Source organism: Hibiscus syriacus, unplaced genomic scaffold (assembly GCF_006381635.1).
Source record: "Hibiscus syriacus cultivar Baekdansim isolate YM2019G1 unplaced genomic scaffold, ASM638163v2 tig00110264_pilon, whole genome shotgun sequence".
In the NCBI taxonomy this organism is placed as follows: Eukaryota; Viridiplantae; Streptophyta; class Magnoliopsida; order Malvales; family Malvaceae; genus Hibiscus; species Hibiscus syriacus.
In genome coordinates this window covers 254,396-326,484 of record NW_024062653.1, presented here as the reverse complement: position 1 = coordinate 326,484, position 72,089 = coordinate 254,396, and the positions used below count along the sequence as shown (strand labels likewise).

At 35.4% G+C, this 72,089-nt stretch overlaps 3 protein-coding genes, 1 long non-coding RNA gene and 3 pseudogenes across 4 annotated transcripts; 2 read left to right on the top strand and 5 right to left on the bottom strand.

The window, feature by feature from the left end:
• Window positions 1-1,207: 1,207 nt before the first annotated feature.
• Window positions 1,208-2,177, top strand: LOC120115462 (transcription factor bHLH51-like). Its single transcript, XM_039136183.1, has 2 exons — window positions 1,208-1,460; window positions 1,804-2,177. The coding sequence occupies exons 1-2, from the start codon at window positions 1,227-1,229 to the stop codon at window positions 2,119-2,121; spliced, it is 552 nt and encodes a 183-aa protein (XP_038992114.1). The 5' UTR covers window positions 1,208-1,226; the 3' UTR covers window positions 2,122-2,177.
• A 218-nt stretch (window positions 2,178-2,395) lies between these two features.
• On the bottom strand, window positions 2,396-2,781 carry LOC120115474. Its single transcript, XR_005515485.1, has 2 exons — window positions 2,698-2,781; window positions 2,396-2,609 (listed from the first exon to the last, which is right to left on the bottom strand). It is a non-coding gene; the product is annotated as an uncharacterized LOC120115474 (long non-coding RNA).
• A 20,190-nt stretch (window positions 2,782-22,971) lies between these two features.
• On the bottom strand, window positions 22,972-23,735 carry LOC120115383 (RING-H2 finger protein ATL66-like). Its single transcript, XM_039136111.1, has one exon. The coding sequence runs from the start codon at window positions 23,648-23,650 to the stop codon at window positions 23,177-23,179; it is 474 nt and encodes a 157-aa protein (XP_038992042.1). The 5' UTR covers window positions 23,651-23,735; the 3' UTR covers window positions 22,972-23,176.
• A 6,446-nt stretch (window positions 23,736-30,181) lies between these two features.
• Window positions 30,182-30,764, bottom strand: LOC120115484 (annotated as a pseudogene).
• Window positions 30,765-38,547: 7,783 nt separating this feature from the next.
• On the bottom strand, window positions 38,548-51,557 carry LOC120115376 (LOB domain-containing protein 21-like). The gene is made up of 2 exons (XM_039136103.1): window positions 51,553-51,557; window positions 38,548-39,098 (listed from the first exon to the last, which is right to left on the bottom strand). Exon 2 carries the CDS (start codon window positions 39,085-39,087, stop codon window positions 38,569-38,571), a length of 519 nt encoding a protein of 172 aa, XP_038992034.1. The 5' UTR covers window positions 39,088-39,098; window positions 51,553-51,557; the 3' UTR covers window positions 38,548-38,568.
• Window positions 51,558-62,607: 11,050 nt separating this feature from the next.
• Window positions 62,608-64,640, top strand: LOC120115483 (annotated as a pseudogene).
• Window positions 64,641-64,808: 168 nt separating this feature from the next.
• On the bottom strand, window positions 64,809-69,231 carry LOC120115482 (annotated as a pseudogene).
• Between the last annotated feature and the right edge of the window lie 2,858 nt (window positions 69,232-72,089).

Genomic DNA, 72,089 nt, shown 5'->3' with positions numbered 1-72,089 from the left:
TCATATCAAATCCAATGAATTGCAATTTCAGGACCCTACATTTTGGCTGATTGGTGATGCTAATTTAAGCCCACTTTGTTTGCTTTTGTGAGGGCTCCATGAGATTATGATTAAAACACCGGGAGAATCAAATGAGAGACGACAAAAGAAAGCCACCAAAATCTTCCTTCTTCGAGATAAACTCTTGATAAATTACGTAGGAGGTAACTTGGAATTTTTCGGTCCACTCTTTTCTCGAGATACTTCGATTATATTCTAGATAAAACTTTTGAATTCTTGTAATTTTATCTTATAAAATAAATTTACAAATATAAATTCAGAATCAAGAAATTTGATATACAAATAATTAGGGATGGGCATGGTATCTGAACCCGACGGGTTCCAATCCGACCAGACCCAATAGGGTCGGTTTTTTTTTAAAAAAAAATCGGATTCGGATTTAGAGAAATAATATTTTTTTATTATTTCGAGTCGGGTCAGGTGAAATCTTATTTCATGCGGGTCGGATCTTGGGTGGTGGAGTTATTGTTCTCGGATCGAGTCGGGTGGACCAAATACCCGATCCATGCCCATCCCTATAAATAATGACATTAACACAAAATTTATACAAAATGAGCATTTTCACTTCATTGTGGGGTTCAATGACATCTTTATCTTTCTTATGAAGAAAATATAGAAAAAGATAAATGGTTCATAGATACGCAGCATAAAAGCAAAAACAAGACATGTTCCACCACCCCCAACTTCTTACAAATAATATCAATTAGATCACTGTTGAATCCATGATTGAATAGGAGCTCCCAACAATCGATTTTTTCCACATGTATGTCCGCACAATTCTCTTTGTTGTCCGTTTCCACCAAGCATTGCAGATAATGCTTTTGCCAAAGCATGCTCCTTTCTTCAAAAATCGAAATGAGGTATAAGTCTTTAATTTTTAGATCATGATCAAGGTGATTAAAGAACTGGCTCCATTCATCCATGTCCATGGACCATTAGCATATGAAGCTGTAAAAGGTTAAAAATTAAAAGAAAAGTTGTTGAAATGACAGCCGAAAAATGGCCAACACATGATTTTGGTTTGACCAATAAAAAGTTAAAAGAAGGAATCACACCAATCACCATCTTGAATATGAACATCACAACCATTATTAGCTCAATCAACAGTGCCTCAATCATAGATATGCCTAATAAAACCCAACCCACATCTCCACATTGTTGCAAATATGGAGAATTGTTACCAAACCTTGCCAATTGAATCTTCTTCTTTCATAGTTCCATGGCCATTTGAGCCTCCTTTCTCGGCTTCAAGCTCGGCCCGGTGCCACGGTTTCACTTCGTCGACGACACCTGGTGCTACGACTGCTTCCAAAAGCCATAGCGAAGCCGAGAAGCGGCGGAGGGATCGGATTAATGCACAGCTTGCAGCTCTGAGGAAACTGATCCCCAAGTCTAACAAGGTATGATTTGCAGAAAATTTTGGCTATTTGCAATGCTGGAAACTAATATTTAGATCAATTCTTTGTTATTGGACAAATTTTGTTTTTGGTCCCTATACTATGTTCAACTTTCTAATTTAGTCTCTATTTAGTTTAATATTTTTTTTAACTTCACAATATCATTAGTTAATCCAAATAATTAATAATGTTGTTAGACTACTGAACGCTATTATTTGTTAACTATTTGGACTAACAAATGAAATTATAAAAATAGAGAAGCCAAATTAAAATATAAGGATAGAATATCAATTTTGAGCATAGTAGAGGGACTAAAAGAATAGCTTGATCTTCTTTTAATGTGCAGATGGATAAGGCAGTGTTATTAGGAAGTGCAAAAGAGCAAGTGAAGGATCTAAAGCGGAAAGCAGCCGAAATCAACAAAGCCTTCATTCTACCTACCGAAACCGATGAAGTAACCGTAGATTGTGACATTCCCGAAGACAAGATGTTAATGAGGGTGTCGGTTTGTTGCGATGATCGGCCGGAAGTGTTTGCGGAGCTCATCCGAGTGCTCAAAGGGCAGAGTTTAAGAATTGTTAAGGCTGAGATTTCAAGTGTAGGTGGAAGAATCAAAAGCGGTTTCATCGTTTGCATGTTCAATGTTGGTTTTACTTGCACATAAAGTGTGGAGTAAATTTTTGTATGAATTATAATTATATAAAATCCCACATCCATAGTTATTGTTTGGTTTAATTACAAACCGATACTTAAACTATGCCATTTTTTGTCAAAAACTTTCAATTTTTTTGTCAAAAAACTTTATTTTCTTCTCAAATTACTCATAATATGAGTTTCTTCTACTGTTTAACATTCCATATAAAGATCTAAGCGTATCTGCAATGATTTTACCAAGCAATTGCAACTGACAATCATAAAAGCCATCAAAAACACAAATCTTAAAGCAAAAAAGCTCCAACATTAATCAATAAAATGAAAATGGTTCAACAAAGATACAAGAAAACTAAGCCATGAAAAATGAAAGACACCATTCAACCATTAAAACAAAATGCGCTCATCAAACAAATAGCCGTGAAGACAAAAATTAAAAGGACTACTTAGATCTTTGCCTCATCTCTTCCTCTTCAACCTTCTCATACGCTTCTTCTTCCACTGCAAATGACCCAAAACAAAAACAAAAACAAAAACATTTATCAAAGTCTAAATAAAAAATAACTAATGAATGGTGGTTTTCTTTTACCTTAGCTCTCATGGCTGAAAGGCTTCGAAATTGGTTTCTTTCTGCAGTCTGATCTTGGGTTTCCGTTCTTCTACAGAGACAGCGGCGATACTGATGTTGAATTAAAATCTTAGTTATATATATATAAGCGTAAAGCCCTAAGGCTTAAAGGCCTCTAGGCAATTGTCAAGACCTTAACACTTGGGCCACTAATTTATTTTATGTTAAGCTAGCTTAGGTCCAATACCTTTTTACCCAATTTCTTTGTTTTTTGTTATTTTCCAAAATTAATTATGCAATGTAAAATAGTTTTAATATATCAAATTATATTATTATACAATATATTATGCTTAAGTTATGAATTCATTCTATATATTTATGTATTTTTTTCGATTTTAAAATTGTATTCTTTACACAACTAGTATATAAATAATGTACATAGATTAATAGAATTTAAAATAATTAAATTACTGAACAAAAACTAAATGAAATTTATACATAATAAATAATATAATTTGACATAATAAATTTAATAATTATTGTTTCTACCAGAAAGTAATCTATTCTAAGTAAGAGATTTTAAGTGCTCCGGTTTTATAGGATATCGGTTTTCGCGCTAAGGTTGGTTAACTGCATGGTGATCGGTGTTCAACCTGCTGCGGAGGCAGTTGGTTAGCATTCTCCAATGACTGTAGATCCCTCGAGTAGTAAGATGAGTTTGAATAATATGGCTGGCTTAGAGTGGTTTGTTGTTTTTTATGTTGTGATGCCTTTGGGTACTGTGGTTGCGCATGATGGAAAGATTGAGAGGGAGCAGACGGGGTTTGGACCATCTGTATCCCAGGGGAGTAAACATTCATATGCGACTATGGTAGTGGACTTGGGCATAGTGGATGATTTTGCCAAAAGTTTCTTTGAAGGGATAAACATTACCTTCAATAAGGGTGACGTGGTGGTAGATAAAAGCGACTCGTATCCTATTATCACCTTCTCGGATAGGTTACATGTTTCCATTGATGAGAAAATGAAGTTGTCTTTTGTTGTACGTTTGTTGGTAGCTATCTAACGGTCCAACCATGGAGTCGAAACTTTTCTACATCCAAAAACCACCAATCTCAGGTAGTTGTCTGGATTCGCCTCCCGGGTTTGCTTTATATGTACTATATGAAATCTCTCTTTGGGTTGATAGTTGCTGAAATTGGAAAAGTGGTCAAAGTAGACTATAATACCAATGTTGGGGAGAGATGGAAATTCGCTAGGCTAGTGGTTGTGGTTGACCTGAACAAGCTGTTGTTACCGTGTATTGGTATTGATAATTTCATCCAATAAATTGAATATAAGGGTTTGTAGTCTATTTGTTATAAATATGGAGTCTACGGCCACATTTAGGATGCTTATGGTAAACAGGTGATTGTTGATTCGGAGAGGGATGCTCCTGCCTATCCAGGGCAGTCGGAGGAAATTTTAGGAGTAAGGGGTTCATGATAAGACTTTTATGGTCCATGGATGGTAGTAGCGAATCGACGACATCTTACTAAAAAGGTCCCTAGTGAATGGGGGTATCCAAGGTAGCCTTGGAACAAAGTGGAAAGTCACACTTTGATGTTCTTCAAAGTTTGGACAAGGAGAATATTGGCACGGGGTTAACAAAAGTCAATGTTGATATAGTGAGTTTCGAAAATTCTAGGAAGGAAGTTGGAAGTTCATCAAAAGGTAAGGATCCCATCTCAAATACTGCTCCTCATAGGGAGACTGGTTTAGCTAAGCAACATGGTCCTTCTAGGAAAGCTGGTTTAAACTCTGATTCTACCAAAACTACTCCTCGTAGGGATGTTTTAAAAGAAATTCCAATGAATAATTTAAACATTAGGAGAGCCTAGTGGGATCATCAAACGACTTTCATGTGGAGTCTTTGTCTCCAAGAATGGTTGTCCAACTCAAGCGACATGAACCAATAATCCCTACTAGAAATCACTCAGCTGTTTCTATTATCGAGGAAGGAAAGAGTAAGTCAGTGTCTGGTCGTAATCGTAATGACACAGGGAAGTTGGGTGTGCGTAAAATCAGACGTGAGACTACTTTGAAAGTGTCGAGTATTAAGAAATCGATAGGTCTTAAACGCTCTAACCACTCCCTAAATATTGATTGGGTTCAAGCAGTTGTAGCAAAAGTGGAGCCTCTGGTTGGAAGTGATTTTCAACAATCAGCCAACGTGCATATTCATGTCCAATCAGAGGTGGATGCCAACCAGAAAATGGTAGGTCTGACGAATGCCAAGGCGAGCATGGTGTCGTTTGATGATTGGGTCTAAGTGGCCATCATTTTTAAGTTTGTTTTAATGATTGATTTCTTTTTTTTCTTCTTCTTTGGAATAGCCAAGGGGTGGTTAGCCTGGCTTATCGTCGTCCTGTTAAACATGTGATGCAAGATCATAATCTGTCATTTGTGGCTTTAATGGAAACTGGAGTTAGTGGTGTAAAAGCGGATAATATTATCTGTTGACTAGGTTTCCCAAACTCTTTCCGGGTTGAAATCTATGGGTTCAGTGGAGGGATTTGGCTGCTTTGGTCAGATGCCGTTCAAGTAACTATTTTTTGGGTTTCAAATCAGTTCGTACAATCAAGGGTTCATCTGCTCAGATAGGGCCCTTCGATTTATGCTAATGCGGTGTATGCTAGCCCACGGGTGTCAATCATAAACAATATTTGGGATATGTTGGAGAATCTTAATCCAAGATAGAAGTGTTTGTGTTTTCTTGGGGGGACTTTAATGCAATCCTCCGTCATTCTAAGCATCGATTGAGAGCCTCTTCCGGGGATGAGAAGAGTAAAGGTTTCATGTTGGGGAAATCGAGTTATTTCCCACATGAACGTAGTTTCAAAATTGACCTAAAATATCAATATCAAAACCACCAAAGGTTGCACAGCAGATAAACCTGCCAAACTATTGAATATTGAAACACAATGGAAAAACCGAATAAAAAAAAATAAAGGAGAGAACATACCAAATTTACGAGGTTCGAAGAGAATATCGTCTACTCCTCGGGCACTACACTGGATGATAACTTCTCTATATCGCCAATATTACAACAAATGGAATTCTTTAGAATTCCCAAAGTGGGAGAATGAAGAATACAAGAGGAAGAGAGAACTTGTTTTGGGATGATTTCTAATGAAATACTTAGGCCTATTTATAGTTGAGTTTTAAGGACTAAACTTATAAATAACCTAATATTTTAGGGATTAAACATGAAAAATAAGTTGGCCACCTACCAAAGAATTTTCCAATGTGTACAAGTTAGCCACCAAATATGAAATTCCCATGTTCAAAGTTTGGCCACCAACCAAGATGAAATTTCTAATAAGTTGGCCACCAACCAAGATGAAATTTCCAACTTGCCAACTTAATTTCAAGCCAAATCTAACAAATCTCCACCTTGGCTTGAAATTACCAAGCCTACTCAACTTCTTCAACTCCCCAAATTTGTAGTGCCTCTAATTGCGCTCACAAGCGACGCACACCCGAAGGTGTTCATACTTTCAGGATGTTAATCAAGTTCAAACAATGATTGAACTTGATTACTGTTACCACCTTGATCATCATATCTGCAGGATTTTCTGATGTCGCAATTTTTTGAAGTATAATCTTTCCTTCTTCAAAGATCTCCCGCACAAAGTGATACCTCACATCGATATGCTTAGTCCTTGAATGGTAGACTTGATTTTTCGCTAAGTGAATAGCGCTCTGACTGTCACAATAGAGACTAATGTGACTTTGAACAACTCCCAAGTCTTCCATCAACCCGTTAAGCCAAATTGTTTCCTTTACAGCCTCTGAAACTGCCATGTATTCTGCCTCTGTAGTAGACAAGGCCACCGTAGATTGCAATGTAGACTTCCAACTTACTGGGGCTTTAGCAAGAGTAAACAAATACCCAGTAGTTGATCGGCGCTTATCCAAATCACCAGCATAATCAGAATCAATATATCCAACCACACACTGACCAAGTGTTTCATCCTGTTCAAAAACTAAACCAACATCCACGGTTTGTTGGAGAGACCGTATAATCCATTTCACAGCTTGCCAATGTCCTTCTCCAGGATCATGCATGTACTTGCTCATAACTCCAACTACTTGTGAAATGTCAGGACGCGTATACACACCATTGCATACATCAAGCTCCCAACTGCATTAGCATATGGAACTTTTGCCATATACTCTCGTTCTTCGTTAGTTTTAGGAGATAATTGAGAACTAAGTTTCAAATGAGAAGCCAGTGGGATACTTACATGTTTGGTCTTTTCATTCATGCCAAAACATTGTAATACCTTTCTCAGATATTATTTCAGTGTTAAACAAAGATTCCCTCCCTCTCTTTCTCTGCTTATCTCCATACCAAGAACCTTCTTGGCCTCACCTAGATCTTTCATCTCAAACTCTTGATTCAACTGAGCCTTTAATTTGTCTATCTCCTTTTGACTCTTCGAAGCGATCAACATATCGTTAACGTACAAGAGAAGATAAATGAAAGATCCATCTTTGTGCTTTTGTAAATACACACAATGATCATATTTACCTCTAGTGTACTTTTGCCTCCTCATAAAGCTATCAAATCGCTTGTACCACTGCCTCGGAGATTGCTTCAATCCATATAGCGATTTGTTCAGCTTACAAACCTATTTCTCATGACCACCATCTTTGTATCATCTCCTATTCTAAATCACCATGCAAGAAATCCGTCTTTACATCAAGTTGAGCTAGCTCCAAATTCAACTGTGCTACCAAGGCCAACAATATTCTAATGGAGGAATGCTTCACAATAGGGGAAAATACTTCATTGTAGTCGATTCCCTCCTTTTGAGCGTAGCCTTTAGCTACCAACCGTGCCTTGTAGAGAACATCTTTCTTGCTATGAGATCCATCTTTATTTGCAAATACCCACTTGCTTCTAATTGCTCTTTTACCTTTCGGTAATTGTGCCAGTTTCCAAGTATTGTTCTTTTGGAGAGATTGCATTTCTTCATCCATGGAACTTTTCCACTTATCACTTTCCAACCTTTGTATTGCTTCTTGGTAAGTGATAGGGATATCATCATCAACAACTGGAAGAGCATAAGCCACCATATCAACAAATCGAGCAGGTCTACGAATTTCTCTCATTGGCCTTGTAACTGCAAGTGGTTCTAGTGTCTCTAATGGTTCTTGGGTTTGAACCTCTTCATATTTTGATTCTTCTATTGGAGTTGAAGAATCAATTGCATCAACTTCTGGGATCATCGTCTGCTGAAACTCCACCTGTTTTGGAGTATGCTCCACCTGTTGCGGAGAACTACTTGTCTGGACAGCTTCATTTGTTACCTTCTTTATTAGGGCATATTCATCAAAGGTAATATCTCTGCTACAAATTATCTTCTTGGTGTTTAAACACCAAAGGCGGTATCCCTTCACTCCATGGGTGATTCCCATAAAGAGAGCCTTCTTTGTTCTCGGATCAAACTTGGATTTCTTCACATGATAATAGGCAGTGGATCCAAATACATGTAAGGAATCATAATCAGTAGCAGGTTTTCCAGACCATACCTCCAATGGTGTTTTTCCTCCTACCGCTGATGACAGTAGACGATTGATGAGATGGCCAGCATATGTCACAGCCTCAGCCCAAAATGTCTTGCCTAACCCAGCATTAGACAACATACATCAAACTTTCTCCAATAATGTTCGATTCATACGCTCTGCCACCCCATTCTGTTATGGTGTATTTCTAATAGTGAAGTGGCGAACAACACCATACTCATGTCAAACGTCAAAGAATGAGTCACTTTTATATTCCCCTCCATTGTCCGTCCTAAGACGTTTGATCTTTCTACCAGCCTGGTTCTCGATCATATTTTTCCATTTCAGGAAAATTCGAAGCACTTCATCTTTAGACTTCATCGGATACACCCAAACTCTTTTGGAAAAGTCATATATAAAAGTTACAAAATAATGGTTTCCTCCCAAAGACGATGTCTTTGAAGGACCCCATACATCTGAGTGAATATAATCCACAATACCTTTTGTATTATGTATAGTGGTGCCAAACTTCACTCTCTTCTGCTTTACCAGAACAAAATGCTCGTAAAAGTTCAATTTGCAAGCCTTTGCACCTTTCAACAATCCTTTCTTTGCCAGAATTTGCAAGGAGTTTTATCCAGCATGTCCCAACCGCATATGCCACAACTGGGTTGCGTCCAAATCATCACCTCCGAAAGCTGCTACAACTGCTCCAATAATTGTACTACCTTGATAGTAATACAAATTATTTTTCCTGATGCCCTTCATCATCACAAGTGCACCATATGTGGCTTTTAAAACTCCATCTTTCATAGTGACTACTAAGCCTTTGGATTCCAAGGCTCCCAACAAGATGAGATTTTTCTTCAAACTGGGCACGTATCGGACATCCATCAGAACTCTGGTTGATCCATCTTGATTCTTCAATCGAATTGAACCTATCCCAACAGTTTACAGGCATTTTCATTGCCCATATAAATAACTCATGCATTTAGTTCTACTAAATTGGAGAATTACTCCTGATTAGGGGACATATGATAGGTGCAACCCGAATATAATATCCATTCATCTGAATGGAATGTTGTTGATGAAGCAACCAATGATGTGTCAGAGTCATTTGCATCATGCTCTGCAACACATGCATATGGAGTAGGTTTTTCTTTCTTCTTCAGCTTCAGACAATCTTTTTTCCAATGACCTTTCTCATGACAAAAGGCACATTCATCTTTTCCCAGTATGGACTTCGACTTTGATCTCCCTCTCCATTTTGGCTTTTGACTTTTTGAGCGACCTCTTGCCACCATGGCCTCCGCTGCTTCGTACTTGCTATCCTTCTTGGTTTTCTTCCTGAGCTCATAACTATACAAAGCAGCAGTTACATCTTTAAGGGTAACATTATCCTTACCATGAAGTAGCGTTGTCTCAAGGTGCTCAAATTCGTTTGGAAGAGATGAAAACAACATCAAGGACAAATCTTCATCTTTGAAGGTTTCATCCATGCCCAATAAGTTTTTCACTAGCTCATTGAACGCAATGATGTGTTCATTCATACTGGTGCCTGGATGATAATCAAATCTGAACAATCTTTTCTTCATGTGGAGACGATTCTGAGAGCTTTTCTTTAGGAATTTTTCCTCAAATGCTTTCTACATCTTACTTGCAGAAGTCTCATTCTTGTAGCCATACTTCTGCTCCCTGGAAAGACAAGATCGAATCGTGCTGCACGTCAAATGATTGATTGTTCCCTATTCTTTCTTCTTCATATATTCGAGGTTTTTTTCCTCAATGACGATGTCTAGACCCTATTAGAATAAAACGTCTAACACCTCACCTTGCCACATGCCAAAATGACCGGATCCATCGAACAACTCCATCGAGAAATTTGCATTTGACATCATCCCCCTCACCGGCCCGGATGAAGAGCTTGATGTCTTAACTGATCCGTATTTTGGCATTTTAATTCCAACAAACAATATTCAATAGCACGAACTGTATCTTTTCAGCAACAGAACCACCAAGATAACCTCAACCGAAGCTCTGATGCCAATTGTTGGAGAAATCGGGTTATTTCCCACACGAACGTAGTTTCAAAATTGAACTAAAATGCCAAGATCAAAACCACCAAAGGTTGCACAGCGGATAAACCTGTCAAACTATTGAATATTAAAACACAATGGAAAAACCGAATAAAAACAATAAAGGATATAACACACCAAATTTACGAGGTTCGACGAGAATATCGTCTACTCCTCGGGCACTACACCGAATGATAACTTCACTATATCACCAATATTACAACAAATGGAATTCTTTAGAATTCCCAAAGTGGGAGAATGAAGAATACAAGAGGAAGAGAGAACTTGTTTTGGGATGATTTCTAATGAAATACTTAGGCCTATTTATAGTTGAGTTTTAAGGACTAAACTTATAAATAACATAATATTTTAGGGATTAAACATGAAAAATAAGTTGGCCACCTACCAAAGAATTTTCCAATGTGTACAAGTTAGGCACCAAATATGAAATTCCCATGTTCAAAGTTTGGCCACCAACCAATATGAAATTTCTAATAAGTTGGCCACCAACCAAGATGAAATTTCCAACTTGCCAACCTAATTTCAAGCCAAATCTAACATTTCATTCAATTGTGTTTGATTCTGCTCTCTTAGAGGTTGGGTTTTGGGGAGCAGTGTTTACTTGGTGTAAGAGGATCTCTTTGTGGTTTGACCATTTTGAGGATTCGATCATGTTGTATATGGAGTAGGTAAGTTTGGATCATTACCAAATTTTACTCTGATCGTAAAGGTTTGCTTGATAAAGTCCCATTTCACTTTGTGTTTACGTGGCAAAACCATACAGTTTTGAAGCTCCTTTGTAATGCATGGAAGGGAAATGGTTCTATTTCAAGTAAACTCTCTTTTGTTTGGACATCACTTGAAGAGTGGAATAAGGTGTCGTTTGGGTCTATTGGTCGGATAAAGAGGTAATTATTCTCTAGATTACGAGGTATTGAGTGTGCACTCTCAAACAAACATTATTTATTCCTCTAGAAACTTGAAATACAATTAAATGAGGAGTTGGACACGATCATGTGACAGGAAGAGAGCTTGTGGATGCAGAAGTCTAGGTGTCAATGGTTTATCCAAGGGGACCAAAATACGATGTTTTTCCATACAAGTGCTCGTATGGGTCATCGGAAAAATTCTATCGAGATGCTTCGTTTAGCTAATGGTGTGTGGTGTAAGGACCTAGAGGCCCTAAAAAGGTAGTAAGATTATACGGACAACTTTTCATTAGGCAAGGTACTTGTGCCCCTGTGTCGAATATGTGTGGTAATTTTCCTTGAGTTAATGAGGCATTGATATCTTCTATCTTGTTTCGGTTCACTTTGAAGGAGGTGAAACAAGTTATTTTCGAAATGAATCCCTCTAAAACCCCGGGTGTTGATGTTTTCAGGCTTGATTTTTTTCAAAAGAATTGGGTGGTAATTGGAAATGATGTGTGTCGTGTGGTTATAGAGGCGTTTTAGGTTATGTTCCGGCAGAGTTGAACATAACTTTTCTTGTTCTCACACCCAAACTTGCAAACCCCAAAAACTTCTCTCAATTTCGACCCATAAGTCTCTACACTATTTTGTAAAAAAATATCACTAAGGCAATTGTCAACAGACTAAAGCCCTTAATGTCTACTTGGATTTCGAAAAATCAAACTAATTTTGTTCCAGATAGAAGCATCACGAATAATATCATTAGCCCAGGTAATCTTTTCAATGCGGTTTAAAACTAGCAAGATGGGGTGTATGTCTATACAGATTGAATTGGAGAAGGCATATGATGCTTTGAATAATGTAACAACAATTAGTGCAAGTATATACTATCTTATCAAGTAATAAAGTGGATGAAAAAAATTCATCGAGAATCATATCCACGTAGACTAGTATTACTTAAAGAATTGTTATAGCAATAAGTAAGTAAAATAATGGATTTGTGTAAGTGATACTGGGAACAAATCAATAAAAATATGATAGCTAAAATAAATTTGTGAAAAAAGATGTGAAGGGATGAAGGGAATCACAACAATGGCAATAAAAGTAATAATTTGGTTCAAGCTAAAGATTAGGGTTTTGTTAAACTCAATCATGCAATTAACGATACCATAATAATAAGATCAATGTGTCTAGCATTATCGTAGGAGGTTTTGCTTTCTCGATGGCTCCACCCAAAAGCTCACAACAATGCTATATCTCTATACCCACTTATGCAAATTTACTAAGTATACTACTACAATTAGTCAACAAGAACTCTATACAATGAAACGTTGCAGTCGCAATCAATGATGCTCTCGCAAACAATGATGCTCTGACAATGGCATTCACCTCTTGATGCAGTACTCACACAATGCCACTCACCTCTCGTGCAATGATCTGAGCAATTATATATCTCTATATCAACGTCTTAATAAATTCAAACAAACATCAATCGAATCAATGAACAAAATTAATTAAACATGAAATTCATAAAATATATTTAAATCATAAGCATCCAAGGCTTAACAAATCCCATACAAATTAAAGAGTCTTTCAATTAAAAAAATAAAACTCCCTCCTAGAATTATTTTATCGTTTTCGTCGTTAATGCTCTCACCGATCACCAGCCACCACCTCTTGATGTTATGACTTTTGCCTCCACGTCCAGCTGTTGATCTTCCCCAAAATTACCTAAGCGGTCATGACCAACAGTGGAGAAAAGAAAAGAATAAAATAAAACCCTAAAACACTTCCTTTTAATTAAGTATAACCACATCCTTTATATATTAATTAAAAACCCTAAAAATAGAGTTTAAGCTTGCATTAAATAGACTTCTTTCTACTTTTCAATCCTTTCTATAATAGGATTCTATTCAGTATCAACAACTATCTGCCCGTGCATTGATTGCTATAGCAATGACTCAACAATTCTGCCTTGCAACAACGTCTATAGCATCAGAGAATGTCACAACATAATGATAACAATATCAAATCAAAATATCATAATTAATCCAAAAATTACCAACTCACTCCTAGCAATGCATATAATGAAAAAGTAACTAAAAACACTCTAAATATGATCATAATATGCTAAAGTGCAAACATACACCTAAGTAAAAAAAGGCCTTAAATAATAACTCTTTTGAAGAGTTATCACACCCCCAAACCTAAGTGTTTGCTTATCCTTAAGCAATGCATGAAAATAACTTGCCCTCAACAATTAGGAATCATAACTCTCACATTTTCCTTACACCTTAGCAATTTTTTCTGTTAATAACCTTTGAATCTCAAGACACAAGAAATCAACTCAAATCAACTTATAATGCTCGTGTATGTGTGTGCTCGTAGTCGTGATAATTCACCACCATGGGTATTTTCAGAGAATATCACAATTATCAAATTAATTGATAAAGCAAACAATGTCAAAACAATTACTATTTAGCTTAACTAGAGCTTCAACTCATTACAACTACCTGCTAGTACTTGAGTAATAAGATGTTGTCAACAATGAACCCCCTAGCTTTTTTAGGTAGAGTCATCCCGTGAAGACTTTCATTCACTTATGCTATTCGAGGCTATCTTTCTTACTTAGTATTCACTAAGTACACCAGACTTGCCTTAGCAACGGAGTGTTCTAGAGCTAAAAGTTTGTTGTGAACAATTTATTCGACTAGAGCCACTTGGGCACCTCTAGCAGTTCACACAAAACTTAAAAAAATTGTTTTCTTGTTTTTATGTTTTTAAAAAAATGCAAGATAACTAAACATTCTCCAAAATACTCACATATAAAGCAAGCATGTCATTCGATAAATAATTATAACATCATAAGAATCATTAAGGCAATATCAAGCTATCTCTAAATCCTAGGTTCTTGGCATTAGATTATTGTAAGCAATTATCTCATCATAAGTAAATGCAAAGTATCAACAATTGTTTGCTTATCTAAATGTCGTGCAAAGGTAAATATCATGGAAAGATCGAATGATTAACACAACAATGCACAACACAACACAAAACATGAACATGACAAATGCACATAACAATGAATAACACACCCCCAAACTTGAGATGTGCATTGCCCTTAATGCATGCATACAAAAATAAAAATTTAAACGCAGAATATAATGGGGACAACAATACTCCCCTGGTGAGTTAAAGATGATGTGCAACAATAACTGTGTAGATGTATTATTAACGTTACAACAATAACATTCTGGAATGCAAGAAGATTCTGCGCAGTGATGATTGTTTGTAACTCCAGCTAATGTTGTGAAGTAAATGAAACAATAACAGTATGAAATTGAGGATGATGCGGTGATAAATGTGTGGGAGTATTACTTGAAAAAACTAGAGATAAAAGCATTAAATAAAACTAATGAATAAAAAATCATCTAATATCATAAAATGACTTTTTGAAAGCATGTAAAAATTTATTTCACATAATGGAAGTGAAGTTTGTGGTAACTTTTCTTGGGTCCCAAAAAAATTATATCCCTTTTTGGTTGTCAAAGGTTGTTGTGACATAATCATGTTGCTTCATATCTTTTGTGCTTGTGGGATCAAAACATTGTTCGAAGCATTGATTGCTACGGTATTTGTTTTGCACCATGGTAATATTTATAGTTTTCATCAGTGCTTATGTTGTGACTCTATAGTCGATATTATCAGTGTAGAATTATAGTTGATGTTAGGATCAATGTAAAAGCATTGGTTCCCCTTATTTGACTTAGTCTCTTCAATAAGTCAATATCGATTCTGGCCTCTCGGTATCGATATTATTGAGGGTAGAGTATCGATACTGAGGATCAATACCGAGGGTAGAGTATCTATACTGAGGATCTTACTATCGATACTGACCTCAATTATAACCCTTAAAACCTTAGTATCGATACTGAGGATCTTATTATTGATATTGGCCTCAATTCTAACCCTTAAAACCTTAGGGTTTCTTACCCAAAACTCTTCGTGGGTACCGATACTAAGATCATCAATATCGACCTCTTGATATCGATATTACTGAGGGTAGAGTACCGAGTTACTTTAGCAAATATGATTGTATAGTTGGATATCCTATCAGTGTCAAGGCACTTAGCCACCAGTTGGGCGCAGAAATCCCAAGACTTAACGGAGTAAGTTGGCAGGGTGTATATTATTGATGCAGCTCCGGATCTCACCCAAATACCCAAGGGTATTTTAGAATGGCTAGAAGAGTGTGTGAGCTCTGAGATGCATACCCCTCATCCACAACATGATGCCTATATTAGCATGTTAGATCAACATTTCCATGTCTTTATACTTCTGCCACTAGCATGCACATGTAGTGAATGAGTATATTATAGTACAATTATTAGTGAGGCATTGAGCTCATAAGCTCAGCGTTCAAAATGTGTTTTTGTGCATAGGTTCTTAAGAGGACGTTCGAGGAGCGTTATCGTCACCAGATATTCTAGCATAGTAGAGGCATCAGAGTACGTCTTGATTTAGTTTAGAGGGCATGTAATATAATAGACCCTTTGTATTCATTTGTAACTTTATTTTGATTTTAAACTTAGTGTATTTATTCTGGATGATTTAAGAACTCCCTATATTTTGTAAACTTTGAATTATCGCGCTTTATTTTATTTTACTTGGGATGAATTTAAATGGTATTTTACAATTGTTTTAAATAAAAATTTTAGGTTAGCCACTATTGTGGTCTCGTTTGACATCATTATCCAGTTATCTTGAGGTCGGACTGGATTAGGGTGTTATACCGTTGGTGCATACTCTTATTCTAATCTCCCAGCCACTTCTGACGGTGCTCCTACCTGTTCGAGTTTAAACAAAATCACCATAACCACATGAGAAACTAAACTTTTACGAGTAAAACTCAAACCACCATGTTTTTATTTTTGGTTACTTTTGACAATTGGCATAAGGGGTCAAGAGACAGTGATAGTAAGGATAAGCCATGATCTTGGTCTTGAAAGAGTTGTCATCATGCTAGTCTATATAAAATAACACTCGTGTTGTTTTTATGATCATCGATAATCATATAGGAGCTACCACATCTAAGAAAGAAGGGGTTCGAGTCCAAATTAGAAAAACGATGATGATGATGGGAGACATAAGAGGCATCATCAACATTGGACATAACCCATTACTACTAGTATCGTTGTGTCCAAAATCCATCATGGGTTTTCTCGCATTGTTAACTGTGTTTCATGTTCAATAGTTGTATGCATGGATCTTCACAGACTACTCAGTGAGTCGAGCTTTCTTATATTGTTCTTTGTAAGAAAGAAACACAAAGGGTTTTCTGTGAAATAATAGGAATTACAGATGAAAAAAGGAAGATTGATAGAAGAAGACAATAACAAGATGCTATAGACTTTTACCTTCCAATGAATAACTCTTTCCATATCTTTTGCTGCAATTACTGCCACTAATGATGATTGTTATTACTCGCAACAAAATAAAGAAAGAAAAAGAAATATATATATATATATATATGTATATGAGAAGGAACGATTAAATCAGGTGGAAGAGAGTAGGGATGGCAAACGGGCGGGTCGGGTGCGAATACCCCTCCCCCATCCCCATACCCACCTAATATTTTCCAATCCACCACCCGCCCACCACCCATGATGGGTAAAATTTTTTAAATCCACACCCGCCCACGCGGGTACATTCTTAAATCCATCCCCACACCCACTACCCAACTGGAGATGTACCCGGCTAGACCCGCATGATAGTTAGGTGTGTGCAAAAAAATTCGATCCGATCCGTTGACCTGTTGACCCGATCCAAAAATTCAGTTATCCGATCCGTTTTACAATTTTTGGATAGTTCAGATCGAGTATCTGAATTTTTTTCGAATTATCAGATCGGATTCAGATCAATAAAAAAACATGTTCGGATTATTCGAAAACCTGAAAAAAATTTAGGCTATATTCGAAGACCAGAGGAGGTTTTCGTATAAGGCGTGGGCACGGCTTATTCATCCTGAGCTATCGTAGAAGAAGTCTGCAGTTAAGGCGTGGACATACCTTACCAGTCCGTACAACCCTAAATTGAAACTTGCTTTATACGACATCATCGTCTATAAACTTCAAAACCTCCGTTGTTTTTGTGGATTTCATGTCTCCCACCTCTCCGTTTATAGACTACCAACCACACTACCATATTAAGCTAAACCATCTACCAGTAGTCATTATCTGTCCTAATCATCTTCCTATAAAAGCCCAAAACTTCAATAAACCATCAGCGATAAGAATTACAAATGTTGGATAGACACCTAAACAAATCCATTCTTTAAGTTGTAAAAATATTATTGACACTATTTTCTCTGAGTTATTTAATCAGTCTCTTTGTTTGTTGCTGCACCTGTTTCTAATTATAATAATGTTTCATCTTCCTAAAATTAAAACATGATTTCATCTCTTTCCCCACACTAACAAAAAAAAACTTTTACAAATCTAAACAAATGATCCAGAATGCGTAAAATATAACTTGGTGTTTGGATCTTTACCTTTGCATTATCCCAATCCAGAAAAAGAAGATCAAATCTAAGTTGTATTGGTTTTGGGCTTTTTTTTCAAGATGTTTTTGTTTTTAAATGTATGATTATACAAATTATAATGCATAAATTATTCATAATTTTCAAAATCAACAGAATGTGTGAATGCACTTAAATTCAGAAGAATACCAAAATTGATAATTCAAAATACGTGCATATAACATGTTTCATAAAAATCAAAATCAATATACGAATGCTCTTAGATTCAGCAGAATATCAAAATCAAAATAACGGAGTATTGACTATTGGTCTTGTATCTTGAACAGAACTAAGAGGTTAGATCTTAAAACTGTAGTATTCACCTTATGACAAATTAAAGCGGCCACAGTTGTTTCGATGCAGCAAACAAGATTGGGGAAGGTGGTTTTGGATCTGTGTATAAGGTGACATACAACTCTACTACCCGCAGAGGAGACCAGAGTAAAGAAGAGGAAGAAGGCGTACCTGAATGAGCTGGAGACCAGAGTTTGAAACTTAGAGAAGAAGAACTACCAGAATATCAGCGTAGTAACCAACAAACAAAGCACGAGAGGTTTGAAAGAAAAAAATTGATTCATAAACTTATCCCTAATAATTGGTTAAATTATAAGTTATATCTTATACAATATTAAGATTTATAAATTAGTCTATAAAATTATACCTAAATTCATAATGATCCAAAATTTAATGGATATTTAGTGGGCGGGCGGATGCGGGGCTGGTAAGGTCTCAAACCCATCACCCTCCCACTACCCGCGACGGGTACCCATTTCTAAATCCACACCCGCCCACTACCCATTAAAATTATACCCATCTCTGCCCCAATTGGAGCGGGTACGGTGCAGAATTCACGAAATTGTACCGTTTTGCCATCCCTAGAAGAGAGGGGAAAATAAATTCAGACTTTGTACTTGCTTCAGTTTCATTCATTACTTGATCCCAAAACCCTGGACCTTACTTTTTTCATTGAGATTTAAAAGATATGTAACACTACCAACAATCAATTGGTCGGCACTGGGTCCGTTAAGTAAGTTCAGGGATTCAAATCATGGTGTTTACAAATGGAGCAAACTGGGTTGGGAGGATCACCTTTGCCTCTGCAGTATCCGATCTGAATTAGTCGGTCAATAGATCGGATACCAGTGATTAGTTCAAAAAAATGTAACACTCGTTTTTAGTTTGAGATTTAAACAAATTTATATATTTAAATAACATTCAAGAAGAAGAAGACATATGGGTTTTGAATTTTTGAATTTTTAATTTTCGTTTAATACTTTCGTTGAGGGGTTAACGAAAGTTAACGACGGAAGAATTCAAATAGGATGGATGGATAACGTTAGGGACTTAAACCAGACGAACCGATAATGTTAGGGACTTAAACCGAACGGACCGATAATGTTAGGAACCATTTACCTTTATTTTTTAAATTGGTGACCAAAGTCAGTACCGAAAATAAAGGGGACTATTTGCATAGTTTGCCCTTAATTTTTGTATGATATTAAAAAAGCTAATTTATTTTATTAATTTTTGTATTGTGTGTATATTATAAATTTAATCTATGTATTTTATTTTAATTATTTTTATTTAATATATTTTAATTTTTAATTTTTTTGAATGAAAATAGAACCAGAATAACTAAGTTAAGCTACAAGCTTCAGCTTGAATCAAGGAAAACACTTCAAATGGACACTTCAAATGTCGGGGTACAATATAACTGTAAACCAGAAGGCAATGAACAAGCAATCCTCGCCATGTAGTCTGTAGTTTCATTCCTCTCCCGAACCACATGGGTAATTCGTATATTCCAATCTCACCGAAGAAGTTCATCAATGTGAGGCGTAAGAGATGACAACACTTCCGGGCATCGCCCTTGATTGAGAAGTAGTCAAGTATCTCTGCTGTCAATTTCCAGTATCACTGATCTTAGACCCAAATCCCAGGCCAATGCAAGACCTTGCAAAACACCCCTGATCTCTGCTTCGAGGGCAGAACAAACACCTATCACCTTTGCAAAGCCCCCAATCCATCGACCCTCACTATCCCGGACCACCCCTCCACAAACCTACTGACATGTAATTAAATTATGATCACCATCAGTATTTATATTGTACCAGTCAACAGGCAGGGGTTCCCATTTAACCTCTCGACATATTTTCGCAGCTTCTCAGTTTCTTGGGAGAGCAAGTTTCCGGGCTTCTTCCGCCTCCCAAGCTAAACGACGACACTGACCGATGACACTCAACCATCAGAACCTTAGGCTCAAATATACGTTGATTCCTGCGCCTTCAAAGGCTCCATAGAATAGTTCCAAACAGTTACGCCCCTTCAGTAGTATGAATGAGAAAATAAGATGGTTGTTGTAAGTTGAAAAGGAACCAATCTGCAATATCCATGCTCAAGAAATGTTCCATTCTATCAGGATAAATAAGTTCTGTCCAGATGGCACGAGCCTCCATACAATCTCGAAGCACATGTGCAATAATCTCATTTGATGCACCACACAATAAAAAGCTCGTATCGTTCGTCATATGGCGTCTCGCTCACTCATTTGTTAATAACCAACTTTTGCAAGCCAACCATAGGAAGTGCAAGCCAACCATAAGAAGACACACACTCGCACTAGATCGTTTAACCTCTAAAGGAGCTTGCAAAGTTTACTAGAAGAGGTTAACACGCCCGGGTTTACTCAATTTTTATAGGCACTGGAGAGTGTAAACTTCCTACTCTTCTCCCACAACCATCCGGGCCGATCCTCTCCAGTGTGACAAGTGAGGCTTTACTACTACAAAAAAACGGCAGTGTATACTCTGGGAGCCAATCAATGAATTCTTCCCACTTCCAGTCACCCTGAGAAGAAACCACGTGTTTTTCCAGAAATCAACCGTCCGACCATTAACCTACACTCAAACTATGTTGATCTAACATGTTGATATTGGCATCATGTTGTGGATGAGTGACAACTGTCGTTTTGATGTCAAAATAAATTCCTAATTCTTAATAATATATAAGAGAGAAATATGTTGTAAAGAGAAATAAGGGTCGATCCACAGATACTTCAAAAATTCTCATTTTAGTTTGAATTGCTTTGACCAGACGATATGCAGTAAATAAAATGGGGTGGGGGGAGTTTTGATAAAAATGATTAAATAAGAAAAAGTAATTTAAAGTGAAAATAAAGAAAATAGAAAACATAGAGTTGAAAATATGATAAAAAGTAGCCTCAAGCCTCGCTTTGACTCAAATCGTTTCTTATCATCGAAAATGGATTTTCACTTCGGGATTCAAGCCGGTTACAGTCTACAAGACATTATCCTTGTAACTTGCTTTTCACTTTAGTAACCGATTTTCCCAAAGTCAATCTTTGAAAATCCAACTTTTGATTGAACCAACTATGACAATCGCAGTTAGTGCAAAAACAGGTTACAAGAAGAAACTTTTTGAAAAGTTTCACTTTAGTAATCGATTTTCCCAAAGTCAATATTTGAAAAGTTTTGAAACTCTTAAAAAGTATCGAAATTTTTTGGGAAACTGTCTTGAAAAATTTCGAAACTCTTGTAGAAGTTTTGAAACTTATGGTCAAAATACTTATTTTAAGGTTTTGATTGGACTTTGAATTATTTTGATGAAAACTTCGAATAAATTCAATTTAGTCTAAAAAATATTTTTCTCTTATAAATTCAATTTTTACATAAACCATGCTTTTTGTTCAAAGGGCCGAGTTAATAGAGGTTTTGTTGTTGGCCCTTGTTACAAGAAGAAAAAAACATGTTATTCTTTTTAAAAGAAAAATTAGTTATCAAAATAAGTCAGACAAAAAATAAAATAACTATCCACATAGTTTATCTAAAAATATTTAAAATATTGCAAAACCAACAATACATTTGAGATGCCCAATGTATCATAGACACTTAACATGCCCAATCATAAATTAATTGTTCAAAAAAGACTTGAAAATCAAAACAATCACCACAAATTTCTTGTCTATGAAGAGGGGACAAATTTTAATGGGGTGTATAGGATTTTCATTTCCTGAATTTAGAACATCTCCCACGTGTGTTAAAAGTATTGCTTAATGGTTAAGTGTTACATTATTATTTTTATTTTATACACGCAGTAAAGTGCTTCTCAAGTTTCAAGTGTGGTAGTCATTTTCATACCATTTTTATTTTATCAATTATTCTTTTAAAAGGAGAAAAAGAAAGAATAAGAATATCAAATATCGAAATCAATGTTGATTGAGATTAAAATAATATTTTTTTTATCAATATACCATAAATTTAATGAATAAAACTATAAATTATTTGTATTAATTGTTAGATTAAATTTGGTATCTTAAATTAATCAAATACTCATTAAATGACTAAAAAATTAATTTGAGTTGATTGTGTGATTAAAGGCAAAGTTTTGGTACTACTTTAGTAAAACAAAGTTTTAAAAAGTTGAATATTTTAAGATTGCCAAATCAGAACTCCACTTAACTTCAATGGTCTCCCTCTCTTTGTTGAAAAAATGAAAAAAAGAAAAGGAAGCAGTCTCCTCTATTTGTTGAATACTTGATCAATTAATAATAAGATAAGACATGTACCTGTCCCATAGATGTTTGAACTACCCAACAAAGACATTGTGCTCTTTTTTTACGTCTTGTGTTCATTTCCAATGTCAACAATTTATGTACAATCCATCACCTTTTGAATTTATATTTTTTTAGTTTTTATTCATTAAAAATAGATAAACTATGCGTTTAATACTTAAACTATCAGTTTTGATCCGTTTTAATATCGATTTTTTTAAAAAATTATGCCTAAAATTTAGTTTTTGTTTCATTTTAGTACTCATATTAAAAACTTAACATATTGAAAGTTTATGTAATAAAACGAATCAAAATTGATAGTTTAGGTACTAAATACCTTAAGTTTTTAATGACGGGTACTAAAATGAAATAAAAACTAAATGTTAAGTATGATTTAAATAAATAAAAATTTAGATACTAAAACGAATAAAAAATTATAGTTCAAGTACTAAATACGTACTTTATCCATTAGTAATATATTGATTAACAAAATTGTTAAATATAAATAGACAAAAATAATAATTTAGATATCGAAATAAAAGAAAAGATAAATACCAATATAGAAAAACAGATATAATTCAGAAATATTCAAATAAGTTTCAGAGCAAATAAGAAAGAATTTTATTTATTCACTCAACAAATGAACATATTCGTTTACTTCTTAAGGAAAAACAAATAATTCACTGAGCAAATTCATCGAGCACTAGGAACACAACAATTACTGTGAATAGATGCTTTACAACAAGGACCGGCGTCCTTTACAAATACAAATTAGGACAAAAAGGTATTAATTTAATCTCTTTGGTCGCTGTTGTTATTGAGTTACAACAACTTGAAGCTGATCAGACTCAACTCGGAGTGAAGCTCTACAAAGCGGGCAACTCGACTCACTGCTGAGCCACTGATCAACACACTCGGGATGATACGAATGGTTACAGGGCGGCAAAACCTTAACTTTCTCCCCATCTTCGAACACTCCAAGGCAGATACAGCACTCGGTCTGAACCGCCATCTCGAGCGTGAACATAGTTACCGGCAAGGAATTGATGGCAGCAGGGTCGAGCCCTCGCGGCTGAGGATCTGGAAGCGCGTGGGAAGTCGGGGACGGCGCGTTAAGATTGAATCTTCTGCATGCCCATCGGGCGTAAACGAAGACGAGGGCGACAATAAGGGTGATGAGGACGAGGAGGACGATGATGAAGAGGGTTCGGCCACGGATTTGGAGGTGATGGTCTTCGAGCTCGGCGTAGTGCCAGTGGAACGGGTGGGAGTGTTGGGAGGAAGCCATTTAAGGAGGAGGAGAAAGTTTTTCTTTTGTTTTTGGAAGCTGTTTTATAACAGTGTAGATTGAAGCATGTCTAGTAGTTGGGGAAGTTGTGTGAGTACGGGGAGAGGATCTTTGTCCCAAATCCTGCTTTTATAGTTGTGCCTCTGCTTTTACGGCTGACCTAAATTAGTAAAATTAAATAACCAAAAAGCTAACAAACCCATGTAAATTCCACTCACTCTTTATCTTTTAAAAATACTCACTTTATCCCTCAAGTTTTATAAAAATATTCACCTCATTATATTCAAAGACTGGTATTTTTCTATAAAATAAATAGGCTTAAGTCGTTTGGGTTTACAAGATATATATACATTATAAATAATCACTCAAAATTATTTAAAAATATATATAAATACTTATATTCTTACCATTATATGTGTGTATTATTTTTAATTACATAATAATAAAAAAATTCAAGTACATTAAAATTAGAGGGAGATAAATAATAAAAAGTATAGGAAGTAAGAAGAAAAAGAATATAAATTATAAAACTTGGTCCCTGTTCTTTTAATCTTTTCCATAAGCATGGTAGAAGAGAAAAGAAAATAGAAATTCAGTTGAGCAAAGTATAAATATTACAGAAACCACCAAGTATTGATTTGGTTCTCACTAAGTAGGCATGAAACTAAAGAAAGAAAGGCACTTTAATCCTTGATTAACGAGATAATTTCATGTTTAATCCCTCCTAATATTGAAGTTTTAATTTAAATTATTTAACCCATTAATTAAATAAAAATGGCACTTTCGACCCTTCTTAAAAATTAATTATTTTCAAAATTTGCATAATTTTACTTTGAATTTAAAATTAGATATTTAAGATGGCATTATTGAAAAAAAAAACAACCCTGGATATGAACCATATGAATAAAGAATAAAATATCTCAATCCTTAGAAATAAAATATAAAGCAAGACATTAGGGAAATTTCCAGTCGATGAAATTTTCCTTGAAATTTAGCAAGATGCATAAATGCTGAGAGTAAGTTCTTTCGAAGTGCAGGCAAATTTTCCTGCTGCAACCGAGAGCTTAAAATAACTCAAGTACATGCATATGAGACGGTATGATACAAGAAAATAGAAGTATAGCAATATTCACAACTCTCAAATAAATGATTTTGAGTATGAAATGAATCTAAATAATAAGATTACAAAATGGATTCATCGAATATTAAACAATTCAATCACTCTTTTAATTAAAGAAATGGAATTAAAAATTGTACAAAATTAATACAATGAGATGATATGAAATGTACAATCACAAAATGAATCTAAATAATACAAGAAAAATGTTGAGTGTATGACACGCGTAATTATGATGTCAAAATAAATAGCCTTAATCCCAATAAAATGAATAAGAATGAGTAGAAAAGTGAGAGTAAGGGTCGATCCACAAGGACTAAGAATTTGACGATTTCCTCACTTTTGATCTGGCTTCAGGCGAGATTTGTAAAAAAACATTAGAGGAGAGATTTTGGAGAATTGGAGCGAAGTAATAAAATTGATTGCAATAAAATAAAATGGTAAAATTCAATTGGTAGAAATCAACCTTGGGCTAAAGCTTTTGCCTCGATTTAAATTGATCATTGAATAGGATTTTACCTTCGAGCTCACGCCGGTTACATTCTATAGGCCCCAACACCTATAACTTGTTTTTCTCTCAAATGAGTAGAGAATCTAAAATATATCTTTAGATCTCGGTTCTTTGTGAGTTAATAGCGTCAATCGCTTACTAATTCAATGCTTTAAAAATATGGAAAAACCCGACTCGGATTTTATCATCTCAATTGAGAATCTAGCCCGATTTCAGTTTCCCTTAGCAGACCCCCGCTAAGTGTGTTCATAGGATGTCGAATGTGTCACAGGCCGATCCTTTCTCCCAATTGTTAATCGAAATCGGAATTCAATTCCAACGTGCACTTTTGAAATGAAATCACCTTGATTATAAAAGGATGGTCGATTACCAATCCTTGATTCCGGAAAACTGAAAATGTAACCCTTGAGGGTATGAAGCACTTTTCGATATTCACGACTTAGAATCGACTCATTGCTTTAGCTAGCCCTTGGCTATAGAAAACTTAACTAAGCATGGTAGAAACCATACTTAGCATTTTGAAAGAAAAAAAATAAAGTAACTTGAAATTAAAATAAAAGAAAAGAAAAAACTTTTATAAATCTAAAGAAAAAAAATAAACAAGAGAGTCTAAAATGATTAAATGCTCAAGTCATGAGTTGAATTGCATTGACGCTTACCCCAATAGGGTATTTATAGTCTTCAAAACCCTAGAAAATAATATTCAAAACAAAAGATAATTCCTAAAGATAATTCCTAAAAATAAAAATAAGATAAATAAAAAATTCAGCTAAGTCTCCTTCCCCATGCCACTGCTGATTGGATATTCTAAAAACTACTGATTGGGCCTTCTAGAAGTTGTTGACTAAGTGCCACATCACCTGCCATATTAACCGCCATGTCATCACTACGTTAGATACCATGTCATCAACACGTCAACTCCTACGTCATCCACTGACTAGATGTCATATCAGGTGTGTCATGTCCTAAGTCGTGCCCACTAATACGACCATGAATCCAGAAAAATAAAAAAAAATTGCACGATTTCGTTGTTCTCAGCATAATTTCTAGAATTCAACGTCCTGCATCGAAAATGAATGAAAAGGCCCAAGTTAGCAACTAAAATTATCTAATCAATGAGTAATTAATCATAAAATAATGTATAATTTAAACACTAATTAGTTTAGTAGTAAATCACGTAGAAAATCCAATAGTCAAAACTTAAAAATACTAATGTTGAGTTAATCGATCGACGAAATAGCCAAGAGGGGGTGAATTGGAAATAAAAATTTTGGTGGAAGCTTTTGCAGAAAATTAAAATATTTGCACAGCGATTTAGAGTGGTTCGACTTTCTCAACCAAAGTCTACGTCCACTACCTTAGTTATCCACACTAAGGATTTTCTAACAAATTCACTAATGAGTTCTTTCTTTTGAGGACAAAGAGTAACCTTACAACTCTCTCAAGAATTATACCCCAAATTTTTGAGAACACTCTCTCCCAAAGAGAAATACACAAATTTGCAAACTTACAAGAAAACCTCACAAGGCAATATGTTTGCACAATTCTAGAACAAAGAAAGAACACTAAAAAATGAATACAATTGAGCACAATAAGTGTTCTTAAAGCAAAATGAATATTGAATGAAAATTTGGCTTGAAATGCTCAAACTTGAGGTTTGATGCTTTCTCTTTGATTTTCTAGCTTATCTTCTTAATTGTTGTTGATCAATGGCTCCTAAGCTTGTTTAAATACACCTTGAATCACTTCTGAACGTTGGGGATCATTGGTGAAGTCAATAGAGTCGTTATTGTGTAATTATCATTTAAAAATCTGGTGGGAGCGTGGGGTGCATCGAATCATAGCCAAGGTGTGTAATCACCATTTTTACCTTCCCTATCCAGCAACCAACGACAGCAGCCCCTCCACGTGCATTTCCAGCACCTTTCAGCAACCAACGATAGCATCCCCTCCACCACAACAGCTCTCCAACAGCTTCCACTAAACCAGCTGTCCCTCCACGTTTCAGCAAGTAACCCAGCTGTCCCTCCTACAGCTTACCACCAAACAAACAACAATCATTACTTTTGTTTTAAGCATGTAAATGGGTTAATATATAACCCATAAAAATTACAGTGTAAAGGGGAGGGAGGACACACAGAGATTGTAAAAAAAAAAACAGGAGATTAAGCATCAATACAAAGAAAAAAAAATCAGAAAACAACAAAGGTTTTAATTTTTTAGATTTGTATTTCACTTTTATTTGTATTTTATTTTTTTCGAAATAAAAAAACAGTAGGTTAGTAAATTAAAAAAAATAGTAAAGAAGAGTGAGTTGTACCGGTGCCAAGGGTTCATCGTCGGAGTCTAGGTTTCCGGAGAAACGTCGATTGAAGCATTGGGAAATAAAGCTTGAGTTGTTAGGCCTGGATTTTGGTAGTTTAAATCCCAAATCAGGATTTAAGATTTTTTAGGGATAAATTTTAGGTTCGGGTTTTGTGTAAGGGATGATTGAAAGAGTATTTGGCCACCGATTTACGGTGGCCGGTGGCGAGGTGTGGGGGTTTTATGGCCATCGGCCGGTTATGAAAGAGGAAGAAGGAGAAGATTGAGCTTCTCTCTCTGAGAGAAAAGATGAAGAAGAGTGGCTAGGTTAGCCAAATAGAGAAAAATATATATATATATAGCTTAGGTTTTGGGTTATTTACTTTTAAGTCACTCTAGTTTATACCGTGTTTTACATTTCGATCACTGTTTTTAAGGTTAAATTATGTTTAAGTTCCTATGTTTTCTGCGTCCTGCGTTTTGGTCACTAAGGAGTTTAGTTTAATTTACGGGGTAAGTCACGCTAAAATCCCTGTACTTTAAGCATTTTTTTATTTAAATCACAAATTAGTGGGTTAATCACCCATAAACCATTCTAGTTTACGCATTTTTTTATTTTGGTCACCAATGTTATTTCTTTATTTTATTTCAATTTTTTGTATGCTAATTTATATTTTATTTCATTTTAGTCATTAATTAATTCTGTTATTATTTTATTTATGAATATGATATTATAGTTTTAATTTTTTTTATTTCAGTCACTATTTAATTGCAATTTAATTTATATTATTATTATTATTTCAATTTCAATAAGTTTAAATTATTACTTTAATTATTATGTTATTATTAGTTAGTCATATAAATATATAATAAGTAGTATTTATTTATTTATTTATTTTTTTTCTATTAAAATCCTATTTATAAATTTAATTTTATAAATTACTTTTAAGAAAAATAATCATATTTTAATATATATTTATCAATATTAAGAAAGGACAGTCTTAAAGCAACTGAATGTTTATTTTATGATATTTTTAAATAAAAAAATAAATATTTTAATATATAAATATGTTTTTATATTATTTTCTATTAAAATTTATTCAAAATTAAGAAAGGAGCTGTCTTAAAGCACCTAGAAGCCCTTTTCTGATATTTCTAAATAAATAAATATCTTGTTTAATAATATATATATATATATATTAATATATTATCTTAAAATTATATTAATAAACTTAACAGAATTATGGAATAAATATATTTTTAAACTTTTAAATTTCCAATAATAGAGACAATTTATAATTAATAAGTACCAATTTTGGGCGTTGTAGGGGTGTTAATCCTTCCCTAAACGTAACCGACCACGAATCCCTTTTTATTTCTAAAAAGAACAAATTTTTGGTTAAACGCAGATCAGTTTATCTTTTAACAGATGTTTTCTTAAAAAACTCTTTTAAAAGGTAATTTTTAGGTATTCGACCTACCTGACCCAAAAGGCCGATGGCGACTCCCAAACCATTTTTTTAATTATTTTGTATCCACATTATTTTTCCCGCCAAGTAAAAATTCGTGCCCGGACGAAAACCGGTTACGACAAGGTGCATCGGTACTATGTGTAAAATTCAAATATTTCGACCGTTATAAGACTTAGTGCATCGGTACACTAGGGGTGCATGGGTATACTAATTACATTCGATGTTTCAAAGAGCCAGGAGTGTATCGATGCATGGTTGTGCATCGGTACACAAAATGCATTCGATGTTTCAAAATATTCAAGAGTCCATCGATGCATGACTTGTGCATCGGTACACAAAATGCATTCAAAATGGGTGTGCATCGATGCATCAATGTAGCGCATCGGTACATCACATTGTAAATTTGATTTTTGGCTCGATTTTGGTTCGAAATACTTTGTGAAAATTGTTTCAAAAATATTTTAAGTATAAAACACAATTTTACACTTTAGTAAGGATTGAGATTGACCTTTGAAATCCTTGGAGTAATATTTGTGATATTCGAATAATTAAATCGAATATACATCTTACAAAATTGTTAAATCTTAAAATTCCTTTATACTTAATTTGTTATATCGAAACATCAAAATATTTTCAACAACTAACATTGTTAGAAAAAAAAATCACAACCCCATCCAAATGACAATGGAAAAATAAAAATACCTCTGAAAACTAAATCTAGCATTCAATTGATAAGAATGTTAAGATAAATATCATACCCCAACTTTATTGGATTAGGCTTAAACCCTAAATGAAAACTCTTCAATTTACCTTCCACCAAAATCCCACAATAAAATATAACTTGGCCTTAGCCTTGAAAATCTCTCAAACTATCATCCAACATTTTTCCTCAACATGCAACTACTTGATATAATGAAAAATAAAAGACAAATATCTTCTTTGCGCTTTGTTCTTTGCTTAGTATTGTAGATATATATAGGAGAAGCCTTAGATATGAATATCAAACAGACCTCCAATTCTACTCCTTAGGATCTTCACCTTTCAAAAGACTTGCAACTCTTGATGATTCATTGAAAATATGAAGAAAAACCTTGAAAAACTTACATGCATAATTGTAACAAAGTCCCTCAAAAATCAAGAATTAAATTAGGATCTATGTAATCCCAAATGAAAGGTGGTGGATATTCATCGATATCATCCGTTAAGGGACATATGGTTGGATATCCAGATCCAACTGTCAAATCTGGATCCGAAACCACTGATGAAACCGATGACAATGAAAAACTCGAACCAACGAAACCCACCAAAGAGTTGACAGCCTCGAAAAATGAACCTTATTGGTGATGATCATGTTGTTGTAACTATTGAGATGTGAATGAAGTTCTCTGTCGGGTCACTAGGATTAACACTGACACTTGCTTCGATTTCTTGCATCGTATAAAACCCTTGCTTGGGATTTTGCACTATGGATGGGTGAAGCAACAACAAAAACCTAGATGAAACCATTAAAGAAGCTGGGTGAGGAGTACTAAGGTTTGAATAACTAAAAGAAAACCCATAAAAACAAGGAAGCAATGGCCTTAAAGATTGAGTCAATGACGATGGCAAAGGTGAGATCGAGGGTTGAAGATTGAGCTGAGCCTTGGAATCGTAGAGTGGTCGAGGAGGATGACCAGTTCTACCGTGGTCCAGATGAAACGATAGAAACATGACGGAGGCATCATAAAATAGGATGAATGATGAGCGGATGAGGAAGGCATTGGCTCGGGTGTGGGCGAGCGAGCGCGCGGTTGTCACTTATGTCTCCCTCCAAGTGGGGCAGCAGGCGTAGGTGCATGAACAGACGATGGTTAAGGCATGAAATCAAAATCGTTCGGTACCTCGATCACCGAAGACGTAGTAAATCAGTGACGACTACAACCAAGGGTGACCGACGAACGTGATAGATTGCCTTATTGATTTCTTATCATCACCATGATTTCTTAATCGGTTAAAGAAGAATGAAAGAAAGTGCAGCAGTGGATTGACATGTTTGACGGTGATAGTGGGACAAGGGAACAAAGTTTAATTGGGTTTAACTAACCTGAGTCAACCTCTTGATTTGGGTGCTAACATGCACCGATCGTACCCCTTGACATTAATGAAACGATGCGTCGATAAAAAAGGGTAAAAATCTGTTGCATTCACGATATTTTAATTCCAAAATTGGCCTTGGTCGGCCGATTTTTCTTTAATTGAATCAATATTTCGCTTCGGCTTTGTCCGCAGTTGAATTAAAATGCTTAGGTTACCTACAAAATTCAAATTTAAAATTAAAAACGCAAAATAAATGAATGAAAATAACAAATGAAAATTGAAAACTAAAAATTGAAAATAAATTAAAAGAAAACGAAATGGGTTGCCTCCTACAAAGCGATATTGTTTAACGTCGTTAGCTTGACGACCCGATTTTAAAACATGGGTTCTTACAATTCAATCTCCTCGACTAATCCAACCGAAGCATGTTCGTAATATGGTTTAATCTTTGAACATTAACTTTGAATTGTGCTACTGAATTATCTTCAATCTCTACTATGTCATGAGAAAAAAATCTGAGTCAACGTAAATGGTCTTATCCACTTTGGTTGAAGTTTACCTGCAAAAATATTAAGTTTAGAATTAAATAATAAAACCTTTTGATTAACATTAAATGATTTAAAGGATATCCTTTGATCATTGAACTCTCTCGTCTTTTTTTTAATCTAGGCCCTATAGTAAACATTTCATTAGATTTCTTCTAATTCTTGACTATGTAGTTTTCCTTGTTTCTATTCCATTTCCATATTGCATTGCCTCACCGCCCAATAGGCTTGATGTTTTAGTTCAACCGATAAATGGCACAGTTTACTAAAAACAAGGTGGTATGGAGACATCCCAATCGACACTTCTGTTTGCCCATTTGTTTGCGGATGGTAAGTCGTGGTGATTCTTTGTCACACCAAACTTCTTTATAAGTGCCTCGATAATGCGATTGATGAAATGGGTTCCTATGTCGCTGATAATCGTCGTTGGTGTGCTAAACCTGGAAAAAATTAAAAATTTTCAAAAAATTCACAGTAGTTCTCGCATCATTATTGTGGATTGCTTTAATTTCAACCCATTTCGAAACATAGTCAATAGCGAGAATAATATATGTGTTACCAAAAGAAGAAACGAAAGGACCTATATAATCAAGACCCCATACGTCAAAAATTTTGTATATATGGAATGGATTTAAAGGCATTTCATTCTTACGACTCAGATTACCTACTCATTAAAACTTTTCACATGATTTGCAATGAAATTAAGCATCTTTAAAAATATTTGGCCAAAAGAAACCGCATTCTAAGATCTTGTGAGCAGTGTGTTTCGGTCTAAAATGACCGTCACACGAGTATGAATGACATAAATTAAGGATTGAGTTCACATCTTCTTCGGCGACACATCGTCAGAATACTTGATCGTCAGAATATCGTGATTAGCTTTTACTTTAATGTGTTCCACGATTTTTGGTACTCCAGATTAAAGTCAAAAGCTTGGTCTTTTTGGAGAAGATTGCATAACGACTGTGTTATCTTTGAAAAGTCCTTGATAAACCATCAATAAAATCTTGCATGGCCAAGAAAAGAATGTATTTTCCTTACCGTAGTGGGGTAAGGATTGAGCAAATAACATCGGTCTTGGCTTTATCGACCGCAATACCTTTAGAAGAAACAATGTGTCCTAGAATCAACCCTTTATCGACCATGAAATGGAATTTTTCGTAGTTTAAAACAAGGTTGTATTCTATGCACTGCTTTAAAACATTTGATAAATTTAAAAGGCATTCGGAAAAAGTATTACCATATACCGTGAAGTTGTCCATGAATACTTCTATACATTTCTCGAAAAAATCAGGAAAAATGTTGAGCATGCAACGTTGAAATGTGGCAGGCGCATTGCACAGTCCGAAGGGCATTTTCCTATAAGAGAACGTTCCAAAAAAGCATGTGAACGTCGTCTTTTCTTGATCTTCAAGCACCATTAGGATTTAGAAGAAACCTGAAAATCCATCGAGACATCAATAATGAGTCTTACTAGCTAATTTTTTGATTAATTGATCTATAAAAGGTAAAGGAAAGTGATCTTTGCGAGTTAGAGAGTTCGACTTCCTGTAATCTATACAGACTCACCACCCATTTTTTACTCTAGTTGGAACTAACTCACCTTTCAAGTTTTTTATTACTATAACACCGATCATCTTAGGTACAACATGAACTGGACTTACACAACTACTATATGAGTTCAGATAGATAACATCGGCATTAAGAAGACCCTAAATTTCTTTCTTTACCACTTCCATCATCGGCGGATTTAGTCGGTGTTGTCATTCTCGTGATGGTTTAGCTCTTTCTGCAATCTTAATCTTGTATATATAAGTCGAGGGACTTAATCCCTTAATATCGGCTATGGTCTGACCAATAGCTTTTTTATGTACACGTAATACCGTTACAAGATCTTCACCTCTTACTTGGTTAATTTGTTCGATATAATCACTGGTAAAGTATCGTTATTGCCCAAAAATGCGTACTTCAAGTGATATGGTAATTTCTTTAATTCGATCTAAGGAGCCTGTAAAACATAAGATAAAAGTTTAGATTTCAAAAGTGTAGTAATTTTATTGAAACAAATAGAATTAATGGGGGAAAAATTGTTCAAGCTCCCTAAATTCACCATCAAAGTCATCCAATTCCCTGAAAAACTTATCAACAAAGTTAGTTTTAATAAATTTATCAACCGTAGGCTATATTACATAAACAAAATTAATACTTTGAACATTTTCAAGATACCACATCGCTTTATAAACATTAAATTTAACGATCTCACCATCGAATTCCATTGTGAGAATATTGCTCCCCACATCGATTTTTGTATTGGCGGTGCTAAGGAAAGATCACCCAAGGAGAATCTCATATGAAGTATTTGAGTGGTTGTTTTCCATGTCGATGACATATAAATATTTCAGAAAGATTAGTCCATTTACCTTTACTAAGACGTTCTCCAAGAGTCCTTTAGGGTAGATAACTGAGCGATCCGCTAATTGAATGGTAAGTCTTGTGTCCTTCAATGGTTCAACTGAAAGAGTATTGTAAACGGATAAAGGTATCACGTTTATTGAGGCTCCCAAATCACACATCACCCTCTTAATGCCTACTTTGCTGATTTTGCAAGGTATAACGAACATGCCTTGGCCATTCAACTTTGGTGAAAGTCGTCGGGTCAAAAACGCATAAATATGCTCTTCAAGGTTTACTTTCTCATGTCTGGTAAGTATTCTTTTAGTAGTACAAAGCTCTTTAAGGAAACGGGCATACCTTGGGACCTTCCTGATTACTTCTAAGAGTGGGATATTGATCTCAACTTTCTGGAAGACGTCTAGGATCTCCTTTTTCTTGGCCTGCTTGTCTTTCTTTATGAATCTTGAAGGGAAAAGAGGTGGTATGACATATGAGGATGGTGCGGATTCGGGTATCATATTTTTCTTCTTTTGAATTGTGGCATCATCCTCCTTTTTCTTGTGGGAGTTGGCATCACTTATATGATCGTTCTCCAAGTCAATTGCTTCTTCATCTTTTTTATGGGATTTGGAATCAATCTTGTGTTGGATTGGTTGCTCGATAATTATTATGCTTCTGAGAGTGATAGCGCTTATATTTTCCCGTGGGTTCGCTTAGATTTGAGAGGGAAGCTTAACATGTGATTCTAAGTGGGCCACGGTTTGAGCCAATTGACTCATTTGTTTGTCAATTTCTTTTAAGTATGACTCCGTGCGATTCTAAAATTTTTCTTGGGATTACGCCAATCATTTTACGAGTGACTCGAGTAAACTCTTTGGTGGTTGATATGGTTACGGTGGAGGTGGCCTCGGTTGGTACGCTTGATTCGACCTCTGGTTTTTTGCATAGCTGAAATTATAATGATCTCGCCACCCCAAATTGTATGTATTGCTATGGGGATTATAGGGCCTTTGGAGAGGTCCCAGAAAATTACCCACGACATTCACTTGTGCGCTCACTTCTTATTATAGTGTTGAGCTACAATCGGTTGGGTGGTCTGACATCGTACAAATCCCACATACTCTGGCTGATTTGTTCTTTCCTGCAACAAGGGAATTAACAATATTAATTAATTTAGTGATTTTATCTTCTAACGAAATGGTACCTACTTCGTGAACTCGTCGGCTAGGTTCATTCGATGTGCCAAATTGCTGAGAGTTGGCTTCCATCATTGAAACTAACTCCCTTGCTTGGTTTGGTGTCATGTTGACGAGAGCCCCCCACTAGCAGCGTCGATCATTTTCATCTCCATGTGAAGCAAACCTTCATAGAAATATTGTATAAGTGTTTGTTCGATCAATCCGTGTTGCAGTCAGCTCGTATATAGCTTCTTGAATCCCTCCCGGTAGTCGTAAAGTGCTCCTCATTCTTTTGTTTAATTCCTAGGATGCTTCGCCTCAGTTCGTTTATCTTCGCTGCTGGAAAAAACCTGTGAAGAAAAAATATGATTTAAATCAGCCCAAGTATTTATCGAATTAGGTGGTAAGTAAAATAACCATTCTTTTGTAATGCCTGAAAGTGAAAATGAAAATGCTCGTAATTTAATTTGGTCTTCAGATACTCCTTGAGGTTTCATGCTTGAACAGACCAAATGAAATTCAGCTAAGTGCTTGTGCGGACTTTCGCTAGGAAGGTCGTAAAAGGTCTGAAGTAAATGTATCAAACTCATTTTGAGTTGAAACAACGTTTCGCCTTAAGGGAATGCAATGCATAGTGGTTGTTGTATCACAGGAGCTGTGGCTAGATCGCAGATAGTTTGATCACCCATTGGTTCTGGATGTGGTACATTGTGCGCTGGATCGACAATGAGTGTGTTATCAGTATCGATTGGGTTGTGGATTACGTGGAATCCCACAATAAAATATAACCTTAGCCTTGAAAATCTCTCAAACTATCATCTAACATTTTTCCTCAACATGCAACTATTTGATATAACGAAAAATAAAAGACAAATATCTTCCTTGCACTTTGCTCTTTCCGTTGTATTGTAGATATATGTAGGAGAAGCCCTAGATATGAATATCACCCAGACATTCAATTCTGCTCCTTAGGATCTTCACCTTTCAAAAGAGTCGCAACTCTTGATGATCCATTGGAAATATGGAGAAAACCCCTTGAAAAACTTGCATGCATAATTGCAACGAGTCCCTCAAAAATCAAGAATGAAATTAGGATCCATGTAATCCCAAATGAAAGGTGCTGGATATTCATCGATATCATCCGTTAAGGGCCATATGGATGGAGATCCGGGTCCAACTGTCAAACCCGGATCCGGACCCACTGATGCAACCGATGAATGTTTAGTTCTTTGGAAATTTTGAGCTTTTATTAAAGAGGAATTCGTATTCGGATTGTTTAAAATATGGGTTTTTTTAAATCAAATCCCTAAGGTGCTAGAATTTGAAATCTTACGAGTATGTTATTGAAATGGCCATTAGGTGTTTGATAAAAGTGCGCAATGGTCTAATACATATCGGCATTCTCAATTTCTGCTTTGTACAATGCCTTTTTAATACTTTTATTGTTATAAGTAATTGTTCTACTCATAATAATATTCTTAAATCTTAATCTTACATTTCATGGTTTTCGTGTTACAGCTCGCTATAAATCAGGCAGCAAGGGAAGCAGAGGAAGATGATGATGGTAATGATATCATTTCATTGGACGAAATAGTTCAAGAACCTGTGCTTCCACGGACTCGGAATCGGCCCAAGAGGGAAGTATAGGCATACAATTTCTTGATTTGCTTCAATTATAATTGGTTAATATTGTATAGTTCTTTATCAGAGCGTGTGTAAACTCATAGAAAGAGCAATCGAACAATGTAAATTTGCTTTTTGAAAAGCAAATAACAAAGAAAGGATTTCATTGAGCTCATTTTGTTTGTTCTTGGGAATTTGTGATATAGCTTGTGAATGAACCATGATATAAAATTTTAACCATTTGGTGGCAAAAGTTCCAAATCCTTGAAGAAATGGCTGTCAGTGGAAGAGAAGAATATTGCTGTATGTGGTCTGCTTAAGCTTGGTAAGCAACACACTCAGTCTTTGAATAAGGAGGAAGCTTTGGAGGTGGATGACGATGAGAAACACTGAAAGGATGAAGTGGAGGTGGTGACAGTTCGGGCCATAGAATGTCTCATTGAAAAGAAAGATGCTCATGCTGTTTTCTTATGTGAAACACAACTTTTGGTTTCTGAATATGATGTGATCGAATGAATTACCATAAATTGTGACATTTGAAAATGTTTCTACATTTACCTTAATCATTTCGCTTGCTGTTTCTTAGTATGTTTTAGCATTAAACTTCGTATTATTTTTAACCAAAGTTGAACCAACCAAATATGTCTATATGAATGTTGTCTTTATGATGATGATGACTATGAGTTTCCATAGCTGCCATGTTAATGTTGTCATATAGATGCCTGCCTGCCTGGTATGTAATTTTGGTCTCTGAAAATGACTGAAGCTTTTGCCCTGTTTTGGCTATCTTTTTACTTGTTCATAAACATATAGAGCATCGATATGAAATGTTTTCTTATGGTGTACTGCTATTTTTTTGGATCTTTTACTAGATGGAGTAATCAAAGAAGGGTGAGTTCAATTCAACATTTCTTGCACATAAATCAGTTTGCTGTAAATGTATTATCTTTTACTTAGTGCCTGCACTGACGAAACCATGGTCATTGAAAAACAAGCATATCGGGAGGCTCGAATTCATGACCTCTAGGATTGTCATGCAATCGAGTCTGCAGTATTTTTTTATGCAATTACGGCTCCATGCTCTCTTGCTTGTCAACATCCATGGTTTCACTTGTTGAGGCTCTAAGAGGTGTTGTTAGACGCTTCAACAGCCATGGTGTTGCCTGTTGTTAATCTAGAACTTAAATTGCAGTTAAAAGTTTTTGTTGGGTCATGGTCAAGATTCCAAATTATATTTGGCACAATGGAAATCTAATCACTTGCATTGTTGAATTACAAATGAAAACATTCTTTGAGAGTTTCTTGCTCTCAAAAACTTTCTAAGAAAATTACCAGAGAGGGGAGAAAGGACAAGGTAAGAATGAGTGGGGGACGTTAGTCATAATTAATGCTGGGAATGAATTAGAGATACTGAACAACACCATGTGAAACTATCTGAAAATAAAGGCAGCACTCTGGCCTACATTTTGGGGATTGCCAAAGGTATTTGCAAAATTTATAATTTCACCTGTCCTTTGAAATGACAATTTTTGTGAGAAAATTTACCAACATTTGTTTTGCTTTTTTTACCTATACTAGTCTACTAGAGAAACCCCCAGAAGATTCAAGCTTGATGATGATATTTGAACAAAGATTTAACGCCAAGTTGTTTATAGATAATATTAATCTACAAGGGAGAAACAATAGGAAATATGTTATTTATATATATGGAATTTGGCTGAAATCATACATGTGTGTATCTTGATTCACTTCATAAGAAGTCTGGCTAAAACTATCCATGAATCCTCCTCCGCAAGCAACCGGGAATTCACCTAAAGCTGCCGTGCAAAATTGATCGGAGTCGGTATTACTGATTCCTGCCGAATCGGTAGCGGCATACAGAGACAAACGAGCTCTTGCGAGGGCCAAATCATGTTGAAGTTGGATCATCTTCCTCTGCAACAAAGCTATGTCACCAATGCAACCGTAGACAGGGTCTCGGAGCCTCGCTTCGGCTTCATAGGCCAAGGAATTCACGGTGTCTTCTCGTTGCTCTTCGGGGACTTCAATGAGGATCTTGCTAACGTTGCTGGCACCGAAAACTTTGTGGACTTTGGCAAATTTCTTGGGCTCATCGGATCGAAAATGAGGGGCGAAGATACAGTTGGGAGTGCATCTTCTTTTCAAGAGCTTGCAAGCAGCACAAGATGAGGTGGAACGTGACTCCTGACTCCTCATCGCTTCATATCCTATTTCTGCTACTCTCTAACTTCAATATCTTCCTTCTTTGTCCAACATCCATTTAAATAGCCTCATAAAAGCTACATATTAAATTTTCTCTATATTATAATATCTCCGCCTCTTAGCTTAGTTGGAATAAGACTTGTGCTAATAACGGAAAGATTAGCATCCCAATCTAATCAAGTCAAAATTACTCTTAAAACTTACATAAAAATCTATCAAATTTGATAGAAATTAATTAATCTCTTCCATCATTTACACGTAGTTTATCACACTATTATCGTCATATTAGCATTATAATGATTAATAATAATTTATGTAGATCAAAAAATTAATATTAAGACATTTAAAAGAATTTGAGGATTAAATTAACGCAATTCAAAACGAGGAATAATATTATTAATTTAGATCAATTATAAGGATAAAATTAACCTTACGAACATGATTATAAAAGAACGAATGTGTTTTGTTTTTATATAGATATGGTGAAAGCGGTGGCTAGAAATAGTGGTAGCCATTATAAGTATTTATGGGTTGAGAAATGAAATGATAGTTCATAAGATGAAAGATAATATTTTCGTGTGATTTGAAAGAAAAGAACTTTCACAACAAAAGCATTGAGCCCTACCCCTTTCTTATTCCCCACATTGTATTGTCATTCAATTCATTATATGATCAGTTATTAAGAATAAAATTATTAAGAGAAAATTACCAACTTTGAATATAAATCATAAAAATACATATAATATATCTAAAAATTAATATATAAGTAAAAAAAAGTAGTGTTAGAGCGTTGTTTAACATATTTTTGTTGATATTAACTCATTCTTTTAGCTAATCGATTTAATTTAAAAAAAAAAAAAACCAAAGCCATTTATATTTTGGGTTTTGTTAGCAATGAATGCACGAAGGAATGAGTTAGAAAAATGTCATTTCAACAACGGGAGAAAAGGGAAGAGATATGATGCAATGAGCCCACTTAGCTTTAATGCACGTCCTTTTCTCAAAACTCAGTTTTTAAATTAAACAAAGGCTAAATGGGAGCCACACGAGCCGTCCGGTCGGGGCACAGGCTCAGATATTGGGCAACTCGTGAAAGAGGCTAGTGTCTCGAATGGGAGAAAGGTCAAATTGACCGGTCCAACATTTATGATTGGTTGGAGAGAGAGATAAAATAGCTTTTAGTCCCAAAAATCGATATTTTTTTAGTTTAATTCCTAAATTTGTTTTTAGTTTATAATAATATCTTAATTTTCAATTCTAATTTATTATTTTAATGATGAGACATATTAAAATGTGTTATCTAACATAATTTTATAATTTCATGTCATTAAAGAGACTCAAATGGAAAAAATATCAAGTTTATGGATTAATATAATCCATTTGTGAAAAAAATAGAACATATCAATTTTTTGAATAATTTAGATGAATACAAAATAATATCTACTTAAAATCTTTCTTAATAACTAATAACTCGCATATTATAACAATATTTTCTTTTATTACTAAAATTACTCAATTGTTTGATATCATAAATCAATTTAAGTTAAATATAATCTTAAAATCTTGAGATGAGAGTTGTATCTAATTCAATATAACGATGAATCAAACAATTTCTAAATCGTATTTTTCTTTAATCCATATGTTTGCATGTATGGTAAATACAAAATTTTATATTTTTGTTAAAAAATGCACATTTTAATTTACATAATAACTTTTAGAGTAAACTACTTGGATGATCAACTAACTATAGGATCGGTATCGAAATAATCATCATTTTCAAATTTGCGTTAATATGCCCACATAACTATTTAAATGGGTTTAATATAGCCGCTAGCCGTTAAAATCTAATGAAGTAGTGAAATGACAGTTAACAAAAATTTGTATAATTACACAGTTGATCTTTAATACTTATATATTATATCAATTTAGTCCAAATTTTAATTGAAATTCAAAAAATAATCATCCAATCAGGATGTGCCATGTATTAATCGATTATTGATACATATTTTAATAGTTACATGTATCATAACTTAATTGGAGAGTTTTTTAGTTAAATAATTTATGTTCACCAATCAAGTGGTGATACGTGTCACCCTGTTTAAAAGGGAAAACAAACATAAGAGAAATATTACTACCAAGAAGAATCAAACCTAAGACCTTGGACACAAGGTGGGCAAACCTCGATGAAGAAAGCCCAATATTTATTACATGTTCGTCAAACCTTCTATATATCTTGTTTTAAATATACATAAAAAATAATAGTAAATAAATTATACAAGTTTAAATTATTATTATTTTTATTTCTTACGGTGTTTTTTATTCATTTATTATTTAAAAATAATTATAAAGTAATTATTTTTATAAAAAATTTAAATTATATAATATTTTTTTACTATGTTTGTTATTCATTTATCATTTAAAAATAATTATAAAATGATTGTTTTAAAACAAATTTAAATTATATTCTTTTTCTTGCAATGTTTGTTATTTATTTATCATTAAAAAATAACGGTAAGATAATTATTTTTAAACAAGTTTGTTTAACTATATTTTGATATAACAATTTAAGGTAAAATGTTTTTGAACTTGAATTGAATTTGTTCAAAGTTTTCAAAAATAATTCAAAGTCCTTAAAGCTTGGAATTTAGCACAAAACAATTTTCTGGACAAGTAGTATCGATATTGTTCTTACAATATTTATACCTCATGAACAGTACCGATATTGTTCATATGGTACCGATACCAAAAGGTAAGGGAAGTATCGATACTCACTAGGTAGTATCGATACTACCAGCATTGCTCAAATTCCATAATGCAAAAATGGGTACCGATACTACTCTACATAGTAGTATCTCTACTATAGGCATAGTATCGATATCATTAGGCCCCAACGGCTAGTAACGACTAGTTGATTTAAATATAACAAAGGTAGTACCGATACTCGCTTTAGGAGTACCGATACCCTCTGTTATGAGCATCTTTATTTTGCACAAAAATTGATCTCCAACGGCTCTAAAACACTCTCAACGGCTAGAAACGGTCACAATAACATTCCAACATATAAATACAAGTTGAGGACACTTGAAGAAGGGTTAGAAACACCTATTCAAGCAATCAAACACAAGAGAAGAGTTTTTCATTATTATTTTCATTTCTCTTGTAAATATTGTGTTTGTGTGAGCTTAATTCTTTGTAAACACCTACCTTTGAGAGGTTTATTTGTTTACTTCTTTTTATCCTTTTGTAAATGGGTTTTGGTTCTATCTTAGTCAATTCAAAAGGTAGGGAGTTGTAAAGGTTACTCTTGATCCTTGAAAAAGAAAGAATAAATTAGTGGATTTGTAAGAAAATCTCAAGTGAGGAGCTTAGGTAATGGACATAAACTTGGTTGAGAAGTCGAACCACTATAAATCTTTTTGTTCATTGTCTTATCTTTTTCTCTCTTTACTCCCTAAACACATTTTTATCCATTCACCCCCTTTGCAACACTTTCGGTTGTTCAATTGAGCCTCTTCAAATCCTAACAAGTTTAAATATATGTTATTTTTTAATGATAAATGAATAGAAAAAAAATATAATTTAAACTTGTTTAAAATAATTATATAAAAATAATTTAAATTTAAACTTATTTTATTTTAAAATATTGTATTAACTAATAATTTATTTATTAGAATATTATTTAGTGGTCATTCAAGTAATTTATCCTATAATTTATTTATTAATATATTATTATTTTTATGTAAAATTTAAAGCAAGATATATACAAGCTTTGACAAATAAGTAATAAATAGAGAAAATCGCCTCAGTGACCAAAAAAAAGTTATAATATACGATTTTAACCAACTTTTTTTGGATTTGCCAAAATGACCAACAAAATCGCAACGCGAAATAAAAATCGCAACGCGATCCCCAGAATCGCAAATCAGTTTCCAAAATCGCAACGCGATTCTTGAAAATCGCAATGCGATAGTACAAATTCGCATTGCGATTTTCCAAAATCGCAACGCGAATATGAAAATCGCAACGCGAACACATAAATCGCAACGCGTATCCGTAAATCGCAACGTGTATCCGTAAATCGCAACGCGTATGGGTAAATCGCAATGCGTATCCGTATATCGCAACGCGTATCCGTAAATCGCAACGATAATCCGTAAATCGCAACGAGAATCTGTAAATCGCAACGATAATCCGTAAATCGCAACGATAATCCGTAAATCGCAACGAGAATCTGTAAATCACAACACTGAAATTTTGGGTATATAACACTGAAATCATAAACTAAATCCCTAAATCGCAACTCATTCCATCTCCATCTATCACTCTCTCCGGCGACATCCGTTCCTATATCCAACGACATCCTTCCCAATCCGGCAACAGGTTTTAGTTTCGCAGCTCGTCTGTTTAGTAAATTAATTTACAACCATGAAATCATCTAATGTTGATCATGTTTGGATAGATTTGTGTTTTGGAGGGTCATGGGATAATGTTAATGGTGTTTTACAATATATGCCTTTACCCATGAATCTTCAACTAAAATTGTCTTTACAAAAGTTAACTTATGAAACTCTAATGCTACGTGTTTCAAATAAATTGAATTTAGAGCCCCTAAGTGGATTTAGGCTATCTTATCAGAGAAATGGTAAAGTTTATTTGTTAACCGACAATGAAGATGTTGAACGATTCATTGCTTACATTAGTGTTTCACAAGATGATGTTACATTGTATGTTGTTGAACCTAGAAGTAGTATTGTTGGGTCAGTAGCGGGTAGTAATCAACTAAGTTTTTCTCAAAACCCACAACCTTTCTCTAATCCAAATCCCAATCAACTTTCAGCACCAATTCCGGTTTTCGTATTGACCAGTTAGACGATGATGAGCCAACAGAAAAAATTGTGAGTACTAGTCAGTATTCGAAATTTGGTCTTGGTCAATATCCGGACTTTGATATTGGTCAATACACGGATTTTGATGATGTTTCAGAAGAAGAAACAGACCCTGCGTGTAATGATTTTGATATTGGTTAATACCCGAATTTTGATGATGAAACAGCCGTTGCCGAAGAATGTATTGATGATGATAATGAGGAGGAAGTTACGACTGTGAATGAACATGGTGAACATCCATTCTGTAATTCATATAATCCTGAAGAAGAAAAAGAAGAAGAAAAAGTCCCCGAAGAAAAGAAAATGCCACGGGCGTATAACTGGAATATGCCAGAATTACTTCAGATACCGGAAGAAGAGTTGATAAAGAAAGCAGTTGATTGTTACACAAAAGTTATTCGTATCAAGAAAGATGATTGTTTTGATACAAAGGAAGACTTGAAGATAGCTTTGTATACGAAATGTGTGGAAGATGGCTATCAACTAAAAGTTAACAAATCAAGCAAAGATCGTTTCGAAACAAGGTGTATGATTGACAAAAACTGTACGTGGCGTATGATTGCAAAGAGAATAAAAGATTGCAAAATGTTTCAAGTTAGGACTTTTATTGATAAACATACATGTTCAAGAACCCAAGTTTTTCCTCACCATAGACAGGCAAACAAAAAGGTGTTGGGTGGTTTTCTGGCTGAGTTAATGTTTTTGAATGGCAGGGTATATCGGGGACATGAAATTATGACTGACATGAATGCTCGGTTCAAGATTAGTATATCATATTCTCAAGCTTGGAGAGCCAAATGTTATGCCTTGGAATTGTTGAGGGGGTCGCCAGAAGCATCGTTTGCCCAACTGCCGGCTTATTGTCACAATTTAAAGCTGAAAAATCCTGGGTCGGTAACTCATATCAAACAGATAGAGATGGACGCTTTGAGTTGCTGTTTATCGCCATTGGTGCTACGGTTAGTAAATCAATATAATTTTGTTGACTCATTTTGTTAGTTACATGCATTTCACATTTAAATGATTATATTTCTTGTGTATATTATTTGTAGATTCGTTCGTTTATTACTTGCATGCGCCCAGTTATTATAGTTGACGGAGCACATTTGAAAGGTCGATACCTTGGAGTAAACTTATTAGCAGTAGCCATGGATGCTAACAATGGGATATTGCCAATAGCTTACGGGGTTGGCAAATCTGAAACCTCTGATTCATGGACATGGTTTATGGGGCATCTTAGGGATTGCATAGGTCCTATTAGCAATCTGACAATCATATCCGATAGGGCAAACTCAATTGACAACGCTGTTAGAAGGTGTTTCCCAGATGCTTTTCATGGACTTTGTGGTGTTCATTTGTATAGAAATCTAAAATCAAGGTCTGCTGGTATAAAAAAGCACAAATGGACATACTGGAAGGCTGTAAAAGCTTATCGGGAAGTGGATTTCAATAAGCATATAAATTGTTTAAGACGTGTTTTGCCTCAGTGTGCTCAAACACTAGAAGATGTCGGGTTTGAAAGATGGTCAAGAGTACATCAACTTGGAGTAAGATATGGTTTCATGACGTCTAATAGTGCAGAATCAATCAACGCTCTAAGTCGTCATTCCCGGAAATTACCCATTACTATGTTAATGGAGTTTTTTCGAGCCTCTATTCAACAGTGGTACTACAAGAAAAGAAACCATGCAGGTATATTTCTTTGAATTCGTAACTTATCATATTTATATATTTTACTAAGTATTGTTTATTTAAATTTACAGGAACATTGGAACATCGTGTTACACCATGGACTGAAAAAAAGATAACGAAACGTGTTGTGAAGTCAACGTCATGGAGAGTTGAACCATGTTCAACACTTTGTTTCAAGTACTGGATAATAACTTAAATGGGCTAGTCGATCTAAATGCAAAGACGTGTAGTTGTATGAAATGGCAAACATCTGGTTATCCGTGTGGCCATGTTATAAAAGTTGCTCTTCATTTAAACCAAGATGATTCAAGCGCATACGCTATGGATTGCTACACTACAGAAGTTTATCGACAGACTTATGCCGAGATTGTCTACCCTATTCCACATCCTTCTGAGTGGGACATACCAGATGACTTACAAACAGTTTTGCCACCAGCCATGGACAGAAGGCTACCTGGCCGACCAAAAAGTCACGATCGTATACCGTCTAAGGGTGAAGAGAAGAAGAGATCGACATGTAGTCGGTGCAAGGAAAGTGGTCATACAAGGTTGACATGTGGATCACCAGTGCCATCAAAATCATCTTTTCCTCTACCAAAATATGGATCCTCATCAAAATCCAAAGCTCATATGTGTGAACTTTGTATTATGTAAACGTTGTTATTCAGTTGTATTATGTAAACGTTTTAACATTTAACATTTTATGTGTATTATGTAAACGTTGCCATCAAAAGCTCATATGCAAACGTTGTATTATGTGGATTTATGTGTGAACTTTTAACATTTTCAGTTGAATTAATGACTCAGGCCAACCATTTTGACTTAACCAACTCTTGTTATTCAGTTGTTATCACTATTAGGCATGCATTTGACTATCGCAACACGGAAATTACAATCGCAACGAGAGAATCGCAATGCGAAATGAAAATCCCAACATGAAAATCGCAATGCGGAAATAAAAATCGCAACGAGAGAATCGCAATGCGAAATGAAAATCGCAATGCGAAATGAAAATCGCAACGAGAGAATCGCAATGCGAAATGAAAATCGCAATGCGAAATGAAAATCGCAACGAGAGAATCGCAATGCGAAATGAAAATCGCAATGCGAAATGAAAATCGCATTGCGATTCTCTCGTTGCGATTTTCATTTCCGCATTGCGATTTTCATTTCGCATTGCGATTCTCTCGTTGCGATTTTCATTTCGCATTGCGATTTTCATTTCGCATTGCGATAGTCATTTTTGCCTTCAACATAATGCAGATTGAAATCAACAAAATCAACCATTACATTTCAATCAATTAAACAAGCACAAATAAGAATTATGTTCGCATCAATTACACAAATCAACTTTTACAAATCATCTTTTACAAATCAATTAAACAATCAAAAAATAAGCAATAATTCTTATTTCCGATCATCTACTATTGAATCAACTTTTACAAATCAATTAAACAATCAAAAAACAATCAATTAAACTATTGAATCAACTTTTGCAGCCATACATCATTTTCACGCAGTTCACTTCTGAGATTAACCTGCAGAAACCAAACATTTGCTCAAACAACACTTTCTACACATCTAAAACCTACAAACAGCAAATTATTGAATTCTAGGTACTTAACCAAACATTTCAAACCAAAAGTATATAACTTACCAATTGTTTATGGACATTTTTATAACGCGGATGCAGGTAGGCAGCGTCTCGTATATCGATTTAGCCATATAATGCCAAAACCACAAGCCTACTGCAGCTCTATCTCTATCGGTGGGAGGTAGATACTTGATGCTTCCCGTCGTCAAACGCTCCAACGCCAAGCATACGAGAGGACCACAATCTCCTCTGGCTCCGCTCGTTTGTTGTGGCGCGGTCTCGTCTCTAATAACTGTAATATTGAGCTTCTTTGGCTTCTTGTTTCCAGAACGAGTCCAATAATTGATCGCATCCAAGAATTTAGCCAAATGAGAGCTCCATCCCTTAATAACATCTCTTAAATCAGCCAATGATATGTAATTTATCATGCTGTCATACACTATTGTCTTAAGGGATGGGAGCTGAAGCTCGACGAGAATCCAATGTTTACGTTCCAAAACAGGGATAAACACCTGCAATCATAAGTAATAATTCATTCATTTGCGCACTTATTTCATAAAACCTTTAAACTCAATCTAAAATAAATACTAACCTTATCGACCTCCCACCATGCAGGATAAAGTTTAGCTTGTCCATTGCCCAAATCAAATGATTCATCTCGTGCATTCTTCAAGTGAACGACGTGAAAAGACGTCGGCATAATTGTATATCGTATATTTTATTTTTCTTAAGTTTTCTTATTATTAGAAGACGTGTCACCCACGCATCGATATGCTGTTTTACAAAAAAAGACATATATTAGTGACTTACATAAATTTAAAAAAAAAATTAATCAAATTGAAATATAAGAAAAATATAAGACTTACCCCTCCATCGAAATAGCCATTGTCTTCGACCCCTAATAATACGCCCCACCAAGACCGATCAAGCAACAAATAGATATCATCGGTGAGCTTGCATATGTCAGTGAAACACCCCTGGCTCCGCTCATGTAGATAAAAATCAACAGCGGTCTTAGCCCAAAAGGTGTTATCCAGAATTGTGTCCGGTAGTTGTTCCTCTCCTCTTCAGATACCGGTATGGTACTGGCCGGTAACTCATACGAGAGCCAACTTGAATCCATCATGTCCGGCACGTCAGAGGGTTTCTCAAGAAGCCTACATATGACGCCATGTGAATCGGGCTCTTGAATGGTGGGAGGGACCTCTTCAATGATGACAGTGGCCTCTTGATCGGTGGGAGGGGACTCTCGAGGAATGATAGGGGGGGCCTCTTCAACGATAGGAGTGGACTCTTGAGGGATGACAGGCGAGTCGGGCTTCTTCTTGCGGTGTCTTCGCACTATTGGGGTGTACGGAGACTTAATAGCACGTGCACGCTGTCTGATGCGTGAACTCCGTCGTGCAAGCATAACCCGACGTAAAGCATCCACTCTATCGGGCCGCTAATAATTAAATACAAAAATCAGTAAATAAACATACATGATATTTAAACAGTGAAAACAAAGACAAATATGTTTCAAACTTGCATTGTATTCACCCAAGTCATTATTCTATCATAGTTCACAAAATGCATCAGATAACAAAGAAAAATATGTTTCAAACTAATACCCTGAAGTTAGTATTTGTCTTTGTTTTGTCTATTGGTTGAAGTAATGCAATCCATTCAAGTTTCAATTTGCAGAAGAAGAAATAGTTTACTTTCGCAACACGAAACTTAAAATCGCAACGCGAAACCAAAATCGCAACGACAGAATCGCAATGCGAAATGAAATCGCAACGAAAGAATCGCAACGCGAAATGAAAATCGCAATGCGATTTTGGTTTCGCGTTGCGATTCTGTCGTTGCGATTTTCATTTCGCGTTGCGATTTTGGTTTCGCGTTGCGATTTTAAGTTTCGTGTTGCGAAAGTAAACTATTTCTTCTTCTGCAAATTGAAACTTGAATGGATTGCATTACTTCAACCAAAAGACAAAACAAAGACAATACTATTTCACAGTGTTAAAGAATACACAGTTTAGCAGAATTGGCAGCAACCGAACAAATTTACTTTCAACCAAAAGACAAAACAAAGACAAATACTATTTCACAGTGTTAAAGAATACACAGTTTAGCAGAATTGGCAGCAACCGAACAAATTTACTTTCAACCAAAGACAAACAAAGACAAATACTATTTCACAGTGTTAAAGAATACACAGTTTAGCAGAATTGGCAGCAACCAAACAAATTTACTTTCAACCAAAAGACAAAACAAAGACAAATACTATTTCACAGTGTTAAAGAATATACAGTTAGCAGAATTGGCAGCAACCGAACAAATTTACTTTCAACCAAAAGACAAAACAAGACAATACTATTTCACAGTGTTAAAGAATACACAGTTTAGCAGAATTGGCAGCAACCGAACAAATTTACTTTCAACCAAAAGACAAAACAAAGACAATACTATTTCACAGTGTTAAAGAATACACAGTTTAGCAGAATTGGCAGCAACCGAACAAATTTACTTTCAACCAAAAGACAAAACAAAGACAAATACTATTTCACAGTGTTAAAGAATACACAGTTTAGCAGAATTGGCAGCAACCGAACAAATTTACTTTCAACCAAAAGACAAAACAAAGACAAATACTATTTCACAGTGTTAAAGAATACACAGTTTAGCAGAATTGGCAGCAACCGAATAAATTTACTAAGCAATCTAAGTGAAATGGCTAATCTAAGTGAAATTACGAGTAAATTTATCATTAAGTTAAATATGGAAAATCTTAAACTTACCTCGTTGCGTAGAGTATGAACCTCATTCTGCAACGATACTATCATCTCACGTAGAGCGGCAACCTCACCACGTAAAGTTGACACCTCCACACGCCATGCACCATCGTTATCGCGTAGAGTACCGATCTCCTCACGCAAGGCATTGACCTCATCACGTAACTCCCTTGACTCATCCCGTGGAGGTGGAGGTGGAGAACAGGGAGATAGGAGTCGTGGCATCTTTGCCGGTCGCCTATCATGAGGTGATGGTGGAGAAGAGGCTCGATGATGTGACGGGATAGGTGATGGCTCTCGTTCTAGAGGTGTATAGTCGGGTCGATCGGGTGATGGCTCTAGGTGAGGTGATGGCTCTCGAATTGGAGGAAGTGGATGCTGCTCATCATCCATGCCATCAAAAAAACTCTGACTAGCTTGCCACCAATCAGTGGCAAGCTCTTCCTCCGTGGGTGTCAGTCTTTGTAATGGAATGTTGGCCTCCTAAAATATAAAAACTCAAACAAAGTTAACGTCTACTATTAATAACTTGTTTATATTATATGAAGTATTTGTGTTAACTTACATTATTTATTGTCGCATATGGTATTAAGTCTTCCCAATCCAACAGAGTTTTCCTCTTCCACGAAATAGCCCTGGGAATATCATTTGACGTTTTTATTGCATATGTACGCATGCTGGGGAAAGCCTCGAATATCCAAATCTACAAACAATATAATAACAAAATTAGTAATTGTTAAATAATTAATTATAATTTAGAAACATTATATAGAAATTCTTACCTTAAAGGCCCAAACAAAGCCTGACAAAGGTGTATTGGACCCATCGCCCCGCAAACTTTTGCGGTAATCAAAGGCAGACGACAACTTAGTCCAGGTAGCTTTCCATATATGAACCCCACGGAAACAGATTCCATGCATTCAGGTCCTCTACCAATATTATTAGCTCCCGATGAATAGGTTGTCTGGCCTCTCTGCCTAAAAAGCCGGCATACACAAGTAGTAGAAGGCATACTCGGACAACATCGACGTCATCCATCCGAGTGAAACCAGCTTTCTTATTAAACAATTTCTTCAGGTCGTCGACATGTAGGTTCGGCTTCTCCATTGACTCATCCGGAAAAACCCGGGATAACCATGATGGGCGGGCGATATGACGAGTGTACCGGCCTACATCATCGTGTCCGAATCGTAGACCAGTGATTAAGCAGAACTCCTTCCGCCCAAAACAAGTATACGCTGGTGGAAAATGAAACCATATCTCTTCCTCACCACGTTGTATACTGTCGGGTAGATTTGATGTCATGGTCTGAAGCCATAAATGGGTCAAATTAGCATCTCCACCCGGATGCTGTACTCTCAGCCATGGCCCGAAGCAGGTTTCCTCAAACAATTGTCTTTGAGCAGGTGAAAGCTTCGAAGCAATTGTAGTGGCCAGGCTGACTTTATTTCTCAAGGTCAATTGAGCCGAAAAAATTTCTACAAAAACAATAAACATACCAAGTTAGATATACCAAAAACTACACTGTGAAGATATACCAAAACAATAAACATAAAAAGTAGTAGTTTATTCTTGAAACTAAAATTTGCAACACTGTTTTGTCTTTTGGTTGAAATGAAATCGCAACGAGAGAATCGCAACGCGAAATGACAATCGCAACGAGAGAATCGCAACGCGAAATGAAATCGCAACGAGAGAATCGCAACGCGAAATGAAAATCGCAATGCGATTTTGGTTTCGCGTTGCGATTCTCTCGTTGCGATTTTCATTTCGCGTTGCGATTCTCTCGTTGCGATTTTCATTTCTCTCGTTGCGACAGTCATTCTCTCGTTGCGATTTTCATTTATCTCGTTGCGACTCTTCTGCAAATTGAAACTTGAATGGATTGCATTACTTCAACCAAAAGACAGAACAAAGACAAAGACAAATACTAACTTGAAAATCGCAACGAGAGAATAGCAACGCGAAATGAAAATCGCAACGACAGAATCGTAACGCGAAATGAAATCTAAGTGAAATGGTTAATCTATTATTGAAATGACCAGTAAACTTATCATCAGTTTCAATATGAAAAACCTACAATAATGCAAACATTTCAAAATAAAAATAATTAAAAAAACCCACCCTCGGAGGTTGATTTTCCATTTCTGAATATTGTGAGGGATTTCTGACCGTGAATGGTTGTGAGGGATTTCGCCGGAGATGGGGACGGAAATCTTCGGAGATGAGGACGGATTTCTTCGCCGTAGAGAGTGAGAGATGGAGATGGGACTGAGTTGTGATTTTAGGTTTTAGGTTATGAGTTGCGATTACGGGATTTTGTCTTAATATTCGTTTTTGTAATTTGAAAATAAAATACGCGTAGCGATTATAATGGCGATTTAAATATCGCGTTGCGATTTACGGATACGCGTTGCGATTTTATGTATTATCGTTGCGATTTACGGATACGCGTTGCGATATACGGATACGCATTGCGATTTACCCATACGCGTTGCGATTTACGGATACACGTTGCGATTTACGGATACGCGTTGCGATTTATGTGTTCGCGTTGCGATTTTCATATTCGCGTTGCGATTTTGGAATATCGCAATGCGAATTTGTACTATCGCATTGCGATTTTCAAGAATCGCGTTGCGATTTTGGAAACTGATTTGCGATTCTGGGGATCGCGTTGCGATTTTTATTTCGCGTTGCGATTTTATTGGTCTTTTTGGCAAAATCCAAAAAAAGTTGGTTAAAATCGTATATTATAAGGCATTTTTGGTCACTGAGGCGATTTTCTCTAATAAATATTGGACTTACCAATGGTTTAGGCGTGCCCACTTTGTGCCCAAGGTCCTACGATTGACTTTTTTCCAGCAATATTTCACATAGGTTTGTTTTCTCTATGGTGACATGTGTCACCACCTAATTGGTGAAAAATTTAATTTAATTAAGATATTAAAATTAATTAAAAAAAACTCTCTAATCATGTTATAACGCGTGTAATTATTAAAATATGTCTTAATAATCAATTAACACAGGGTACATACTTATTGGAGGATTAACATTTTGAATAAAATTAAAATTAGGACTAAATTGATAGAATATATAACGAGGATTGAATCTGTAATTATACAAATTTTTGTTAATTGTCACTTCACCCGTCTGTTAGATTTTAACGTCTAGTGGCTATATTGAACTTATTTAAATATTCCAGTAATCATATTGTCGTAAATTTGAAAATAGTGGTCATTTCGATATCAACCCTATAGTTGGGTGATCATCCAAGTAGTTTACCATAATTTGTATGTCTTTAAGAAATATATAAAATGTCATTTATTACATAGTAGATCAAATCCCAATAATAGTCGATATTATTTTGAGAGGAGATTTTGTCTCTGGTGTTCCTCACCAAATTAAAAGTAATACAATAAAAACAAAGCAGTTGGAAAAGTAGAAAACAAGAAAATCTAAGACTTATTAAAATAATTGTTTGGTCTGATTTGACTCATATAATAAGCCAATTGAGTCCCTCCAGAATTAGTTAGGTGACTCAAGTACTTGGTCCAAACTTACAAACCAAACTGGAGGCTTTTTGTTTTATTCTTCATCCCTCTTCTAATCATAAAAAAATTCAAATTATGACTTAAACATTCCATGTGTGAATTGATTTCAAACTTAATTAACAAAATGCTTTGAAGAAACAATGCATGATAAATTTGACTTTTACAATTTTGTTTGGGTTAAATACTATTCTTACCCTTAAAAACTATATCTTATTATTAATTTGATCCTCGAAAATATTATTAATTAAGTTTGGCTTTCGAGCTTTCCTTCCATTAAGTATGTTATCTCATTCTATTTTTCATCACAAAAAAGTTATATGACACTCGTGATACACAATCATGTATAGTGACTAAATTTTAAATTTTCAAATAGTTTAGTGACTTGGGATGTATTTAAACCTAATGACTATTGTTTGGCTTAGAACCTAAGTAACTAAATTAGAGCATATGGACTAAATCCACTGCTTACGTTTAAGTACAGGACTGATACATGAGTTTGACCATCTTAAATGTAAACCCTAAATCTGAGTTAGAAGTTACAACTAAATCAGAGTAATCACGCTGACCCCAGAAATAGTTTACGGATGAAAATTGTTTAATAAACCATTTTAAAAACATTTACCAAATACAAGATCGGAATAAACTCATGTCACATTTAAAGAAATTGAAAGCAAAATTTAACCTCACATAGTATGAAATCGAGAATACTCATTTTATAGCCAAACCGATTATACATCTGGATAATTTGAAAATAGAAACAAAAATAGAGTGAGCTACAAGGCTTGGTGTGTCTTGTAATACAAATAATAATTTAGATATTTCAGGCATGATATAAAAACAATAAAATAATTAGGTAACAATAAAACCAGATATTTGTTACAATAAAAATCATACAGAGTTTCTCACAACCTTACCTCTAGTCATAGATGAACAGAATTGAAAATATTACCTACTGAAAAGAACCCGAGACCTTCAAAGTGGACTCAAAGAATAAAACATAAATTAGGATTAGGATATTACCATCCGAAGAGGAGTTCGAGTTAACCTCCAAGGAGGAACTCATCATAAATCACAAACATGAAGGGGATATTGTCCTCTGTAGAGGATCCCATGCAGAATCAGGACGGGGATACAATCCCAAGTAGAATCAGGGCATAGATATATTCTCATACTAAATCAAGACGGGGATATAATCTCATACAGAATTAGGACGAACATTATGTCCTCCGTAGAGAATCCCATGCATAATCAGAAATGCATCAATTCATAGATTTAAAATGATGTAGCAATAATCAGAAATCAGTTATAACTCAAATACACGTAACTTGAATACATATATGCTTACAGATAATATCATACAACGTAATAGCAAACAATATTAGAGGTAGCAAACAGGTTAAAGGGACACACCTATAACAACTAATTGTTACTAAGTCATACGCTTCTTACGATCAATTATACTAAGTCATGTGAAATGAGAACACGTATCTCGAAATGAGTTGATGGAATCAAAATGAGTGAAATTGGAGTGATTAAGGTATACTGGAGAGCGGTCCGGAAACCCAAGAGTACCTTAAAAAAATAACACCAAAAAGTTAGTCCAAAATCTCACAATTTACTTGACATAATTATGACTTTAAGCGATAAATGGCACAAAACAAGGCTTTCAGGTCAAAATTTGGCAAAACAAACTTAGGACGTCAAAAAACATAAATATAGTGATCTTCAAAAAAAGTCAACGGGTCAAAGTTAACGGTCAACAAAAAAGTCAATTGTCAACGGGTTGTTCGTGTCAACATGTCAGTTCGAGTTAATGGGTCGGTTCAACCAGTCTAAATTTGGTTTGGTCAAACCATTTCAACTGGTCTAACCGATTCGTAGAAAAACTATACCGTACGCACAACGATAGCGTGTGGGCCTCCCTCCGGTGACCGGTTTCCTACCAAAAATTCTATAATTTAATTTTAAGGGTCTGAGAGTCCAATATTGATGTTGGTTCATAACGGTGAGCGGTGGTGATGACGTTTTTATGAAATCCAAACACTTCCCCTAGCCTATCTTACAAACGATGATGGCGGTAAGCGAGGGATGACCACGACACTAAGGACTGCGATGAAATTGTAAGAAAAACAAAAGTATAAAGAGAATAAGAGAGAAAAAGTGAGAAAGTTTTAAAATTGGGAGAAAAGAAGTCCAAAACTGAATTTATAATTTGAATATTTTAAATTTGGTCTAATTACAATATGAGTTCCCACACCTTTAGGGAACTACAAATAATACCGAAGTTTTAATTTTATTTTTTAATATTTGACCCCTTTTTGGGGTGTGACAACTCCACATCCTTAGAAAATTTTAACCTCTAAATTTTATAAGACAGAAAAAGATGAGGAAACAACATCCTCACATAAAGAATTTAAATAGACCTTTCCTCCAAGCTAAAACAGATCTTAGCCAACATTCTGTGTACAAATAAAATGGGATGAGTTAGAATGGTAATGCCTCAGTAAAGAGATGTGATAAACGTTGTATATTCGTTGAAGTTCTGACGGTAACTCAAATCGATACGGAGATGATCCTACTGGATGTAGAATCAGATAAGTTCCAATAAACCTTGGCTCAGTTAATCTTTATGGCTAAACCTGAATACACTCTTCAAAAGAGTTATCATTTGAAAGAATAAGTCACTCACATAGAACTCAATATGACTTCTCTTCCGATCGGTAAAAAGTCTTTGTCAAATAATACTTGTATAAGGTCGGGTCCCATAATCTTCCTCACAGATAACTCAATTTAGATAGTAGAACACCACATCTATGACCATACAAAGCCTTATACAGTGTCATCTGAATATTGGTCTAGTATTTATTAATATAGGCACCCTTAGCCAACAATAAACAATTCTCCTAACTAATTCAGAACCTATAATGAACCTTTTAACTTATCTTTTAGAATCCATATAACCCCTTCAATAAACCATCAGACTGCAAATAATAAGATGTACTGAAGTTTTAACTGAGTATACAGAGTCTCAAGAAGAGTCTTTTAGAATCGTGACATAAATCTCATATCTTAATCAGAAATTATAAATAATGGAACCTCGCAAAGACAAACAAACTCAAAAGTAAATAATCAAGGTAGTTATCAGAAATATAACTAGTTCAAATCATAATATAATGAATTAACTTGTTGAGATGATTGATAAAAACACATACGGATCCTACTTGGACAGAGTCATAGGTAATTCACTGAAAGAATCTACAGTTACTCACTTTTATTCTCACATTGAATTCTGTATAATTTCTAGAATAACACTCAAAATTGACTCTTTCCTCTCGAGATAGTATGGATTAGAGTGATACATATGTTATATCCTTTTGGTTTTCATAATAGATCCATTAAATTGAATGAGAAAACCTTAAGCAAATATCGAAATTGGTTTATGGAGAGTTTGAAAGAAATCACAAAATTCAGAAAATAATAATTCGCCCTAGAATATATATCACCCATGAATCTTTAGCAGACCTAGGATTACAAATATAATGTTAGGAAAAATCATCCTTTTTAGAGTGAATCACGATCTGTTTAAGTGAGAATTCAAACAAATTCATACCTAGTGCTATTAGAGGAGTTCATTTATATACTCAGATTGTTGTACAAAATTAATTTTATCAGAGCTCACAATTATAGTCGAACTTGGAAATACATTTAACTGGCATATGATCCCTACGAGTTACTGCTTAGGAAAGATATCATAACAAATCTAGAGGTTTCGGTCAAAATTTTTTAAGGGTAAAATTGAATATAATATTGAAAACCAGACATGAACAAATTTTCTTTGAAGATAAGAAATTACTTGTAACACCTCTAACCCGTATCTGACCCGAATTCGAGTCCGAGGTGTCATATTGACTTTTAAAAACGTTTTTCTTTACAAATTGGCTAAAATTTAAATTAATAATTCAAGAAAATGAAAACTTTACATTAATTCAAATAAATGGTTTTACAAAACATATCAGAGCACATTTAACTCAAATCTATTAGTACATGTCAATTACATTTAATATAACACATACATATGATTCAAAATATTTTCTAATATAAACTATATAAAGGAGGCTGACATGTCTTGCTCATTTTGCTCCTTAGTCTTCTCGAAACCTACTTGTGAACATTCACACGCTAAGTCTATGACTTAGTGAGGCATATAAAACTTATATATAAACTCTAACTTCTAACAATGCATGAACATTTAATATTATTATATCATACACAAGCATATATCCTTTCATATAACAAATACACACATGCACATATTCATCATATTCATTCTTAGCATTATTATCTCTTTTATCATATGATCCTTTACTTACCATGTGTGCACATCATATATCACTTCACAAAGAAACAACATATAATCATACAATTTCTATAATTCATCTCATATCACATAAGTATATATAACACATAGGGTATTTGTTGTTATCTCTATATTAGCCCATGTACACATGTGAGAACTAAAGATATGTGAGTACATAGAGGTTGTGCACATATGCTATCACCACAGCTCGTATATCCACTGAGTGGCATGTGAAATCTATGTCCAGAAAACCTATGCATATGTCCCAAAGGACCTATTTACTATGTCCCGAAGGACCACTCCTTAAGGACCACATACATATTCCAATAGACCAAATAAGTGTACCGAAGTACCGCATATATGTTCCAAAGGACATATATGTCCCGAAGGACCACGTAGAACCCTCGACTCTTGGCATGCCAACTATACCTCTAGATCTCATGACACATACATGGGCATTATCACTTCTGTCATATCACATTCATATATTCATATCACATAGCTCATCATACTTTCATGTAATCACATGCCTTATATCTTGTGCTCATGTAATCATATCACATGGCTTATCACATACACTTAATTCTTTTCGCATAATCACATATACATTTTCTCATATATCTCATGTAACTATATATATATTATTTCAGAACATATATCATATATGCATACCTTCACTTATCTTGTATCATATAATTTAGGTTATGTCCTCTTAGATTCACATGACTTAATGCATACAAGTCATATTCACACAATATCAATCCTAATCATTATTCTACTCATGCAATCATATATGTCCAACATGTAGGAAACAAACTTAACGCAAGTCTAATTTCCCATCAAATCATATTTAATATTATTATGCACTCACATGGCCTCACTAGTCAATATCGATCTCTTATCTCTTTCTTGATGATTAATACTTGATCAACTTGTCCGAACTTTGCTCTCGATCGTTATCTACACGAATACACAATCCAATAAATATCGGAATTCAAATTACTTGCAAAGATTCTTACTATTGCAAGCTAATCAAAGCACTAATCTCAAATTCCAGCTCAAGTAGTATCGATACTACAAGCACAGTACTGATACCTCTATGCTTGTAGTATCAATACCCTTCCATGGTATCGATACCCAATTTGATTCTGCCTCCTTATTTCAAAATGGTACCGATACCTGCTAGATGGTATCGATACCCCCAGTATCGATACTGCTCTTTTGGTATCGATACTCTCCGAACAATTTATAAATTTGTGCCTTATGGTACCGATAATCATTCAACAAGTATCGATACCCATGCTTCAATCAACACTCATTTTCTCTTTGAAGTATCGGTATTGGATTAACAATACCGATACCCCTAGCCCAGAATACACTTCTTTAACCCGAAAATCTTATCAAACTTACTTAATTCTTCTACCATATCCTCCTTTTAACTCTTTAAGCTTAACTACACTTATTCAAATCATCTTATATCCATATAACCTATCATCAACTTTAATAACTCATCTTAATTCTTGAAACCAAGAATTTTACTAAATTTCCAACATGTTCTTAATTCACTTCTATTACTTCTAACTTCTTAAGTAGATCCTTGACAAGTCAAATATGACTTAAAAATCCATTTATAACTTCTTCTTCATCAATTCACTTTAAAAATTATTCCTATTTAATCCTCTATAACTCATCCATCTTGAAGTTTCAACACATTTTAATCTCTAATTAAGCTTTCTTAACACATCAAGAATCAAAACTAAGCTTAAAACTCAAGAAATAATCATTTTACCAAAACTCACCTTTAAAATAAAGCTCACGGCAACGAGGGAGAGAAGAGAACCATGTCTCCAAACTTTTTTTTCCTTTTTCCCCATTTCCACGTGTTTATATCCTATATAAAGGAAAATAAAAAAAATCTTCCTTATGAAATGACCATTATACCCTCTCATCTCTCCAACTTTGTTAATCAAATCAGCATCAAAATTCTCTAATTAAGTTCCTGAACTTTTAACTTGTTTTAAAATTGAGCACAAAGTTTTCAAAATTTACATTTTAATCACCAACCTTGTTTTGGTATGATACATTACTTCTTTATCATCAGATTAGTTCAGTTAGAATCGAATTTGCACTAAAATAAACTTCAAAAATCATTCATTACACTGAATTACGTTCATTATTCACTAACAATTAGTCGTTAGAGGTTAGATCTTACAACTAAAGTAATCAATAAAGGTGTCTAAACGACACCAGATATCCCTATCAGTCTTATAGCTATATATTAAGTATTGAACTATGATTGCAAAAAAATATTAATTATCTAAAATGACATTGGAGTCTCGATAATTTTAAAAAATACTTGAAAATCTTGTGGCATGATCTTTTTCCAAAAATAATTTATCATGAAAATCATTTTGCAAATTTATTTTAAACGTACTTTTAGAATTATAACAGACTACACATTCCAAGAATTTAAACATGTGCTCTAATACCACTAAATGTAATCCCCTACACTTGGTCAAGAGTTACAAATGAATCAGAGTAATCACGATGCCCCAGAAATAGTTAGGGATGAAAATTTGTTTAATAAATCATTTTAAAAATATTTACCAAATACGAGATCAGAATAAATTTATGCCCAATTTAAAAAGGTTGAAAGAAAAAATTTAATCTCACATAATATGAAATTGAGATTACTTCGATAGCCAAAACGATTATACATATGGATAATCTGAAAATAGAAAGAGAAATAGAGTAAACTACAAAGCTAAGTGTGCCCTCTAATACAAATAATAATTCAGATATTTTAGAGATGATATATAAATAATAAAATAATCATGTAATAATAAAGCCAGATAATTATTACCAAAAAAATCATAGAGTTTCTCACAACCTTACCTCTGGTCATAGACGAACAAAATGAAAATATTACTTGTTGAAAGGAACCTGAGACCTCCAAAGTTGACTCAAAATAGAAAATAGAAATCATAATGGGATATTACCCTCCAAAGATGAGCCCGAATTAACCTCCAATGAGGGACTCATTATAAATCAGAAATAGAAAGGGGATGTTGCCCTCCGTAAAAGATCCCATGCAGAATCAGGATAGGGATACAATCCCATGCAGAATTAGGACTAAGATATAATCCCATCTAAAAATCAGGACGTGAATATACTCCTATGCAAAATCAGAACGTGGATTATGTCCTCCATAGAGGATCCCATGCAGAATCAGAAATGCATCAATGCACAAATTTAAAATAATGTAGCAATAATTAGAAATCGGTCATAACTCAAATACATGTAACCAGAATACGTACATGCATACATATACCATCATACAACGTAATAGCAAACAATATTAGAGGTAACAAATAGTTCAAAGGGACATGCCTATAACAACTAATCGATATTGACAAAGTCGTACGCTTCCCACGATCAATAGTACTAGGTCTTACGAAACATGAATGTGTATCTCAAGACTAGCGGACAGAATCGAACTCAGTGGAACGTGAGTGATCAAAGTCTACTGGAGAGTAGTTCGGAGACACGAGAGTACCTTAAAAAAATAACACCAAGAGGTAAGTCCAAAATATCACAATTTAATTAACATAATTATGACTTTAAGCGCTAAATGACGCAAAACAAGGCTTTCGAGTCAGAATTTGATAAAACGGATTGTAGAAACAGACTCGAGACATCGAAAAACATAAAGATAGGGGTCTTCGGAAAAAGTTAATGGGTCAAAGTCAAAGGTCAATGGATCAGTTTAATCGGTCTAAATCTGGTTTAATCAAACCGATCTAACCGGTTCCCAGAAAAACTATCCAACACGAGCAACAGTGACACGTGTGGGCGACCCTCCGGTGACCGGTTTCACAGCCAAAATTCCAGAATTTAATTTTAAAGGTCTGAGAGCCCAAAACCAATGTTGGTTCACGGTGAGCGTGGTGATGACGTTTTATGAAACCCGAACACTTCCTCTAGTCTATCTTGCAAATGGCGACGACAGTGAGTGAAAAACGACCACCAACAGAACGATAATGACGATTTCAACCCTTTGATGCCGCCAGTGTAGACCAAGGCGCTAGGGATGACGACTAAATTGTAAGAAAAATAAAAGCATAAAGAGAGAAGGTGAGAAAAACTATGACAAAGTTTAAAAGTAGGGGGAAAGGAAGTCCAAACTGAATTTAGAATTTAATTATTTTAAATTTGGGCTAATTACAAAAGGAGTTCCCACACCGTTAAGGAACTGTAAAATAACGCCGAAGTTTTAAGTTTTCTTTAATATTTAACCCGTTTTTGGGGTGCGACAAAAGCTAGCTAACAAACACAAGAATTGAGCAGTCTCATTAAATAATTGAGTTTGTAAAAAATAAAAAATGGCGGGGAATTAACTAACCCTTCAAATCAGGGGAACCCTCCAAGTGGCAGCAGCCTAGGAAGTCATACTTCATCCACTGGCATCCACCTTGTTGTTTTTCTTCATTGTACAACCAGAAACAGTCAAAATTTCAGACAACTTGTTTAATAATTTCTTTGTCAAACCCCAACTTGTGTCTAAGCTTGTAATAAAGCTTTTTTTACAATGAAAAACCATGGCGATTATTACAGAAACTGAGTCACCTCATTGAGTTGAGGAAGATTAAAAACAATGATGGGATCTTCTGGTTTTTTGCCATCCGGATCTTTGTGGAATCATTGATTCATTTGTCCAATGAAGTGTCTTCAATCGAAAAGCTTCCATTTGTACAAGGAAGGAACATTTCGACAATGACAAGGAGGATCAAAGTTCTTACTTCTTTGTTTGAAGAGATTAAGGAAACCAGCAGTACTACTACTACTACACAACTCCCTCCATCATCAGTGTTGTGTCTCACCGAGCTTTTCTCGGTGATTCGTCGAGTTAAAGTGTGATGGAAGGTTGCAAAGATGGCAGTACCCTTTGGGGGCTGATTCAGACGGAGACGGCATCGAATCAGTTCTTTGTGTTGGTGAAGGATATTGGTCGGGCATTGGATATTTTGCCTTTGAGTTTGCTTAATGTAACTGCGGATATCAAAGAGCAAGTCGAGCTTCTTCATAAGCAAGCGCAACGGGTCGAATTATTCGTCGATCCAAGAGAGGTTCAACGAAGGGATGAGCTTCTCAGATTAATGGCTTCCAACAATGATAAGAACAGCCGATGTTCGATCGACTTCAAAGAGGTTAAACACGTTTTTAGCAGCATTGGTCTGAGAGGATCTTTGGATTACGAGGAGGAAATATCGAAGCTTGAGGCTGAAGCACAAAAGCAGGCCGGTACCGGTGGATTGATCGTTGTTTCCAACATAAACAATCTCCTATCACTTGTTTCTTATTTGAAATCCATGGTTTTTAGTGAAGAAACCGAGAAAGATGACATCAAACAGTCTAGTGTTTCCGCAAGTAGAAATATTGATCAGTCTTCGTCTTCTCAATCTATGTTGTTTAATATCCCCGACGAGTTTCGCTGTCCAATCTCACTCGATTTGATGAAAGATCCGGTGATTGTAGCGTCGGGACATACATATGATCGAAACTCGATAGCTCAATGGATCAACACCGGACACCATACATGTCCAAAAAGCGGACAGAGGTTGATTCATATGGCCCTCATACCCAACTATGCACTCAAGAGCTTAGTGCATCAATGGTGTCAAGAGAACAACATTTCAATAACGGAATGCTCGTCGAATGTGTCGGAGTCGGAGATTAATAGCAAGCAAAAAGCATCTGAGAAAGCCGTTGATCACATTTCTGCTACGAAAGTGGCCATTGATTCTGTCAAAATGACAGCCGAGTTCTTGGTTGGAAAGTTAGCGATGGGTTCCCTTGATATCCAAAGGCAGGCAGCATATGAGCTGAGGTTGCTTGCGAAAACCGGGATGGATAATCGCAGGATAATCGCAGAGGCAGGAGCTATACCGTTTCTTGCGACCATGCTAACTTCCAATGATCCGAGAATCCAGGAAAATGCCGTCACTGCCTTGCTTAATCTTTCCATTTTCAATAACAATAAAATCTTAATAATGGCAGCTGGAGCTATCAGCAACATAGTCGAAGTGTTGGAACTGGGGAAAACCATGGAGGCAAGAGAATGCAGCAGCTGCAATTTTTAGCCTGTCCATGATAGATGACTTCAAGATAGCCATCGGAGCTCATGCCCAAGCAATTCCGGCCCTCATTGGCCTCCTCAGAGAAGGAACGCCGACCGGAAAAAGGGACGCCGCAACAGCATTATCCAATCTCGCACTTTATGGCACTAACAAAGCAAACATTGTGGTTGCCGGGGCAGTTCCTTTGCTGATTGAATTGTTGGTGGATGACAAAGCAGGCATAACAGATGATGCCTTGGGAGTGTTGACTCTACTCTTGAGTTGTCCTCAAGGGCTTGAAGATATTAAAAAGAGTAGGGCTTTGGTGCCTCTTCTTATCGATCTCTTGAGATTCGGATCGGCCAAAGGGAAGGAGAACTCGATAACGCTTTTGCTTGGGTTGTGCAAAGACGGTGGAGAGGAAGTCGCGAGACGGCTTTTGATAAATCCGCGAAGCATTCCTTCGCTACAAAGCTTGGTTGCTGATGGATCTCCAAAAGCTCGAAGAAAAGCCGATGCACTGCTTAGATTACTCAATAGATGCTGCTCACAATCTCATAATCCTGTCATATAACATTACACAATCTTCTCAGAGTGTAAATTTGTTGATTTCGGATGAACAACATGAAAAACATATTTACTGTAAATGAATCTCAAAGCTATAGCTTGATTCAAATTATCTTGATTCTTCAAAACTACAACTTCCTCGGAAAAAAAACCAGGTAAGCATATTGAAATGAATACACGAATATATTGATAAAACTTTTACAGTGTTTACATCTTACATTATACGAGTAATGTGACTACATAAGGAAAAAGAATTTATGTGCATAGAACTAAGGCCGGCAATTCATAATTTTCTCGATAAATTGAGTATAACGGAACATCCTAGTATAAAAAGGTTAAACTTATGTTCAACCAATGTGAACTAAAGTGGTCGAAGCTCAGCATTCGTGAACCATGATTCACATAAAGCAAGGCAATGATTTTTTACAAGTCGACCAATTCGAGAAAACATGAGTGCCATTGATATTGTATTTCCAGAACCAGCTTCCGTTATCCATCAGATTTGGTGGTATAGGGTCCAACTGAACAGCTAAACCTGAGATTGTGTCAAAATCGAGCTCATTCTATAGGCATACCACAAGCTTGGAAAATGGGATTACTGTAGCTATAAGTATAAAAACCTGGATCTCCGGAAGTAATCTTCAATTTGTAGCCATCTGGGACTTCAAATACATGATTTCCCTGCATGAAACGAAAAGAAAAACAAAAATGGAGTTTTGACCTGGAAAATCGACCCATGTATGAACAGATGAAACCATTTAAAGAGAAGTACCAAGAAACGGGTTAATTGTTATCAGAAATAACCTGTATGGTAACATCGTTGGCCTCAAACTCGGTGTTCCCATGTAGTATGACCTTAAGTGCCTCGAAACGATGAAAGTCATGCTTCCAATAAACATTTTCCGGGAAAGTCCAGTCTATTCCGTCATTCGGTACCTTTACATTACATAACTTGCATCTTCCGCACCTGCATACATGAACTCACTCTTGAACCCGAGAATTGATTGCTATTGATCTTTGAAGATTCACAAAAGCATGAAATACAAAACCTGTGCCCGTGTTGTAATATTGGTTCAACTTTGTCATCGACCCTAGTTGAGCCCATGGTGTTTTCCGCTGCAATAATCATGCTCCCCTCGATCTGAGGAGAAAAACCTGTATCAATGTAAAAGATTATGAAATAGCATGCACTAGTGAAACCATCTATTGAGATATTACGGACCTGAACGTTTCTCCACAAGAACTTTGCTACTTCGACTTGTAACTCAGAGCCATTAGAGATGGATCCCCACTAAACTGAGAAAACAAAGGAAACAATGTTATTACTCCATATGGTTAACGCTAAATCTTTCATTGCTGGAACTTTGTAAGTTAACGGCAATGTTTTTGGAGATGGATTTATGCTATTCTATCAACTAAGTCATAGAACAACTACACCGAAAGCAAAAGAAGCAACAAAGGTAACAGTTGAGTTGCAAAGTCCGGAATACACTTACTTTCTGCTGGTGACCTCCCAAACTGGCCCGAGTGTTGGATGAAGAAAGATGATAAACGGCGGTCCAGAGTCTACATACTTGTCATTACTTTCAACTTGCATGATTAACAAATATATTGCCCGTCAGAATGAAAATTTTTTGTAAATAATAAATAGATATAGCAGCAATCCAACTCATTGGATCCACACAGATTCCGGCAATAAGGGAAACACCTCAGGAATATCTATATCACATTGCGAAAGAAGATCATAGGCATCCCACATGATATCCATCGGTGAACCGTCAAGAGTCTGCACATGAAATCAGACTTAATATGTTTCTATAGAAAACAAGGGTGCGAATGAAGATATTAAAAAAAAACTACCTGGTGAAGTGAAGTGTCCGTAGGTTTTCTTTTCTTCATAGCAGATGACGTAACCCTTCTCCGTTAAACAATAAAGGTATCCAATTTATCAGTACACACACGTAACCGTGATGTTAACCAAATGATAATGCACGACCAACACGGGAAGTCACAGTTGGAACTCAACTAATACTTTACCTTCGACATCCTTGTAACATCTAGATGGATATGTATTAAGAAAATTATCTGCAATGTTTTGCATAGTGCACTCCATCCTGCCACCAGGGACACTGCAATAAAGGAATACAATTGATGTTACACGGTTTGGTTTTAGAATACTAAAAGAGATTGTGGGCATTTGATTTTTATCTCTTTGAAGCAGTGTCGGTTATTCATTTGTTTAACTAGCTATCCCTTATTTGATTAATAATTTCAAATATGTTGAATGATCCATACATGGCATTGAAACTAGCTATCCAAGCAAAAAGATACATGCCAAGTGCCTGTGCCTGTTTCAGAAGTAAACCATATACAATAGACTTCTTTGTATTAAAAACTATGTCAGGTAAACTTCGTTCATTTCTTGCCGATCCAACTAACTCGGCAGAAGGTAAATCAACATAAAGAATGTTGATAATTGGTATTGGCTGGGAACTCTGCCTGCAAACTTGACACACAAAAATGAGAGATTTCTGACTTAGTTGATTGAAAGTAAGTGTTTAAAAAACGATAAGTAATAACCACGAGACCAAATAATAGCAAACATAATAGCGTACCTATTAGGTGAAGGATGTCCACTTGTGATTCCGAACTTATCGAACTCGATGTATTCAATGCATGAAAGACCATATGCCCAGTTCTTGTTGAGATTCTTCTTCTCGATTAGAACATTGATTCCTTCTGTAGCCCCAATGTTCCTCTTGCAGGGCAGAAGCCCGAGTTTATGTTACAACCGGAGTAAGTACAATAGAAGATTAGCAAAACACCTTAATATATCGGTGTTTCTAACATGAGCATACCTTCCCATGATGTAAACCGATCCCTTCCAATGCCAAGAGGGTCACATCCGTAGCAGCCACGACATTACTGCTCAAATTCAGCCTATCTGCCGCAAATAAGTTTTGAAATATAGTCAATATGCCTAACCTGACTCGACGAACAGTAGCACCTTTCCTTCTGTGATCATAAAACCATTGAAAGATACCTTTGTCGTAAGCAAGTTTCCATTTTACACCATGACCACCGGGTTTGCATATGGGAACAAACGGTTTTCTGACCACCCATTGACCGTCTTCCGCACTCAAAGCAGGGACTAGAGGCTGACAATTTAGACATCAAATTACAAATGAGCAGAGATATTTACTAATGATCACCAAATAGTTTCAAATGCAAACCTGTTCAAAGAGTCGGAAACTCTCCCGGCCTAATCCAAACCATCCAAGTTTTTCTCAAAATGTAGTAATATGCTTGTGGTTTGTTCTTAGCCGAACTAGTCATGATCGCAACGGGAGTGATGCATTGTTTACCATACAGCTTGAAATACAGAAACTCCCTAGCCTTGCAATTATGCAACAAAACGTAAACGAAAGAAAAAAATAAAGAAAAAAAAATCAAAGCCATAAATATAACATACCTGAAGATCTCTTATAAGACCTTCCAACAATGTCCTACCGCAATACGGAAGCATCGCGGCCGGAAGACATTCACCGGAATCGACCAAGCCGAGCCTATCAGCTGAACCTCCCAAAGGATATATTTCACCCAAGTCTGGCAAGCTCTAAAACAGATAAAATCGTATTATTCAAGCAAAACTCGTACATAAACAAAGACACTCGCATTGGCACTAACCTCAATCCCCCATAAAGATGCTTGTGATGCATATTCAGTGTTTGAAGAAATATCACATCCAGTAGGTGGATGAATTTCCAAAAACTGGCATTCCTTTGATTCATGAATTGTTGTCTGAATTTGATGTGAATTTTGGGCAAGGATCTGAAGCACCATTATCTGATATCTGTAATAAAGAGTTTTTAAACTCAACAGTTACAAAAACTTACCATATGGTTCCACCAATGCAATAGTAAAACTCCTCAACTTCTCCTAAACCCTTCAACAAGTTTTTAAACTCCTGAGTTTCATCATGAACGAAAACACTATCGTTTCGACCGTTGTTCGAGTCCCATTTCTGAATCATTTGGATCAACGAATAGAGCGCAGACTTCACCAGACTTTTCGCTGAATTCCCTTGTCTTTCTTCGAAACCAAAACCCATGTGGAGCACATGGTCTTGACCGGCTGCAATCAAGCATTTAACGAGAAACAACCCGTTTAAACCCAAACCAAGTGAACCCAGAAACATTTTACAACCTTGGGAGTTCAAAAAGTTGTTGACTTGGTCATCAATGTCAAGAATTTTGAGTTTCTGCTTCAGGGTTCTGGAAGACGAGAGCTTTGAGCGGAGAGTTTTCTTGGTAGAAATTTTTGGATTCCGGAGCGGGTGGCGCGTACTGTAGAGGCGCGGTGGAGATGCGTGGAGTGATAGATGATGGAGAAGAGGAGAGTGATAGAGAGAAGGTTAGGGGAGGGAAAGGGTGGAGAAGAGGTGGTTTTTTGGAATTAAAAGAGAAGATAAAATGGTTTTTTTTGTGATTGTTGTGAAGAAGGACAAGGGAAGAAAAGGTTTTGTTGTTGGAAGAGGACAGGAAGAGAAGAAAAGAAAGAAGGATCAGAAGAGAATGTGGAAGCAATGCATATACCATTACCCAGGGATCATGCGGAGGAAAACGGCGTTTTTACCTGAAAATCACCCAAATAATCAATAATTACTTGTAAGGATTCCTTCTTCAAATATTATCGATCTAGCATCTATTATTACATAGTGATAATAAAGTGTATTTCAGGATGCACGCCTTGCAAACATAGACGGAAGGCGTGGATCATGAATTGCGTCTTCTTGAGGTTCTGTAAGCTGACGTCACGGTGAAAAAATATGGATTGTAATCCGTGCCTTCACGGGGTTTTCTGACACGTCAGGAAGGTGCAGATCATGAAGCGCACCTTCGATTATTCCCCTCAATTATTGTTTGGTCTATTATTACCGCAACCGCCTTAAATTTCAAACAACCTATCCCCTCCCCCTATAAATAACCCTATATTCAAATATCAAACCACACCAAAATTACATTCAAATTATTCATTCTATAAATTCCTTCTATCAAGTAAACTTTGTTACAATTTTTTGTTTTTTTTATTTGATTTATTTGACCAAATTTTTTTTTGCAATTGTAAAATAGAAGACGTGATCATATCTTGAGATATTTACCGATAAGGTAATAATATTAAATTGGGTTATTTAAATTATTGTGAATCTTTTTTAATTTTCTTAGTATTAGTTTATATTTTAATTCGTATATTATTTATTTAATTAGGAGAATGATCGTATATTAGAAACAATTATTCGTTTTTGCAGATATAAAACTTTTAATCTTTCAAACTCTCAAACTCTTAAAATGAGACGTATTTAAGCTATTGTTTACTATGATAAAGAAATTCGAGAATATGAAACCGGTGTTATCTTCGCATCAAATTATTTTGTCACCTTATCCTTTAAGAGAAACATCACTCTTTAGGAGCTGGTAACTAAAATTTCAAGGAAGGTTCATATTGGAAGTACTAGAAGACTATCATCACTTCAGTATAGATTTCCAACTGCACTGTTTCTGTTAACTTATACAACGTTCACACTCTCCAACGATGATGATGTTGTTACACTGGTTTATGCTCATAATAAAAATTCAGACGTTGTTACACAGATGTATGTCATGTTTGTTGAAGTGTTTACGGTTCGTGGTATGTCATTATGGTCTCACTATGGGCTGGCTCAACAAGCTGATCAAGTTAATAGCCCAACTCAAGTAATGTGTAATGATTTTAACTCGTTAATGGGAAATCCACATCCTGGTACTATCTCATCAAGTTAAATGGGGGTAACATTCATTAATAACTTGTTATGATCTATACCGAGATGGCTCCACGAACAATCCGTATGGTAACATCGCTTCTAATTCGAGGAGAAGGCATATGAATGTCAATTTCTTTTACCTTAATATGTAGATGCCCTTGACATATCAATCTGTTCAATACCCATTTGACACGATGCCTTCAAGTTCCAGGGGGAGACATTCAACCGCGAGCTGTTTCGACCTTAATGTGGAGATGTATGCGACATAACACTAAGTTCAAAACTCGTATAACACGATGCCTTCAAGTGCAAGGGGGAAGGCATTCAACTACCAACTTGTTCAACCTAAATATCAATATCACATAGGAACCCTCATCTCCACCAAAAGAACCTCTTCGTGAGCAAGGTGCAGATGGTGCTGAGATTGAAATATTTGTTAAGCCAGAATCATCGCAATTCAATATGGACTCCGATAATGATGATGTAGATGAAGTTCTCATGAATAAGGTACACACCAAACCTCCAACACATATGTATGAAGCTAACTATGATGCAATGTACGTGCCAGAATTTACGGATATAGCTAATATTGGTGACTATAGATTTAACTCATCAGTTAATGATGGTGAGTTATATATCATAATGGAGTTTCCACCTAAAGAATAAGTGATGATTGCAATAAGAATTACAACATTCGTAATTATGTTCACTCCAGAGTCGACCGATCCACTTCTGAAAATATGTCTGCTACTGTATCCAACATGATAACGGATGCAACTAGATGGTTCATGTATCGAAGAGAAAGAAGAAAAAAAACATATGGGAACTAACAGTATACAACAGTCCTCATACATGTTGTGCTAGAGGGATCAACCAGAACTATCTCAACTTGGACTCCGACATTATCTGCCAAGCCATCATGTCCATGGTCAAAGCACGCTCCCATATAGCTATTTCAGTGTTGATTTCAGCTATACAGTCTCAATATGAGTACATTGTCTCCTACAGAAAAGCGTGGAATACAAAGCATAATGTCATTAAAAAACTTCACAGCGAGTGGGATTTATCTTACAATGAACTACCAAGTTCGCTTAAGGTAGTGCGCAGATTGAATCCTGGGATAATAATTGACTTTGAAACTTGTCATACATACCACGATGATCGAGTGCTTCTCGATTGATATCAATTCTATCAGTTTTTTTGGACTTACCCACACTGCATTAATGGTGTGAAATACTACAAGCTCATGGTCCAAATTGATGGGACATTCTTGTATGGAAAATACAAGCAAATTTTACTATTGGCAGTTGTCAAAGATGGTAATCGCAACATTCTTCTAGTTGTTTTTACCCTTGTTGAAGGTGAAGATACAAATTCTTGAGCTTTTTTCCTCAGAAACTTGAATATACATATTCTTGGGTTTTTTTCCTCAGAAACTTACGTTTACATGTTGTCACAAGGGAAAAAATCTACATCATTTCAGACCGAGGAGATGGGATCAAAGAAGCAATTGACTCTTTGGGTCCAATGTGACAATCGCCCTATGTCCAACATCGATATTGTATACGACATATTATCGCGAACTATCATGGAAAATTTAAGAAGAATGATGAATGCCAATTACCTGTGCGCATAGGCATGTCACAATGCCCAATT

Excerpts from the sequence above, each read along its gene's own strand:
- LOC120115376 (XM_039136103.1), bottom strand. The coding sequence starts at position 39,087 with ATGAGGAGTCAGGAGTCACGTTCCACCTCATCTTGTGCTGCTTGCAAG.
- LOC120115462 (XM_039136183.1), top strand. The coding sequence starts at position 1,227 with ATGGAGAATTGTTACCAAACCTTGCCAATTGAATCTTCTTCTTTCATA. Across the intron at positions 1,461-1,803 it reads TGATCCCCAAGTCTAACAAG|ATGGATAAGGCAGTGTTATT; the intron begins GTATGATTTGCA and ends TTTAATGTGCAG.
- LOC120115383 (XM_039136111.1), bottom strand. The coding sequence starts at position 23,650 with ATGGCTTCCTCCCAACACTCCCACCCGTTCCACTGGCACTACGCCGAG.